The sequence below is a fragment of the Nicotiana sylvestris genome, chromosome 2 (genome assembly GCF_000393655.2).
Source record: "Nicotiana sylvestris chromosome 2, ASM39365v2, whole genome shotgun sequence".
In the NCBI taxonomy this organism is placed as follows: domain Eukaryota; kingdom Viridiplantae; phylum Streptophyta; class Magnoliopsida; order Solanales; family Solanaceae; genus Nicotiana; species Nicotiana sylvestris.
Genome location: NC_091058.1, coordinates 5181787 through 5253875, shown reverse-complemented (window position 1 = coordinate 5253875; position 72089 = coordinate 5181787). Strand labels below are relative to the sequence as shown.

Here is a 72089-nt window from a genome sequence, read left to right as displayed (position 1 = left end):
ACCCGATGAGGATCCCACAGAAGAAGAAGAAGGAGGGGTTGAGCCCCAAGTAAGAGGGGTGGCTAGAACCAGAAAATCGGAAGCTTGACAAGATAGGTTTGTTAGCGAATTGGCATACCACAAATTCAGAGAATGGTGGCCCGAGAGGAAGTTAATACTTGAACGGAGATTCATTGACAAGGATCTTCTACCTCACAATCCAAATGTGCAGAGGCAATTCAGAGAGAGGCCAGGCTGGGAATATTTTACAGGCAACGTTGAGGATGCAAATGAGTACTTGGTGAATGAGTTTTACACTAATGTTTCCCACATCAAAAAAGGACATTACAATGACTAAGGTGCGAAATTTGAAAGTAAAGTTTGATGGGAAAACAATAAATGACTACCTGGGCTTTTTGGAGGAGGATGAAACATTGTACTTAGAAAAGCTAGCATTGGGGAAGGATGCCCGTCCGTGGTTAGCAGAGTACTTGGAAATCCCAGGTACCACCCCAGCATGGTTGACAGCGGGAGTCAAAATATTGAGGAGAACCCTGAACTTCGAGGCAAAAGGGTGGGAGACATTTGTTTGTAGTAGGCTAGACCCCACCATTTATGAGAACTCTCTTCCTATCTCCTGGGCAATTTTGGTAGCTTTTATCATGGCGGGGTACCCGATTAACATCGAGAATATTATGTCCAGGTTAATCACATGGGTGGTTAATGAAGGTGATAGATCATACCCCTTCCCAAATTTCCTGACTATGTAATTTGAGGATTAGGATGTAGAAAAAAGGAGATTCGATGTGAAGGTGAAACCGAAGGCACCCTTTTTCTGGTACATCTTACAGGGTGATGGCAACCCTAAAGGAAAAGATCCTAAAGGCAAATCCACTACTACTACTGGTCACTCTAAAGAGCCAGTAGTAGTAGTAGTAGCAGTAGCTCCTACTCAGCCTCCTTCAGCTACCCTAGATATGGCCCCAGGACCCTCTACTGCCACTACCCCAAATATCCCCTAATCTTCAGCCTACCCATTGACTGCCCACTATTTAAGCTAGACCCTTGCCAGTATCAACAATTGGATGCAGGCAACCACTTCTAAGCTATCTATACGTTCTACCTCGGTGGCAGCCCAGTCTGTACCCCCTCAGCCTCAGGTCCCACAGTCAGTGGAGGACACTCTCAAGGAGCTTCTGGATAACCAGAAGAAGCTCCTCGAGAACCAACAGTTGATATTGGAGGCTGTCGGTACACAAGGGAAAGCATTGAAAGAGTTCACAAAGGAAGCAAAGAAGTTGAGAAAGACTCGAGCATCAAAGGAGTCAGTGAAAAAGTTTAGGGTGGAGGTAGAGAAATTGAAGGCTGATCACTTGCCCTTGGAGCTATTATTGCATGACCCAACTCCAGTAGCCCAGCCTGAGCCGGAGTAGGAGGTGGAGAGGCCAGCAAAGAGAAAGAGGGTGATTCCCCGTGCTGATGATGTTGTGATAGAGTTGAAGGACCCGCAGAGAGGTTCCTCTAGCCAGCCCCAGGACCCAGTGCAGGCCTAGGACTCATTACATGCCCAAGACCCAGTGCAGACATAGGTTACAAGGATCCAATCACAGGTTCCCGAGTAGTCCGAGGACCTAGGGACATAGACTCATGATCTTATGCATACGAAAGACCAATAAAGAGTTTCTCTTTACTCTCTATCTTTTATTGATCTTATTTTAGTTAGTTAGCATTGAGGACAATTCTAGCTTTCATTTGAGGGGGTAACCCTATTTTGATGACATTGGGTTGTATATATGACACTACCTTCTTTTATTATGCTTTCTTTTTACTTTTGGTATATATATAATTTTACCAGTTTATTGCACTTTTCGTACTTTGCAACTTTGGTTTGTATATAAAGTTACCTTTTAATATATATATTCATCCCCTCTTATGTATATTCATTAAATCCCCATATTGTACATATTCATTTTACTTTCTGCATTTTTCTTTCATAGCTTCTTGCTTCACTTTCGTAGCTTCTTGTTTTGAGTTTTGCATGTAATAAACCTTTGGTTTTCTTAATGCTGTATTTCTTTCCAAAGGTGAAAATTGTGTGAACCGGGTGGCTCTTCCCGATGATGGATGGCATAACAATCTTCTTAAGGGTTTGAGTCTGTTTTCTTTTTGCTTTTTGTGTAGATAGTAGCTAGTGAGTAATGGTGCCTCAAGCAAAACTTCACTTGGGCCTAACACATTTGCCTTTGATCCTATGGTCAAAGACAAATTATTGTGTATAGCATGGTGAAAGTTGTGACCTTGAGAATTTTGTGTTGGCTGATAATCATCAAGTGTTTTTTCAGGACCATTGTGTTGCTCAAATCTTAGCTAAGGTTGTTGTGGGCTCCCGACTCTGTCTCTTTAGCAATCCTATAGCTTGTGTGGTGATAATTTGAATTGCAAGTCCAAGTCCCGAGCCATTAGTCTTGAACTTACCCTGAATGTTTGTCTAGGCGAAATTCTAAGTTTAGTTTGACTTAAGATGTGATTATAGGCTCTCCTTGATCTGAATGAAATCTTGAAAACTTAACCTATCAATGATAATATCCCTAGTCAACCCTTTTGAGCCATTGACTTTTTTTTTCAAAAACCACGATACATGCCTTTACCCGTTCTAAAAATGCCCTCTCTTGGAACCCGATATTTCCTTAGCACAAGGCAAAAACATAAGTTTGGGGGGAGAGACGAGGAATGCAACAAAGTTGTAAAAGGTACAAAATAAAAAAAAAGAAAAGGCAATGAAAAAGAAATAAAATTAAAAATTCAAAAAGAATGATCAATGTAGAAAAAAATGAAGGGATTCAATAAAAGTAAAGAGATGAAAGGTGTGAAAAGTTGAGAAAGGAGAAAAAGGTTTGAAATGAACAAGAAAGAGTGACAGTGTATCTCTCTAACCTCTAAGAAAGAAGTTAATGACTCAAAAAGTCAAGAGAATGTGTGCCAAAATGAAGCAAATGAAGTGTTTAAGGGAAGATGGAACCTACTTGTCACGGCCCTAAACCTAGACCCGGTCGTGATGGCGCCTCTCGTGAAGACAAGGACAACCAACACAAACCCCCAATTAAATTAATAGATAATAATTCATAATTAAGTCATCAATAATGATAAATCCCATAATAGAGTGAAAATACGTCAACTGTGGAAAACCAAACACAGCCCAACATCGGGGTGTCACCAGTCATGAGAATCTAACATAAGTCTAGGAATATGGAAAAGGGACTACCACAGTCTATTACAAAATCCAGTACAAGGGAAGAAATAATGATAAGAGGGAGAAACACTGGGCTGCGAATGCCGAGCAGCTACCTAGTGGACTCCGAAAATCTGCTGGAAGCTATCAACCCTCGCTAGCAGGACCTGAAGCTCTTGAATCTACACACAGGGTACAGGGAGTACAGTGAGTACTCCAACTCAGTGAGTAATAATAATAAATGAAGATTGAGCGATAAGAAATCACGTAAAAATACAACAACATGCTATAAAGAAGCAGTGCAAAACAAATAAAAAGGGAATGAAATAGTGAAATCTCCTAAAACACCTTAGTTCAGAATAAGTTTCTTTAAAATACCTTTTTAACAGTTAAACAAGTAAATGAAAAGCAGTTAGAAAAGATAAACACAAAAAATCCGCCCCTCGGGCACAATGTCAACAGAATCAGTCTCTCGGGCAATAACATGGAACAACACTAGCCCCTCGGGCTATATCTCATATCACAATGGGTACTCGCGCTCACTGGGGGTGTACAGACTCTGAGAGGGGCCCCTTACGGCCCAAGCGCAATATCAAGCCATCTCGTGGCATAATCAATAGGCTCTCAGCCTCAAATCAAGCCATCTCATGGCGTACAATCTTAGACCCTCGACCTCATAATCATAAATCAGTGTATCACTACTGCGGCGTGCAGCCTAACCCAAAAGTATCCTCACAACACAGGACCTCAGCCTTACTCAGTCAGAATCTCATAAGCCACTCAGGCAACAGTAAAACATGATGCTCAGCCAAAATATCATTTAAAATATCATTTAATGTGTTAAAACAGAGTAAACACGACTGAGTTATGAAAACAATAGAATATAGCATGACTTAGTACAAATATAAAATCAAAATAGTGAGGAAATAACAGTAAAAATCTCCTAAGGGTCCAAATAGTTTGCACGAGGCCCAAATATGGCATTCATCCCAAAACATGATGATAGTAAACAATTTTCAATCAAGTATGCGGTAAAACAATCATTCGGGATAGACTAAGTCACAGTCCCCAATGGTGCACCACCCCACGCTCGTCATCTAGCATGTACGTCACCTCAATATAGCACAACGATGTGAAATCCGGGGTTTCATACCCTCAGGACAACATTTAAAATCATTACTCACCTTAATCCGATCCAAACTCTAGCCCGCGACGCCTTTGACCCTCGAATCGGCATCAACTTGCGTCGAATCTATCCAAAATCAGAATCACTACATCAAAATATGCTAAGGGAACGAAGCGCATGCAAAAATAATCGATTTACAACATAAATCCCGAAATTAACCAAAACCCGACCCCCAAGCCCACGTCTCAGAATTTGATAAAATTTACATCAATGGATTCCTTATCTCCCCACGAGTTCATACATATCAAAAGTCCCAAAATTCGACCACAAATGGCCCCTCAAATCCTCAAGTTAAGGTCTCCAATGCCAAGCCCTAATCCCCAATTTTTAACCCTTAATTTCCATTAATCTTAGGCCAAATCAGTGAAATAATGCCATAGAATCGATTATTAGGCTCAAAAATCTTACCTCCCGATGTTATCCCTTGAATCCCTCTTCAAAATCTCCCCAAAAGCTCCAAAACCGACTTGACATGGTGAAGAACAACTCAAAAATCGCGAAGGAATTCTTTTATACCTTCTGTCCCAGGGATTCCGCACCTGCGGTCCAGCTACCGCTTCTGCGGTCCAAAACGCCGCATTTGCGGTCCTCACTTAAGCCTTCAACTTTCGCATCTGCAATGCACAACCCGCACCTGCGCCATCACAGGTGCAGTTCCTTAACCGCTTCTGTGGTTCCTGCCTTCCTTGGCTCCTTCTGCTTCTACGACTGATCTTCCGCATCTGCGGGGGTCGCACCTGCGGCCTCTCAACCGCATATGCGATTATGACAGCAGACTTAGCTTCAGCTGCTACATCCAACTTCCAAACTTTTCGCCAAACATCCGAAATCACCCCGAGGCCCCCGGAACCTCAACCAAAAGCATAACCAAGTCCTATACTACTATACAAACTTATACCAATCTTCAAAACACCTCAAACAACATCGAATCAACCAAAACACATCGGATCCAAGCCTAAGGTTCTCAAAATCTTCCGAATTATGCTTTTGATCAAAAAGTCTACCAACCACGTCCGAACGACCTGAAATTTTTGCAAACACATCCCAAATGACACAACGAACCTACTGCAACTCCCGGAATTCCATTCCTACCCCTATATCAAAATCTCACCTATCAACCGAAAACGCCAAAATTTTATTTTCTCCAATTCAAGCCTAAATCTACTACGAACCTCCAAAACACATTCTGCTCACACTCCTAAGTCCCAAATCACCTCCTAAAGCTACCATCAGAACTCACATTCGAGCCCTCTAACACATAAGTTAACATCCGGTTGACTTTTCCAACTTAAGCTTCCTCAAAAGAGACTAAGTGTCTCAAACCTTGCCAAAACCTTTTCGAACCCGAGCCAACTAACCCGGTAACACAAAAATATAGCTGAACAAGGCAATAAGAAGCAGAAATAGGGGAAACGCAGCGGTAACTCATTAAATGACAAGCCGGGTCGTTACACTACTTAGACCAAATATTTCCTACCCTGAACCAAAAGCCTTTACTATATCTCCACAAAGCCCTATATGATCTTGAGTTGAATGAATCTTACATTAGTGGTGACTCACATAAGGGGCAAGCTTATGGTACTTAGAGTCGGACTTGTGACCTTTCTTTGAGAGAGATGAGTGTGTTTCCACTATCCTCATTCTGAGTGTTACAATCTAAAAGTGAGGTTTGCTTAGGAAAAGTTGAGGATGTATGAATTTGGGTTCCACAATGGCCAAAGTATTAGAAAGAGTTTCTTTGATGGGTTGAGTCAATTCTTGATGCTCTTGTGTCGCACTAAAACCATGGTGCTTAAAAGAGTGAATGTTGCTAATGGTTCATTTGAAGTTGAGGGCAATTGTTAGTCCCAATTGATGCTAGATGAGGTCACTTTAGGTTAGCTGAATTTTCTTGGTTTTACTCTTAAGGAGGTGGGACTTATTTTGTTTGCTTGAGGACAAGCAAAAGCTTAAGCTTGGGGAAGTTGATAACTAGGGATTCTAGTTCATTTTACATTTCTTTTTACTTGAGTTTTAATTAAAAATGTATACAAAATAGTCCCAAAGGCTTACATGTTGTACTTGTTTGTAAGGTTTGGTCAAAAAGGTGACAATTAGTCAAAATCAGCTCAAAAAGGAGTGAAACATGCACAAGTACCATAAACAAGTCAAAGCACAGCTGCAACAGACCCACTGCGGCCGCAATCCATTTAGTACGGTCCTCAGTGAGGAGATTCAGAGAGGTGCACTTTTGGAGCCTAAGGCAATGCGGTCCACGAAAGATTTCTTGCGTCCCCAATAGAATCTCCGCGGCCACAATACATTTTGTACGGTCCGCGAAGAGGGGGGTTCAGAGAGTTGGGAGTTTGAAGATAGAAGCCAATGCGGTCCGTAGTCCTTTTGTGCAAACCGTAGTTGAAGCCACCGCGGCCGTGGTGGCCAGATTCAGAGAATGTATAATCAAGCCAAGAAGCCTCATCGCGGTTCGCGATGCATTTTATGCAGACAACAGTACCTCGTCAAGGGTATTTTTGTCCAGAAAATTCGGCCCAGTATAAATACTTTCTTTTTACATTTTAGGGTATCTTTTGTAATATGTTAGACTCCAGAGCACGTGAACGGCTGTTTTGTTCTATTTTGAGTAATTTTAGCTACTTTAACACCGAATCTTCATTATCTTAGTTTATAATTAAATCTTATGGGTTATTCTATATCTATTTCTCTGTTTTCTTCCATTATTATGAGTAGCTAGACCCATTAGCTAAGGTTGTGGCTCAACCCTAGTGTGGGTATTTGATGGATCTTTTGATTTAAGGCTTAGATATTTATGAGTAGTTGATATTTGGACTAATTTGGGTTTTCCATGTTAAATTAATGGTTGCAAATACTAATTTGTGCCTATTTGACTTGGGCTCTTCTTGAGAAAGAGAGCTTGAGTCTAGGAAAATCAGTTCAACAAGGAATTGGGGTGTAATCAAGAGATTGATAGCCCCAATTAAAGGGTTAAACCTAGAGATAGTAATACCCGACTTGAGCCTATATTGCTTGCACAATCTTGACACCCAATTGGTCTTGAGAAAGTCAATTAGGGCAAAGTCACTCAAGCTACTGAGAGGTATAGAGTGAGTAATTCTGTGCATTGGCTATATCGCAATCCCCAACATAACTTCTTTGTCTTAGGCTTTAGATCCCGTCCAGTATTCACATAGGAGAAAGTCACTTCCCTAGTGCCTCTTTAACTATTTAGAAAACCTTACAAGCAATCACTCTTAGTTTAATTTAGCATACTATTAGCATAAAAATTAGAAGTATCAAATAACCAAAGATGATTGGAAGTGTAATTAAGAGCACTACGCACTACTAGTTTAGATAGGAATCCAATTCCCACTTCTAGCTCCCTGTGGATTCGATCTCGACCATTTCGGGTAAAAGTTGTTTCGATTGCTCTTGCCACTTTGTAGTGGTGTAGGGTTTGCACCAATCATCCTCCTCCTCTATGTGGATTTGGTTGTAGTCTGAGTAAGCGTCTAAGAAGCTTAATAACTCATGGCCCGTTGTTGTGTCGATGAGCTGATCGATGTGAGGCAACGAGAAGGAGTCTTTCGGGCAGGCTTTGTTTAGGTCCGTGTAGTCTACTCACATGCGCCATTTCCCATTTTTATTTTTCATCATGACCACGTTGGTGACCTATTGGAGGTACTTTGACTCTCGAATGGAACCGTTGGCAAGCAATTTTCTACATCTTCGCGCACGGCCTCATTGATTGCAGCACTGAACTATCTTCTGATTTGCCGTACCGGTAGGTAGAGTGGATCGACATTCAACGTTATGCAGTGTGGTTCGTTCATGACATGGAATGTTGTTTCCAGGGTGACGCCCCTGGCCAGAACGGGCAATGTTATCTCTCCGTAGGTTCGTTCAACTGCATTATTAAAACCTGTTAGTTTTATGTAGCGTGGTACTATTTTATCCTCGAGTCTCATTTGTGTGAGAACTCTGGGTGGATAATACATGCGCCGCTCCCATCTTCTATCATGATTCTTTTTACATCGGTATCTGAAATTCGTAAAATAATGACAAGAGCATCGAAATGAGGAAAGGTCAAACCATGGGTATCTGACTTATCGAAGATGATACTGTCTTTGAGGTCATCATATCGTTCATAGGTGATCGACCGATTCAATTTGTGTGTGGTGGTGAACTTCACATGATTGATTGTTGCTTTATCGCCTCCGCCGATGATCATTTGGATGGTGCGGGTGATGGTGGGTGGCTTTAGGGGGCCTTGATGTTGTTCTCGTCCACGGGCAAAATTGGCTTTCCCTCGGTCGCACATCATCTCCCTTAAATGTCCTTGGTGGAGCATGTTCTCTACTTCTTTTTAAGGCTATCCAATCCTCGGTCTTGTAGTCCCGTTCCCGATGGAACTCGCAGAGGGCATTCGACTTTCTGGAATTTAGGTCTGACTTCATCTTTTGTGGCCATTTCACCTTGGGACCGAGCTTCTCTAGGGCGTAAACTATTTATGAAGGAGAAACATAAAAATTGTGAGCAGATAAAAGTGGAGGCATACCTCTTTCTTTTCGGTGAGTCCCTGTCTATGGCCTGGACGCCCCTTCGGCTTGGCGGGGAGGTAGTGGGATGGTCGCTCTGATGTACGGTTGGTGCCTTTCCCGATTGAGGTGTGGTCCTGCGTGATCTCTTCGGCTGTTATTCCGATGATCTTTCCTTGATTCCATTTGGACTGACGTTAACCGTTGAGTTGGACCATTGAGGTCGTCCTCATATGCTCTTACCTCGGCACATTAAGCCTTGTGAATTTCTTCCCAGGTGGTGGGAGGGTATTTCATGAGTCTGCATAATAATTTTCTGGTCACCCTCGATACATTCCTGTTTAACCCATTTTGGAAGGCCGCTAGTGCCATCCCCTCTGACACGTTGGCAGGCCCATTTTTACTCCGTTGAACCGGGCAAGGAAGTCCCCGAGTCCTTCGCCAAGTGATTGTTTGATGGAGAATATGTCATTCACTCTCGCCTCTACTTTCTTGGACCCAACATGGCAGTGACGAACTTGTCGGCCATTTCCTCGAATACCATTATCGAACGTGCTGATAATTGTGAGTACCATGTTAAGGCTCCCCCTGTTAGGGTTTCGCCGAACTTCTTCAGCAACAGTGATGGTACCTGCTCTTTCGAAAGGTCATTGTCTTTTACCATTGTGACGTAATGAATGATATGGTCTTCATGGTCTGTTGTGCTGTCGTATATTTTCAAATATGGTGGCATTTTGAAGGTTTTGGGTATGGCATGTGGGGCTGCCTCCTCGTTGTATGGCTGTTCCACGAATAGACCGACGTCCCATTTTGGCAGAAACTTTGGGGCGCCTGGTATCTTATCAAGCCTTTCTTGGTGCTCCCTCATTTGGTCGCGGAGTGCTTTATTCTCATTCTCCATTTCTTCCATTTTTGTCATAATAGTTGCGAGGGCGTCATTATCTGTATCAACAACGGTGTGAGTGTTACCTGTTGGGGGAGGAGCGTGTTGCTCGTTGAGGTGTCAACTCGTGCGGTGTTCCTACTTGCCACTTGAGCGGGTTTGTCGAGTATACTGTTTAGGGTACTTATCAGCCACGCTTCTAATAACTTTTTCACTATGGGCGGCGCTTCCTCCGTCATAGACGTGGAGGCTCCCTTCTCAAGTGAAACGGTTACAATCCCATGAAGAGGAGGTGAGTCACTTTGTCTGGGTAAGGCGCTCGGCGTCACATTCTCCTCGTCTTCCCTGTCCTCCTCGTTGATGGTGCCTAGGAGGTTAGTAGTGACACCCATCACTGTTTGCAGTCTTTCCTCTCCTTTTCCTGCAATTGTTAACTTGTGTAAACAAGAAAAAGAAAGCTTTTTTTTTAGATCTAGAAGAAACTAAACTTTTTAACTAGGAACTCCCTACAGACGGCGCCAAATTGTTTGACCAAAAAGTTTTAGGCCCTTTTTGTTAAACTAATTTAATAAGTAGATAAAGAGTGAATCCTAGTTAAATATAACAAATCCTAGATCTAAAGTTCGATAATTTTGATAGTACGGGAAAATGTTCAAGTCAACGAATGCCAAGTTAATGCTCAATGATTATCAGTAAATATGAGAATGAAAACATGCAATAAATGTGACAAATGACATTAAATGTAATAAGAAGGAATTTGTCACCCAAATGTTGAATGAGTTGGATGATTCCCTCTTCTGACAATAGCGTGTGACAACAGACTATGAAGATGAACAAAATGTTCTTGGATCTTGTGAATAAAAGAGGAATGTTTAACAATAGAATCAAACAGAGGAGACAAGACAAGCTTTTTGTATATTCTTGATAGTCAATCCTTTACAAGATGTTCTTCTCAAAAGAGTCCCAAAGCCCCTTTTTTGTTCCCTACCTCTCCTTATTTATAAGGGATATTCTTAGAAAACCGTAAAAAGGTACAATTGGGGGAATATTCAATGAAATATTCCTATTCATAATCCTAAGAATATTAAATTGTTGCCGTTGTTTGTTCTCTACTCGACCTTGGCACTAACCTCTCTCTGGCGACTCCTTGCCACTGAGTCATGCTTGGCTTCGACCTCGGCTCGTCCATTTACATTCACTAAACTCTCCCTAATTTTGACCCATACAAAAACATCGTTGTGATAAGAGCATATGAAACGGTTGTCGGTATTACATTTACTCATAACAGTGTTCATGCTCTAATTGTTAAACAGATAGATTTACTATGCTAATATGAATTAAATTTTACAATATTTGTTATAGTTTGTCGACAAACGGCCGAATTTATGAGCGATCAATTTTAAGAAACCACCGAGATCCAGTAAAATTGCTTCAATTCTGACCTGTAAAACATAAGTTATTTCACTTGTTAGCCTCAACAAAGCTCCGTAATTTTCAACCCCATGTTTTTTTAAATAAAAACCAGAGATTTAAGAAATGTGTGCGCATTGAGATTCATCGAATTGGTAATCAAAATCAGACACAATAAAAGGAAGAAATAACGAACATCTCAAAACTAGGATACCATAAAATTCACGTTAAAAAGTAAAATTTCTTTTTTGCATTGCTTTATTGTTTTTCCTTTATTCCTTAATACTACCGTTAAAACTTCAACAAAAGTTAGATGATCACGCCAAATGATATAGTGCAGTGGATGTAGTAGTTTCTTCCTTAACCAGAGGTCTCAAGTTCGAGCCCAAGATATGAAAAACATTCTTGATAGGGAACGCTACCTCCTGAATTAGGCCCTATTCAGTGTGAATCCGAATATAATCGAATTCTAATGCGGGTACCGAACACCGAATGAGAAACCAAAAAATAAAATTTAGATAGTGGAAAATATATAAAGGGAATATGCTTTTTGAAACCCAAACTAAATAAAGGAACAACACACTTATGTCAAGCCCGAAACTTAAATAGTGCCAAAATTGGCACAAAATATGTTTCTACTGTTAAAAAAAAGTGTACTGCGTTTTAGTGTAAAACGCAGTATTATACTGCGTTTTACACTGAAACGTATTATTATACTGTGTTTTACTCTGATTTTTGGGCCCACCAATAAGTGTTCTGTGGATAACTGACATAACAATAATTCAAATATATAAAACGTGGTATTGTACTACATTTTACATAAAAAAATTCTGCACCCCAGGCTCAGACTTGCCTTATTTAAAGGCGTTTCAATTTTATGAAAATCCATTCAATACTTTCTTCAAACTTCCGTTCATACTTCTCTCTTCTTCTTATCAATCATTTTTTTATAATGTCTAAAGAGCCAAAAATAAGGGTTTCATTATATTGGGAGGGGGGGTGAGGTTGTGCTGAAGAATAACTCTGTGAGGTATAGCTCACCTCTACAGTGTCATGTTAAATTGTCGCTTACAATGGAGTACGATAAATTTGTATCATTGTTACGTAAAAAGATGAGTGAGAGGAAGCGTTCGGTTAACCTTAAAGTAACCGGTAGATTTACGTATTCAGTGACTCCGTAGGAGTTTGCTTATTATTCTGAGTTTAACATCGAAGATGATGAAACTCTTAGAGATTTTTTGCGGATTCCGGAAGAATACAGGGAATTTATTGTAATAAAATTGTTGGAAATATACGTCAAGATTGAAGACGTTCCCAATAATGAGGGCGTGCATAGTAGGGATAACCACCAGTCATTGGGTGGTTATTCTGAAGCAGTTTTTGCCGGACAGATTGCTGATGAAGGAGCTTGCCTTGATTTAAACTTGTTACCACCGGCGAATGAGCAGCCACAAAATAATTTTTCGACTTTCTATAATCCACAAGACGACTGGTAAACTTCAATTTTGCTACGCTTCAGCATTGTTTATTTTATGTTTTAATTGGATTTGTATTAACACTCATATTTTTCATAGGGGGTACCGTCCGGATATGAATTTTACAAGTTATGACCCCGCCCCTAGTTGGAATATGCATAGTTCTGGCGTATTGGACCGCGGTGGTCCATCCGCGAGTCGTCACCTACAAGAAAATATCCATCATGAAACGTCAAGACAGTACGACTTGTAAGTAAATTGATATATCTATATGTAAAATATTTATCTAGTTGGGTAACTTATCATTTTGTTCTTTTTGTGCAGTGAAAACGGGCTTCTTGATGTTCCTGACCTCACACAGTTGCCCATAGACGACGTATTGACTCGTGATTTGGCAGATGTGCAGAGTCAGGAAGATGATAGTGATTATGATAACAATGCGGATGAGTCTAGAGATGACACACCCTTCCCTAATGAGGGTGATGAGGAGGAGGAAGTGAATGTTTAAACTGAGCTGACGAAGGAGCATGTTCCTCCACCTCCCGCTAGTCAAAGAGTGTACGAGTCCCACGTTCCATTTCATGAGCGGAATATTCCCTACCTTGATAATTTTCCAAGTATGCCGAACGTGGATGCCCTCACAAGGGATGATGATGAAATTCGGTCAGCGATGTGGGATGAGTCTAGACCAGCGGTTTTGACAAAGGGCATGTATTTCCCCGATAAAGCTCACCTAATCAGGGTTGTAAAAATTTACAGTGTAAGAGAGTGTCGTGAGATGATGGTAAGAGAGTCAACTACGGAGGTATACAAGGCTGTATGCCGTAGAGACTTTATGGGTTGTCACTGGATGTTGCGTGGCAGCAAGAAGAAATCAGGTTTGTGGAAAGTGGGTAAATTTATTAGCACCCACAGATGTGAAATGGACACATTCAATGAGAATCATTTCAACCTGGATGTAGAATTGATTTCTCTTGTCTTGATTCCATATTTGGAAGTGTCCATTAGGTTCAAGATTAAAGAGTGTATTACAACCATCCACCAGGAGTATGGTTGTACTATAACCAAAAGAAAGGCATATCTCGGTCGCAAACGTACCTTTGAACTTATTTATGGCGACTGGGATAAGTCTTTTTCATCGCTGCCTAGGTACATGGCCGCACTGCAACACTTTAACCCCGAGACTATTGTTGAATGGAGGCTTGAGCGGAGTCCGGATAGACCGAAATATATTTTCAACTATGTGATCTGGTCATTTAAACCAACAATTGATGGTTTTGTGCATTGTCGTCCTTTAATTTCCATAGACGGTACTCATGTCTATAGAAAGTATGATATTAAGCTTTTGATTGCAGTTGCTGTAGATGCCAACGGACAAATATTTCCACTAGCTTTTGCCATTTGTTCCAACGAAAGTGAAGAGACGTGGACGCTTTTCTTGAACCACTTGAAGCAGCACGTTGTCAAACAATGTTCAGGTATTTGTCTAATATCTGATCGACATGGTGGTATTTTAAGTTCTGTATGGCACTTGCCTGAATGGCAGGAACCCTATGCGTACCACCGTTACTGTGAGAGGCACCTGAAGGCCAATTTCTAGAAGAAATATCCTGCCAAGGCCTTGCATGACTTAATGTAGATGGATGCAACTGAGCACCAGCAGTGCAAATTCATGAGGCGCAAGGAAGCGATCCAGCAGCTAGATCTACGAGCCTATACTTGGCTGATAGGACATGAGCTTCACATGTGGACATTGCATGCTGATGGCGGCAGAAGATGGGGAGCCATAACTACAAATGTGTCGGAGTCATTCAACGGCTTGTTGAAGTCTGCCTGTGGATTGCCTGTTACTGCCATGGTCCGCATGACATTCAAACAGAGTGCGGAGAGGTTAGTTGAAAGGCATGGAGCTGCATAGGCATTGATGGACAGGGGTGTTCAATTTATGCCAATACCCATGAGAAGATTTGAAAGGTACATAAGGCGAGCACATTGGCATTCATTTCTACAATACGATCGTGACCGGGGTATTTTTGAAGTTAAGACTGCTATCCACAGACACTGTGGGAATAATCTACAGACGGTGAATGAAGTCAGAAGGTTGTGTTCATATGGAAAATGGATCATCTATCGCATGCCGTGCGCACATGCGTTGAAGTGCTTTCAACAAGTTGGTTTTGGGGCAACCAACTATATTGACAGGCAATACAGTGTTGCTGCATACGTAGACACGTATAGTGGGCAGTTGCAGCTATTAGGTGCTGAGCATTATTGGCCGCCGGAACCTTTTAAGATGGTATGTAACAAGGACTATTTGCACAAGCTGCAAGTGCAAAAGAGAACACATACACGGAACCAAATGGATGTTGGTGACACCGTTTATGCACGTAAATGTGTCATATGCTCGCAAACAGGACACAACCATCGTAAATGTCCTTCAGGTGGTGTGCGTGGTGGTGGTAATCCAGCTCCTGGTGCAAGTTCGTCGAATGTACCCAACTATCAAGGATACCCCTAGTCTTTTGTTTTCATATTGTTTTTTGTAATACGTGTCTGTACTTGTGTATGTTGCAATATCTATCAAATAAAATTATGTTCCATAATCTTGGTACATCTTATTTTTTAACATGACCTTTTGTATTATTGAGTTGTCTTGTCGTTCTGAAAAAGCTAAAAACCATGTGAAAAAGCAGTTTCGTTTCAGAGAAATTTAATATGTAAAGCCTGGTATAATACTACATTTTATGTGAAATCTTGCCTATAAATAACGGGCACATTCTAGTTATTTTATGTGTTTAACAATAACCAATAGCAAATATTTCTATAAAACCAAAGTTTCTCTTTAAGAAATGTCTCAACAACCCCTTTATGTCCCAAGGTGCTATTGCGGAGAAAAATGCCGTTTGTACAATTGGTGGGAAGAAGGTGGATACCGCTACTGGGCGTGTATGAAAATTTTTGATAGGCAACCCGACGAGCCTACATGTGATTTTGAGGTATGGATGAACCATGTGAGCAGAAATACTACAAAGAGAGAATTTATGATTTTCATAATTTGTGTACGAGGCAATGGGAAAGAGAGTGCCGAACCAACCAAGAAATTGAGGAGTTGAAGGCGAAACTCAAGGAGGTGGAAGAAGAAAAAAAAAAGTTGGAAGACCAACTCAAGTGGTTGGAGCAGAGAGTAGTAGCCGGTCGTGACTAAACAATGGCTTGTACGTGTTGAGCGTGGTAGTGTATCTTTATGTTTCCCTTGTCAATTGTTTTCATTAGTTGTACTATTTGTTTTTTGTTATGTGTATCTTTAGGTTTGCTATGTTTGTGTTTGTGTTGTCATGTTAAAATAAAATTGTTGTTCAAATTCTGTTACAATAAAAATGTTGTTAAAATAGAATTGTTGCCATTATTTACATAATGTAGTATTTTCTTCATAGAATTGTTCAAATATTCAACTTATTGGTGTTACTAAGGAAGACCAATCTAAAAATTAAAAAAAATATATGTAAAGCACGGTATAATACTACATTTTTTGAGTTGTCTTGTCGTTCTGAAAAGCTGAAACCATGTGAAAAAACTGTTTTCTTGCAGAAAAATTTAATAGGTAAAGCGTGGTATAATACTACGTTTTATGTGTATGTAAAGCGTGGTATAATACTACGTTTTATGTGAAATCTTGCCTATAAATAACGAGCGCATTCTAGTTATTTTCTGCGCTTAACAACAACCTATAGCAAATATTTCCATAAAACCAAATTTTCTCTTTAAGAAATGTCTCAACAACCCCTTTATTGCCCAAGGTGCGACTGCGGAACCAAAAGCATGATGTATGATTGTTGGGAAGAAGCTGGACGCCGCTACTGGGCGTGTATGAACAAGTTTTATAGGCAACCCGACGTACCTACATGCAATTTTAAGGTGTAGATTGATGAATCATGTGAGCAGGAATACCACAAAGACAAGTTGTATCATCTTCATAATGTGTGTACGGGGCAGTGGGACAGAGAGCGCCAATTCAAGCAAGAAATTGCGGAGTTGAAGGCGAAACTCAAGGAGGTGGAAGAAGATAAAAAAAGCTGGAAGACAACCTCAAGTGGTTGGAGCAGAGAATACTAGGCGGTAGTGAATAAACAATGACATGTACGTGTTGAGCGGTGTAGTGTATCTTTATGTTTCCTTTGTCAAGTGTTTTCATTAGTTCTACTGTTTGTTTTTGTGTTAGGTTTGCAAGGTTTGTGTTTGTGTTTGTGTTGTACTGTTAAAGTAAAATTATTGTTCAAACGCAATTAAAATAAAATTGTTTCTAAAACATAATTGTTACCATTATTTACATAATGTACTATTTACACAAAGTAAAAACATAAGTAAATCAATGTGTCCCGCAGCCTGTGTGCTTCAGTGCTACTGCTGGCCTGAGTCGCATCCCTTGTCGCCCGGGTACACTCTCTGGATCATCATCATCAAGCCACCTCTTTATGTTAGGATGTGCAGTAGCATCGACACCACAACTGACAGGATCGGTAGAAGAGGCCTTCGGGACGTCAATAACCTACAAAACAAGTACTAATCTTAGCATGTGAAAAAGTATATTAGTATTGTACGTGTTAAGTCAAAAAATATTTTCTCATCATGTTCTCGTCGGCCTCCTGAGTATATGCATCCGTGGTGTCCTCATCAAAACATGTAGTGGCCTCAAAGATGGGCTGGGACGAAGCCTTCATAAGAATGTTAAAAATTAATTAATGGCAGCTCATTAAGGAAAAGAAAACAAATTGAAATTTTACAGTAATACAAACATATCTGCGCCTATGGTAGATCCGCATCAACCGCCGGGGTTGGGGCATAACTCAACCTGCGCCTGCCATCCACGTCCCGGGTCGGCCGATCCTCAGCTGCGGTAGATGGGACTGCAAAGTACTGGTCTACATCTCCGTCGAATGTACCCGTGATCAACAATGCTCCTGACGAGGTGACCTGCGATGCTGGCAGAGATAGCTGAAGGTTGTACGACGACATGCTGCTGGAAGGCTCATCTAGCTGAGGTATATAACCCGACTGATCATCTCCAAGATCCTCATCTCCAAAATCCTCATCATGTCCCTCAATAGGTGGGTCGACAGGTGCCTCAACGCCCCCTTGCTGGGGACCACCTCCTCGCCGTTCCCCGCGACCCCGTGGGGCACCCTTGCCTCGTGGGGAACCCCTCCCTCGTGCCTTACCCATGCCTCGTGGGACATCCCAACCCCGATGGTAGTCCTCTGGCGCCGCATACTGAGCATCGTGATCCAACCTCGCACCATCTCTCGCTTGAAACAGGGTCCGACGAGCCAGATTTGCCACCCGCCGGCCATACTCAACGAAGGCAGCACTGTCGGCATGCTGCTGCATCTCCTGTCCCAACTGGTAGACTAGGTGATGCCCAATAACCTGTGAAACACTTAATATTAATTAAATAACGCTATATCACAAATATAAGATATTAATAATCCACAAAAACATACCAGTGCCTCGTGCCTCCCGGCGTATGGTCTGTAGCACTCGCCAAGTACATGAATGGGGTTCCCGATCATCAGTCGGGTGTGACGGCGGTACCATGACGTATACAGCTGAATAGTGGCCTCCTGGATAAATGAAGGTGGTGGCGGAATACGGTCACCTCGCTGCTCCCAAATATGGACCTACTGCTCTAGCCATCCCATAAATCCATCGTCCACCCTGGTACGGTCATACCACTAATAGTGTGTAGGCACCCATGCAGGCTCCCCCGGTATAGGTTGGGGAAGGTGAAACTGGCGAAGCATACGCTCTATGGCATGATACTCAAACATATCGAAGAAGATCATTGGGATGGAGGTGCTCCAAAGCAGTCGGTCGACTGAGCAATAATCGGGCAGTTGAGCTAGCAACTCGTCACTGTATGGCGTCCAGATGAACTACCAAATAATAAAATAAAAGTGAGTATGCGCAACACAACTCAATTTATAACAAGTAAGTGTAGGTACATATTTACCTGTCTGGCCACTAGCATATCTAACACATCCCTAACAAGGGGGAGATTATGATGAGCATCGATCCCTCGGTAGTTCCCACACTGGAGAACCCACCTAGAAGCTAGAGGGAGAAATGGATGAGCCTCACCGGGCTCTAGTGGTGGTAGAGGTGGCTGCAACGGAATGATCCGCTGCCAGGCCCAAACCTAAGATAAAAGGTTGACGTAAAATTTAAGAGTCATTTTGACCATATAGAATTCGGAGTAATGAATAGAGTATTCGAAAATGTTGTCATCTGTAGAAGGGGCAGAAAACCACATATGTCCACCTGGCAAAGCATGCTCGCCCAGCACATGCTCCTATACAGGTATACGAGAACAGTAGCACCCCAGTTGTACAGGGGTAAATCATCTAGATGTTGCAGATGATGGAGAAAGCGCATACTCACTAGACTTCTCGAAGTGTTCGGGAACAAGACACCCCCGAAAATCAGGAGCAATGCCAACCTCGTGTACCGCTCAATATGGAGATCCTTTATCTCGCCGGTAATGTCTGGGTGCAAAAACGCCATACGATCTCTGATGGCTGACAAAGCAACGCGACTGCCCCCTCTCTGTACAACGTCACCCTAAGGTCTGTAACCAGTATACTGCCCCATCATATCCAAATACTGTCCACGCGTCATGGATCTAATGTACTGGGGCAGTGCAACGGCCTGTCCATCTATGCGCAACCCGTACAAAACCTGAACATCCTCCAGCGTGATGGTGGCCTCTCCAGTGGGCAAGTGAAAAGTGTGTGTCTCTGGTTGCCACCGCTCTACCAAGGCCGTGATGAGAGACCAATCAAGCTGCATCCGCCCAATCCGAAAAATCGTATAGAAGCCCGTAGCCTGTAGGCGCTCGACTACGCGAGCATGGAAATGATGCTGCGCCATGAAGTCCCACAAATCGTTAGGTTTCCTGGCGCGGAGAGGCTGATCCGATAGATGTCCTTCCCATACAAAGCAGGACCTATGGTCGCCCTACAATACTAATAGCTGATCCTCGGCTGGTCCAGGATGCGCAGGCGGAAAGTCCATGCCGTCTACTATAATTTAAAGAAAATTAATTGTGTGTGTTAGTTTAATAAATTAAATAATTATTTCTAAAATTGGACTGAGTAATTATCTATGGGTTCCAGGCTCGATATTTGAGGCCCGGTAGCACCAAGTTATCCTTAATTATTATGTGTGTCAATTTCAACATTTTTAGAATTTTGTTAGTTTAAGGAATTAAATAATTATTTTAAAAATTGGATTGAGTGATTATCTATGGGTTTCGGACTCGATATTTGAGGCCTAGTAGCACCACGTTATCTTTAATTATTATGTATGTCAATTTCAACATTTTTAGAATTTTGTTAGTTTAAGGAATTAAATAATTATTTTTAAAATTGGATTGAGTAATTATCTATAAGTTCCAGGCTCGATATTTGAGGCCCGATAGCACCAAGTTATCCTTAATTATTATGTGTGTCAATTTCAACATTTTTAGAATTTTGTTAGTTTAAGGAATTAAATAAGTATTTTTAAAATTGGACTGAGTAATTATCTATGGGTTCCAGGCTCGATATTTGAGGCCTGGTAGCACCAAGTTATCCTTAATTATTATGCGTGTCAATTTCAACATTTTTAGAATTTTGTTAGTTTAAGGAATTAAATAATTATTTTTAAAATTGGACTGAGTAATTATGTATGGGTTCCAGGCTCGATATTTGAGACCCGGTAGCACCAAGTTATCCTTAATTATTATGCGTGTCAATTTCAACATTTTTAGAATTTTGTTAGTTTAAGGAATTAAATAATTAATTGTTGATTTGGACTGAGTAATTATGTATGAGTTCCACTTACTACATACTTAAACTACAGAGACTCTACGCTAAAAGACTCTACATTTTACTACGCTAAAAGGCTATATATTTTACTACGCTAAAAGGCTCTATATTTTACTACGCTAAAAGGCTCTATATTTTACTACGCTAAAAGGCCACTATTACATATAAAAACAACAAACATAACATATATATGAACAACAAACTAAATAAATAATATTTATTTATTATTTAAGCAAATAAAAACATAACATTATCAATAAAAATTATTTATCAAGTTTTAACTATTTTTTGTCCCAAAGATAATAAATCAATCCGGGTATAAATAAGATACAAATTTAAACAAAAACATAACACAAATTAACATGGAAAAACATTCAACAATACAAATATGCATGTACTATACGAGTTTCGACATAAACAAAATCGAAATACCTCGATTTAAGTTTTTTGAAATAGATTCAAATCGAATTTTTGAACCCGAAAGAAGGAATCCAAAGCTTGTGTTGTGTGGGGGACCTACACTCTTTGCTTTTTGGGTGACGGGTGGGGCCCAATTTTTTTTTAAATTTGACCGAGGGGGGGGGGGGGCAACAGTGAGGAGGGGGAGTTTTTTAATGGAGTCATTGTCTTGGGGAAGAAGAAGGGCCCTATATTTTATTAAAGGAAAACGCAAACGCAGTACAATGCTGTATTTTCCTTAAATGCAGTATTGTACTGCGTTTCCCCTTAATAATATAGGCATTTATGGCAGAGTTATAAGGTGGGCCCAATTTTAATAGGGAAACGCAGTACAATACTGCGTTTAAAGGAAACACAGTATTATACTGCATTTTCTTTAAAAAAAGTTATTTTTTTTAATAAATTGCAGTATAATACTGTGTTTAACTTTAAGGCTAACCTTCTATTAAAGTAAAACGCAGTATACTTATGTAACTTTTTTTTTTTAATAGTAGAAAGGTATTTTTTTTGCCCAAAAGAGCACTATTTAAGTTTCGGACTCCACTTATGTCCGCAATGGTCCCACCAAACAGCCTCCTCATCACCTCAATCACCGTACATCTTCATTGAAGCACGCGCCTCCTGTCCGAACGGTTAGAATATACGGCGTCGTCCACGAAAAGTACTTAGGTACATTACGGTCGTGAACCACGGTCGTTGTTACTTTCGAGTCTTTAAATTGTTAAGATTTACATCATTAGCCACGTGGACGGTAGGATGAGTCCACGTAGTCAAAGTTCCGATAAAGCCAAAAGTGTACTTGCCATATTTAGCTGCCAGTTCACTGTTCATTCTATTTTTACTTGTGAAAACAGCAAAAAACATAAAATTGACACATTTCGTTTGCCAACTACTTACTTGTACTAGAAACTCCTCATTTTTTTTCTCCTTAACTTCAACCAAACCACTATCTGGAAATTTATGAAAACAAGAATTATCCTTTTGAGTGAATATTTTTTTATTGGTCCACGTAAAATTTACAGGTTGGTGTTTAGACTTTTGAGCACATTTGTAACTACACCGACAGTGGAAGTAAAGGATCTTTAGTACTTGAGACCAAAGTTAAGAATTTTGAGGAAAACTAATTACTAGGGTTTACTTTTCTTAACACTCAATCGTCAATTTTGGTATTTCGGTTGATTTTTATGGCAATTTGAAGCTAAGTATATGAGAAAAGATGAAGCTTCACGTTAAGAACTCTTCCATTTTTGTTATTTCAGTGTTTTAACTCAGTGCCAAGCTGTAAGCATTACTACTGTGTCAAGTTCTTGTTCACACTTGGAGTTAATTTGTTTCTTATTTTGTAACGTGTTATTTTGTTAGCAAGTTTCTGGAATTTAATGCGAGGATTAAATTAGTATAATCAATGTTTTAATAACTGGTGGTAATAGTAGTTTGAGGAACTTCAGGGATTTTTTTTCTAGTGTATTTTTCGGAAACAGCGTCTCTACCTTCATTAGGTAGCGCGAAGGTCTAGGTACACTTCACCCTCCCAGACCTCACTTGTGGGATTTTACTGGGCTTGTTGTTGTCGTCGTTGTAGTTGTTGTTGTTGTTGTATTTTTTAATTTATTTTTGCTTAGAGTGGGACTTCACTGGGCTTGTTTTTGTTGTTATTTTAATTGGGGAATAGAGTTGGAGAAAATGGCAGGTGGAAGGAGGAAAATACGGTTCAGTAAGTTATATAGTTTTTCATGTATGAAGTGTTCGTTAAAGGAGGAACATAGTCAAATTGGGAAGAGGGGATTTTCGAGGACCGTGTATTGTAATGATCCTGATAATCAAGAACAGGTGCAGCTCAAGTACAGAGGGAATTATGTTTCTACTACAAAGTACACAGCGATTAATTTTATACCAAAGTCATTGTTTGAGCAATTTAGGAGGGTTGCAAATATATATTTTCTTGTTGTTGCTTGTGTTTCATTTAGTCCTCTGGCTCCATATACTGCCAGTAGCATTCTAGCACCTTTGCTGGTTGTGATCGGGGCAACGATGGCGAAAGAAGGGATCGAAGATTGGAGGCGTAAAAGGCAGGTAAATTCTTGTTGTATTCTGATGCTCTGAGCATTTTATACTCTGTTTTCCTTGGTTGGATCAAATAGTTGTCTTTGATGTTTCAGTCCTCGTTCGCCAATCACTGATTACATTCTATCTTTGATGACAGTTAATCACTAAAATTAACTTTTTTCTGCTTGGTTAAATAAGCTAGGATTTAACTAGTACAATGTGGATGAGCAACTAATGACAATGACTTTAGGGAAGTGTTAATTTTCACAACGAGACTACGTATAGAAATGTTTTAATGTTAAGTAGATTCTCATTATCTATTTATTAGTAGCTGGGAATATTACTCATAAAAAGCTGGAACAGATATGTAGCGAAACACTTTTCAACACCAAAAAGTAGTGAAGCAATATTTATTGGGCTATTGGCATGTGAAGATAATAAGAGATAGCTGCAACGCCAACCCCCAGTACACTCGGTTTTTGAACGATCTCCCACACGCATTTAAACAGTGACTTGAAGGTTATAATGTGTCCTATTCAGTTGTCCCCAATTGAGAGTTACTATCAAACTTCAAAAAGAAACCCTGTATGGAAAAGAAGAAAAAATAAATGCAGTGCCTTTCTTGACTCGCTGGTTCACTGCCTAGCTAGTAAATGAACATGTTCTGCGGTTGAGCTGCCCATAATAATTGGGAAATAGAAAGATATTTTCTCAATCGGAAACATTGACTACTGGATACAGATCAATCATCTGTCATTTTGTTTTCCTATTGGGTGAACACACATTTTTCGACCTTTATATTCTCTGTTGAAGAAGTCTGGAGGTCATGTCGAAAAACTTCACTAGGACTTTCTGATGTCTTTAGTTGTGTAAATTGCAATGTTGTATGTACTCTTTCTTTTTGATAATTAGTTTGCTCTTAGTCTATGTTGGCATGCCTTTGGTTTTGGCAGTTTGACAAAAATATGTTGGCATGCATTTTGATTGTTGTGAGCAAGTTCAGGTATATATTCAATGGTCTTTCTTGTAATATTTTAATTTTTGATGCAATCTTTTTCAGGATATTGAAGCCAATAACCGGAAGGTAAGCGTATACACTGAAAATCATACTTTCCAAGAGACTAGATGGAGAAGTTTACGAGTTGGGGATCTTATTAAGGTGCACAAGGATGAATATTTCCCTGCTGATCTGCTTTTGCTTTCATCAAGCTATGAGGACGGGATATGTTACGTTGAAACCTCCAATCTTGATGGAGAGACTAACCTTAAGGTAAAGCATGCATTGGATATCACATCCTCCCTGCACGATGACTCTTCTTTCCGAAATTTTAAGGGTGTCGTCAAGTGTGAAGATCCAAATGAAGATCTTTATACATTCATTGGAACTCTGAATTATGATAATCAGCAGCACCCTCTTTCAGTGCAGCAGATACTTCTGCGAGATTCCAAGCTACGGAACACTGATTATGTTTATGGTGTGGTCATTTTTACTGGTCATGACACGAAAGTCATGCAGAATTCTACAGATCCTCCTTCTAAGAGGAGTGCAATTGAGAAAAGGATGGATAAAATAATATATGTCCTTTTTGGTACCTTGATTACAATAGCTTTTATTGGATCTATCTTTTTCGGGATTGAAACTAAGAATGATCTTCGTGGTGGGAAACTAAGGAGGTGGTATCTTCGACCAGACAGGACAAGTGTCTTTTATGATCCCAAAAGAGCTTCACTCGCTGCATTTTTCCATTTCCTGACAGCACTGATGTTGTACGGGTACTTGATTCCTATTTCGTTATATGTGTCTATTGAGATTGTGAAGGTTTTACAGAGCATCTTCATAAATCAAGATAGGGAGATGTACTACGAAGAAACAGATAAGCCAGCTCATGCAAGAACATCTAATCTGAATGAGGAACTTGGGCAGGTTGACATTATACTCTCTGACAAAACAGGCACCTTAACATGCAACTCCATGGAGTTTGTTAAATGTTCAATAGCAGGTGTTGCGTATGGCCGTGTTGTGACAGAGGTAGAGAGGGCCCTGGCAAAGCGGAAAAGAGATGGAGCGGTGAAGGAAGTAGGTGATACTTCTAATGACGTGGAGGAATCAAATGACACTGCCGTTAACTTGGAGATATCTATTAAAGGATTCAACTTCAAAGATGAGCGTATAATGAATGGTCAATGGGTCCATGAGCCTCATCGAGACATGATACAAAAGTTTTTCAGAGTGCTGGCGATTTGTCATACGGTTATTCCTGATGTGAACAAAAAAACAGGTGAGATCTCCTATGAAGCAGAGTCACCAGATGAAGCTGCCTTTGTCATTGCAGCAAGGGAACTTGGGTTTCAGTTCTTTGAAAGAACACAAAGCAGAATCACACTGCATGAGCTGGATCATCGCAGTGGCAAGGTGGTTGACAGGTAAACCTTTCATTTGTTTTTTTTCTCTTCTATTGGAATCTTAAATAATTTTATTGCTTTTTGCATGACTTAAGTCTTCATTTCAGATCATATCAGCTCCTTCATGTCTTAGAGTTCAGTAGCTCACGGAAGAGAATGTCTGTAATTGTAAAAAATGCCGAGAACCAGTTGTTGCTCCTATGCAAGGGTGCAGACAGGTCTGTATCTCTTTGCAATGCTCTTGCATATGTCATTATCTAGTGATCAAATATGTGATTCAATCCTCCAATTCTGTTTAATTTAGACTGATTTCTTCTTGCTCATAATATTTCCTTTCAATTAGTGTGATGTTCGAACGGCTCTCGAAAGATGGGCGGGCCTATGAGGGTATAACAAGGGAACATCTTAGACAATATGCTGAAGCAGGATTGCGAACTCTAATAGTAGCTTACCGTGAGCTTGAGGAGGAAGAGTTCCAATCATGGGAACAAGAGTTTTTGAACGCCCAAGCCTCTGTAACAGCAGACAGAGATGCTTTGGTGGATGCTGCGGCTGACAAGATTGAAAAGGACTTAATTCTCCTTGGTGTTACTGCTGTTGAGGACAAACTTCAAAAAGGGGTGAGCTTTAATCTTGTGTTATACATTAGTTAAAATTGAACGGAGCTTGCAATTTCCTTTTTTTACTTTTGCCTTATACATGACTTGTTGTGAATCATTTTCCAGTCCTAAGCTGACTACTCTGCAGGTCCCGGAATGCATTGATAAACTTGCAAAAGCTGGGATTAAGATTTGGGTCTTAACTGGTGATAAGATGGAGACGGCTATCAATATTGGGTAGGTCTTATTAGTAAAATGATGCAACTTCTCTGTTTAAACTATGAATTCCATTCTCATTATCTTTCTGAATGTCATGTAGGTACGCTTGTAGTTTATTAAGACCAGATATGAGGCAAATTATAGTTACTTTAGATTCTCAAGACATACTGGACTTAGAAAACCAAGGAAACAAGGAGACTATTGCAAAGGTACATGATTGTGGATTTGCTTTGCCTACAATAAAACAAAAGTTACGTTTTTCACCAAGTTCAACTGTCTTAGGTTTCACATGATAGCATCACAAAGCAAATAAGAGAGGGAATATCACAAATAAGCTCAAGCAAAGAAATTACTGCATCATTTGGTTTGATCATTGATGGCAAATCATTGTCATTTGCTCTTGACAAAAAACTGGAAAAATCATTCTTGGAGCTTGCAATAAGTTGTGCATCTGTTATTTGCTGCCGCTCCACTCCTAAACAAAAAGCTCTTGTAAGTGCCATCCTATACAGTTTCGTATTTGGAGAATTTTGTTCATTAACCGTATACAAAGTTTGTTGCATATCAGGTTTGTGGGCCATTTGAATAATCTGACAAAAATCTTTAAAGGTATGCAGGTTACTAGATTGGTGAAAGTTGGAGCACACCAAAATACATTAGCGATTGGTGATGGGGCAAATGATGTAAGCATGCTCCAAGAGGCTGATGTTGGGGTTGGCATCAGTGGCGTTGAAGGAATGCAGGTAACTTTTCGCGTAGTTCTTCCTGTTGTCCTTTTTCCTTCCTTCCATTTCTTAGTGTTCGGACCCTTGCTTTTCCTTTTCGTCATTTTTCCATTTCGCTTTGCCTTTTCCTTGTCAGGGCGGATACTGTTCCTCTAGTGGGGGTTGGGGTAGGGGGTTAGTTAGTGTAACTTATGCCATCCTGGTTTTCGGTACATATTGCTGCATCTGTTCTCCATCTTGAAAGCTCTGCTTTGGTATGTTTTATTCATAACTAGTCGTAGCTGTGGATAATTAGGAGTTGATGTGAATAATCAAGTGGTCGAGACTTAATGAAGTTCAGTGAGCTAATTTTTGGAAAATGGAGAGCAGAAGAAGCAATGGAAGAAAGGTAGTTTAGTATTTAGTTGGAGCTCTTTTTGTGTGAGTCAGTTTTCCTTTTGCTGAGAAATATTCCTATTTGAAGCGCCTCATATCTGTTTCATGATCCTGAATAACTGACTAATTCAGATCAGTGAAGCAATTTATCAGAAGGGGGTCTTGTTTTTCTATTCTGGATTAGTTTAATCAGGATTCAAGTAACTGCTGAGGTTTTGTCGTTACTAGGCTTATGAGGGGAGATTCAATGTTCTAGTACTGAATATAATTTCTAGCATTAGTAAGATTCTCGCGTTGTGCCACAGATTCCATTGCAAGTCCACATTAAGTGATTGTTGACTTTAGCTGAAGATGTAACACTGTCTCTCCTCTCATCACTTGGTGCTGTTTCTTTTTTGCATTAATATTACTTATGAAGACGTTGTCTTTTCTTGTCTCTCTTGATGGACTGTGATTTCTAATTAAGTTGTATAGTTGGCAATATGAGCGCAGATTCTTTCTGCCAAACAATTTCCATGTTCGTAAAGGAGTTAAACTGATGCTGCTGCACTTCTTACTAGGCTGTCATGTCAAGTGATTATGCAATAGCTCAATTCCGTTTTCTTGAGCGCTTGTTGTTGGTCCATGGCCACTGGTGCTACAGGAGAATATCAATGATGGTAAGTGTTCCCCATCAGTCCTAGGAAATTTTAAAAAGAAATCGGATATGACCATAAATCACATCTGACATTTTGCTCATCTTGGAGCCAATATGCACCAAACAAAAAATTGATACCGAGTCTTTTTTTTTTTTTTTTTGGTTTAAAACTTTCTTTGTAAAAATGGAACTGATGTAACATTTGCGTGATTGAGGTGACTATTTTTGGTTTAGCAGGCATGCGTCATAATAAAAAAGTGACACGTTTCTTTAAGAAGCATGACACATGTCACATATAAAAAAGTGAATAGCCGTTTACTTACCGCTGTACCAGGGGCATGGGTTGCAGTTACGGATATTTTGTATTTTGCTAGCTGATTGAAAGCAAAGTTTCATGATGGTTTTGAATTAGACATTTATGACCTCCTGATATCACTTTTTGGGATGGTTGCAGTTGTGCTACTTCTTTTACAAGAACCTCGCCTTTGGGTTGACCCTTTTCTGGTTTGAGGGCTTTGCTTCTTTCTCTGGCCGACCTGCTTATAATGACTGGTATATGTCATTATATAATGTGTTTTTCACATCGCTTCCTGTGATTGCTCTCGGTGTCTTTGATCAGGATGTTTCTGCACGGCTGTGTCTCGAGGTCGGTCTCCTATTTTGTACTTCCTTTTAAGCACCAACAAAATTATGTTTATTAAAAAAAGCTACTTCATATTCACCACTTTAACGTGTTCTTTGATCTCTGCTGCAAGTGGTTGTAACTTGAAAACTGAGCAAGAGGGCCACAACCTTATCTCTCATAGTATTTCTTTTGCAGTTTCCTAAGCTCTATGAAGAGGGAACAAAGAACATCCTCTTCAGTTGGCCTCGCATTTTAGGCTGGATGTTGAACGGTGTTATCTGTTCTATGATCATCTTCTTTGGCACCAACAATTCGATCATGCATCACATATTCCGGAAAGATGGTCAACCGGTTGACTATGGAGTATTTGGAGTGATAATGTACACTTGTGTGGTGTGGACAGTCAATTGTCAAATGGCACTGTCTATCAACTACTTCACTTGGATTCAGCACTTTTTCATCTGGGGCAGCATCGCGATTTGGTATGTGTTTTTAGCTGTTTATGGCGCTCTTTCGCCCATAATATCTACTACAGCATACCAGATTCTCGTGGAAGCTTGCGCTCCAAGTCCGTTCTATTGGCTGGTCACGCTTCTAGTCGTCGTTTCCTCTTTGTTACCATATGTTACATACAGGGCATTTCAGACTGAGTTCCGACCTATGTACCATGATCAGATTCAAAGGATACGATTCGAAGGATTAAACAGTGACTTTGCTGAGGAGTTTAATGGTAGAGGCAAAGAAAAGATATAGCTTTTGGAATAGATCTACTTTGTCACAGGTTGCTCCTTAATATGTGAATTTATTTAGTGTAAAGTAGATAAATAGTGTTGTGTGTAAGTGAGCTAGGAACTAACATTTTTACTGTCATTTTTTGGGGTAAAGTATACTATAATCGTTGTAACATTCTGAAGCATTCTCAAATGTATAGTCTGTTGGATTGGCTGGCTAGAATGCTACTTGCACGTAGGGATGGCAAGCGGTGCGGTTGGGGTCAAACCCGCATAAACCCACGATGATCTCAATACGCCCCGCCCCGTGCCCCGCATAGTATTTTCACCCGCGTCCACCCCACACAGATCCGCGTCCACCCGCCCCGCTTTATCACTAGGAATCGATAAGAAATAAGAAACATTTCAAGGCGATTTAATTTCGTACAAATGGAGTACTATTAGGAACTATTCCTATTTCGATGAAGTTACAAACTAGATGAACTAGTTTTGTTAGGGGACCTATCACAAGACAAAAGATCTTCTTTATTACAAGAAATAAGATTTTTTTTCTAAAGAGATTCGAATAGAAACTCTATTCATGGAACATGAGAAGTAAATGATCATTAATCATTTATTTTTATAATAAACCTGAATATTTTCTTGTTAGATTTCTCATTGATTCCTCCCAAATTGTATAAATTTATCCTAAAAATTTCATCTCAATTTGCATATGGTTGTTCACCATGTAGAGGAGTATGAGTTTCATATTTCCAACATATGAAAAGAAGTATAAATATCGTTACATATAAAATGCTCGCTAATAATTAGTGCTGCGTCTTTAAAATTGCTACCCTCCAATTACACTAATTAATTCACTCAGCACTTTCGTTCAATGAGTAAGACCAAAAAGACTTGCAACCAAAACCTTATACCAAATATATGGAGCCTTTTTTACTTTTAGCCTGCACCACAAACTATTTATATTTGGTAGCCAAAAAAATATATAAAATTTATATAATTTTTATATATAATATATATATATATATATATTTCGATTATTATTTTGAGAGCGCTATATAATATCATTTTTCCATATATATCATATATTTATTTGAGTAATTTGAACCACTACTTAAGAATTAGAATCACGCCAACTGAGTAGTGTTTGTAGAATGAATTAAATTATGAACCCCAATGAACCGACAAGGTTAGCCATTTGGGGTCCTTTATTACATGTTGATACTATACATGCATAGCATGATAATTGATGTTTTAGGTGCCCTAATTAATTGATATTGATTTAAACCGGTAACAACAACAATAGAAAGACTGCACTAAATGCACAAAATGCTTGAAAGGCACTTCAACCATGAATATCACCGGGGTTGTGGTGGAATAAATAAGGTTCCTTTACCTTTAGCCAGAAGTTTCGAGTTCGAGTTCGAATTCGAGATATGGAAAATTTCTAATAGAGGGCACTTCTCCCTTCAATGAGCCTTAAAACGACGTGAATTCAAATACCAATTAGTGAATACCCCAAAATTAATACCAAATACCATATAGGAAACAAAATATTTAGCCAAGAATCATTAAATCTCCATATCCTCTTTCAGTCTTCACCGATACGTTTGCCACATTTCTTTTTCATCGTTTGCTGTTTTATTAGTTTGGTACTTTTTTCTTTTCTCCGAATAAATTGTGTGTTTATACATTTTAAGTATTAATTTTATATTTTGTTTGTGACCTTAAACTACATTGTTTGCTTAAATTCGAAAATATCCAAAAGCTTTCTTCTACATTTATTTTATTTCAATATCAATATTGACATATTGTCTTAGTGCCATGCCGGCCTATTTGTGAAAGAATTGAGAGAGAGAGAAAAAAAAAAAGACAAGCCTCTAAGTCTCTAACCATTGTTTGATGTGATTCGTCTAAATCTATCTTTGAATATTTACAAGATGAATAGTTGAATACCTCAGGAATAATTCAACTGATTTAGTCATTGATGCATTAGCCGCACATCAAATTAGGCTTTCTTGTATATTATCGAATATAATGCCGAAAACAATGAAGAAAACAAAAAGGAAACCAGGTCAAGATGACGTTTAAGGTAAAAATAGCACGGTATAGTCAGTTTTCGGACTGGTCATTCAAAAATAGTCAGCGTTTACGAAGTTAATGAAAAATAGCCACTATTTTGCGGCAACAGAGACCGGTCCAGCATAATATACTGGAGTTCGGTGCACCTGTGTATGAACTCCAGCATATTATGCTGGACCGGTATACTTTGCTGACTCCAGTATAATATACTGGAGACTGGAGCACCAGTGCTCCAAACTCCAGTATATTATACTGGACAATTATATTTGTTGGAACTCCAGTATATTATGCTCATATGCTGGAGTTCCAGCATACTTATCCTGGAACTCCAGTATAATATGCTGGGGTTCAAGCATACTTATGCTGGAACTCCAGTATAATATAGTGGCGTATTTTCTGGGTTTTGAACAGTGTTTTCGCTAAGATTTATCTTTACATAAAAAGTGACTAAATTTCGATTACTTTTGAAACTGGACTATTTTTGAACGACCAGTTGTAAATGTGGCTATTTTTGAATTTCTCCCACGTTTAAGCGGTCGAAGAACGTGTACATTGGCACACTTGGATATAATGTGTATAATATAAGGTAAATACTTATTCGATTTCAGTGTTTATGTCAAATGGAGTAATTTAATTTTAGTAATTGAAAATATAAATAAAATAAAAATAGAATTAATTATGATTATCTATATCTATACTATATTAAAAACACAAAGGCTCTTAGCGAAATATCGTTCGCCTTTTCTGTCCATAAAAAATTATTTTACATTGGACAAAATTGTAATTTTAATTATTTTCTTAATATTTAAGACTTCTAAATCAAATAAAATTTTAGTTATTAAAATTTTCCTTATTTGAACTATGTAAGAAGTCCTAATATCTAGACTTTATTTTTTCACATCTAGAAGATGTATGACAATAAATATAGTACCAAAGTAAACTTTTATCATTAAAATATCAACAATTTTCTTTAATATTCCCAAAACAATCCTCAAAATCTAAGGCATTTGTGAAATTTTGTGGGATATGATTACTTCTTTTACTGAGCTAGCTAAATGGGGACAATATTCATAATTTTTTGTGATTATATATATAAACTTATGTACTTATTAATATGGGTGCACGTGCAAAATGTATACCCTAAGAGTCTAAGACTAGTAATATATAAATATATATACGGGAAAAAATTATTTTACCTTTTATGAATGGCATAAACACCAAAACAATCTTGATGCCCACGTAATGGTGCACTGTGGGCCGGGCCTGAACCGGACAGGGCCCGCGGTCCTAACGGCCCTGGTGGGCCGGTCTTAATGGTTCTTTAAAGCCCGTGGCGGGCCGGTTCTTCCTAGAAAGCACACGAGCCCGGGACCGGCTGGCGGGCCTGGGCCGGGCCTAGCGGGCCTAACGGCTAGTTTTTATTTAAAAAAAAAATTTTAAAAAAATTCCAACGGTCAAAATTTAAAAAGTAGTCGTTTGGGCTGCAATTTTGACCGTTTGGATGTTTAGAAAATAGCCATTTGGCCCCCAAACTTTATATAATTACACTTTTTTCCAATTCTCAACTATAAATACCCCCTCATTCTTTCATTTTTACTCACCAATTCATCAATCTCTCTCAATCTCTCTACTATAATTGCTTATTTTATTGTTGAAATTTCATGAAAAATTGTGAAGTTGGTGAATTGAAGTATTCAAGTCTTCAACGATTTTCAATTTTCAAGAAGTTTGTTCGGCAATTCGGTAAACGCGTTCCAACTCTTAAGTTTTAATATTATAGTTTTGTTAGTTTTATTTAGTATAATTATAATTAATATGGCATTTTCTTTGAAAAATATTTTTGGTGGTAAGGGTAAAGCTAAAATTGGTGAAAGTAGTGGCCAACCTACTACCCTTCCCCCGGCTCCCCGACCCAGACCTGGTAGATGTTCTGTTGCTCCTATTATTCTTGATAGTGATAACCCCTGTTTTCAATTTTCCGATAGTCAATTTTGCCATAATATTGCACCAGGTCAAAATTTAGATGATGAAACTATGAATGCTCTTTATCCTAATGAAACTATCTTTGAAAATGATGAGGAAAATGAGGATGAAGATGAAACCCAACCGGATTTAGATGATATACCTACTAGTCCTGTTAATAACCCAACTGATGTACCGTCCGACCCACCTGTAGAAACCCCTAGTTTTAATAGACAATCTTCTAAACGCCTAGAAACATTTATAGTGTTGCTGCAATGTTAAATCCTACAATGAAATTAGGAGGTCCTCATTTTTGGTACTCAAATATTTATAAGGCTTTAGATCTTTCAAATGAGGAATTTGCTACACTTGCAGATGCAAAAGCCTCAATTAAAATTAATGCTCAAACAATTTATAATGATTATCAACTTGCCTGCTAGGCCAAATGTTCCAACCCCTACTTCGTCTAGTTCACAATCGTCTAAAAGAGCTGCGGGCTTAAAAGCACTTAAATCTTGGACGGAGTTCAGGGATTCTCAAGGTGATAATTATGATGAAACTTCGCATCTAAATGAGCTTCAAGTTTATTTGTTGCAGGGACTTGAAAAGGAAAATCCAGACGACACTTTTGATCTTTTGGAATGGTGGAAGGCAAGGGAAAAACATTTTTCGGTTCTTGCAAGGATGACTCGGGATATTTTATCTATTCAAGCTTTAACTGTTGCATCAGAGAGCGCTTTCAGTCAAGCAAGACTTCAAATAGGTGATCATAGAGCGTCAATGAGGGAGAGCTTGGAAAAATCTGTACTGTTTAGAGATTGGATCCGCTTGGAAAGAAGAAACTTTGGAATTGCGGAATCACAACCGGTGATATATGAAGCTTATGAAGAAATGATGGCGGAACTTGCGAAGGATGCTGCTTCGCCCGGAAGTGGTGATGAACAAGCTTCTTTTCCACCACCACCAACGCAACCGCCTCCGAACCTTGAAGGATTTATAAAATTTGTTAGAGATACAATGTAGATTATGGTGTAACTTGTACTTTGACATATCTTCTTTTAGTTTTTATGCCATTTTTGGTAATAAAAATTATAATACATGCCCTTGAATATCTTTTTGCAATATTTTTTTGTCTTTAACTTGCAATTATTTATAAGCTATAATATATATACATAACATACAATATATACTACAAGAAAATATATAAGGTAATACATATACATAACATACAATATATACTACAAGAAAATCTATATATATATATATATACATAACATACAATATATACTACAAGAAAATATATAAGGTAATATATATACATAACATACAATATATACTACAAGAAAATCTATATATATATATTACAAAACATTATAAGAAATTATATTTGGAAATATATATACATAACATACTATATATAGTATACTATACTAGTATACTATATATATATATATATATATATAGTATACTAGTATACTATATATACTACAAAACAAAATTTTTCGAAATTCAAAATGAGGGCCCCACCCCCAATGACCACCAACGGCCATATTGCACAAATAGCCGTTTTTATTAGACGTATTTATGCTTCATGTTGTACTTTCTTATTAATTTATTATGCATGACAATTTAGTTTTAATATTGTTTTGTTATTTTACTTTTTCGTCAAGCACTTTAATAATTAGATTTCTACATATATATTACATACATATTTTTTATATAGCCATGATATGGTTTACAAGAAATTGCCTTAAACAAAAAAAATAAAAAATAAAAAGCCCGAAAATAAAAAAGTCCGTTAGGCCCGCTAAGCCCACGGGCCCGACCCGTTTAGCCCAGGACCATATGGGCTTAGGCCCGTCATGAGCTGGTTCCACCCGTTGATCCCACGAAGCCCGGGACCGTGAGGCCCGAGACCGCCAGAGCCCAGGCCCGCCAAGCCCAAGCCCGTTAAGCCCGGCTCGTTTGGCCCATTTAGGCCCGGGCCCGACCCAGAATACAACACTATGCCCACGTGTGAAGTTGTTCTAACTAGGAAAACCACTTTCTTTTACTTGTCATTCAATAAAGGAAAACTAGTTCCACGCTTCTCAATTAGTATTTAGTATAAGTACGTGCCAAAAAAACGTCAACTGACAGCTAACTTGAGAAAGAAGAATGGATCTTACGTTTATTACAATGTGAAAATTTTCCGCTGTCAAGTTACTTTTGAGTTACAAAATAAAAATTGTAAAAATAGCACAGGGCGCCTTATTTGGTCATCCCCATTTAATCTATACCTATTTTTTATTTTTTTTTAATTTGTACTCACTTTTTAAATAACTCCAGTCCCCTTTCTCCTCCTCCTTCTCCTCCTTCATTTTCTTCTTCTCCTCCTCCTTCTCCTCCTTTTTCTTCTCCTCCTCCTTCTCTTCCTTCATTTTCTTCTCCTCCTCCTTCTCCTTCTCCTCCTCCTTCTTCTCCTGCTTCTTCTCCTTCTTCTTCTTCTTCTTCTTCTTCTTCTTCTTCTTCTCCTTCTCCTTCTTCTTATGCTTCTTCTCCTTCTCCTTCTCCTTCTGCTTCTTCTTCTTCTTCTTCTTCTTCTTCTTCTTCTTCTTCTTCTTCTTCTTCTGCTTCTTCTTCTTCTTCTGCTTCTTCTTCTTCTGCTATTTTTTATATAGTCTACTAGTCTAATATCCTAGAGAAAAGATGATCTGCTGGTGCAATATGTTTTTTTTTGCTAAAAGGTGCAATAGGTTGACTTTGCTTACAAAATCTCATGCTTAAATGATTTTCATGTGACATTGTGTGACTGCTACCATTTGTGAAGGCGAGATATTGCACCAGAAGCTTGTTTTCTATCTAGCTTTTACTCCTGGATGATAAACTTCAGGTTTGTATATTATGTCATCGTTCCATTGAAAAGAAAAGGAACTGAGAACTGGGCCATAACAATTGCAGTAAAAGAATCCAGGTAAAAATTATGTGAAAAGAGTGTCATTTGGGGTAGTAAACATACAATGAACTAAATAACTTCAGCTCTATATCTGAAGTTTCCCAGTTACAAAGACAAAAATTTCAGCTCTAGAACTGAAGTTTCCCGGTTACAAAAGAAAAACTTCAGCTCTAGAGCTGAAGTTCGCCAGTTATAAAATAAAAACTTCAGCTGTGGAGCTGAAGTTCACCAGTTACAAAACAAAAACTTCAGCTCTAGAGCTGAACTTCAGGCCCGGCTACTAAAATGCTAAAGTTTTGCGTGATTGTCTTTGCTACTTCAGCCCCGTATACTGAAGTTATGCGAAAAATTGGGTACGCTTGTAATTGTTTTTGCAAAGCGGGCACAAGTTAAAATGTGACACAAAAAGCGGCAATAGATGCAAATCCCCCACAAAATTACTACTTAGAGGTCGGTAAAAATCTATTTTTTGAAAAACTTAGTGGTTGAAAATTTATATCACAACTATTCTTTACTATACTATGTATCGAAATTTATTTATTTGACTAATTTAGGTTTACAACAAGATGATGAAAGTTGTTCATGCCTAAAACTAAAACGCGAAACCACTTGGAGATCTATAACACTTAGGGCTGTTTGAGGGGGAGGGTATCCAAACCGATCCAGTCCATAACGGTATCAGTACCTTCTGTTCCGGCCTGATTGGGGTAGGGATCGATGATTTAGGCAAAGAAAACATGTACTACGAGGGTACCGAAAAAGTATCGGTAAAACCGGTCTGGTTGGTACCCTTATGGTACCGAAACGGTAGCCTTAATATTTTTTTATATTTAAATATAGCCATTTTTTATCGTTAGTTGACAACAGCTAAGACGACTATGTTTACCTTACTAGTCTCATAACATATCGTACATCTTAATTTATGTTTTTAACCCCTATATTTATGTTTATTTAAATATAATAATTTTTAAAATTTTAATTTAAAAATACCCTTAAGTATCCTTATAGCCCCCTTAAGACCAGTAGTGTTACTGGTATTGGTACGATAACCCTAAAAATTCCCTTACCACGTACCCTTAAATTCTCTTAACCACAATCCCCTTAAGGTTAAGTACCCAAAAGCCTTAGACAGCCCAAATAGCCCATAGATATAAGAATCTAATTTAAATTAAAGACGTTTTTCTTTTTTTCAACATTTTCTTCCTTCTCTATTCATAAGTTGTAACGATTCACACGTTGGAATCGTCATGGAAATAAAAAACAAGAACTAAAAAGAAAGAAATGAAATGCAGACAAAACAAAGACTCAATTTTCATTCAACATGACCGATAAATTGCTACAGTACTAAATATATAGACCTAAAATAATCTACTATCCCTTAGCTGGTAGACCTAACTAACCACAGGAGCTCAACTGCAAATAATATTAAAAGATAGGCTACATTGTAACATCATATATTTTGGCATTCACTAGGTGGGCATAAAATTCGAAAAACCGAATTCCGAACCGAACCAAATTAATTTGGTATTTTTGTTTCGGTTTTTTTCGGTATTTCGGTCTAATTCGGTACTGGATTTTCGGTATTTCGGTATTTTGATTCGATTCTCGGTATTATAATTTTACAATTTCGGTAAACCGAAATACCAAAAATTTGGTGAACCTATATAATATATATGACTATATCTAAGCCCAATTACCTATATAATATATATTACTATATCTAAGCCCATACGGGCTACGACCATACCGTCCCGGCGTCCCACCCAGCTCCCCCAACTCCCAAGCCCAATTACCCAAGTCAGTTAATACCCAAGCCCATTACTCTTCCTCTCTAAATCTAATAGTCTAATCTTTTCTCTTCTCTTCTCTTAGACCATCTGAATCAAATTAGGGCATTAGGGCTTAGGATATCATCGAGAATCGACTGCGAGTCTACGAGTTACGACTTACGAGTTACGACTTACGAGTTACGACCAGTCGATAGTCGAGCTCGAGTCTCATCTCATCTTCACCGGTTAACTGACTACTTTTGTAAGTTTTGTAAGTCTCATCTCATCTCATTCTCATCCCAGTACTCTCTGAGGTTTCTTCTGAGTTTTTATATTTTTAAGTTTTGAACTTTTTAAGCTCAGAGTTCAGACGCATAAATTTTTTAATTTCTGATTTTCTGCATCAAACTAATTTAGGGTTATAGGCGGTGATTTCCAGCTCGATTCGATTCCTCACTCCTTACAAATTCCGGGCAAACGAAGTGTCGAAGACGCTGCTGTCCTGTTCCAGTGTTCCGAGCTCGATTCAATTTCAATTTCAAATGTATGCTTCATTTTCTTTTGGTTGTACTGCTGATTGAATGAACTGCTGTTCTGAGCTTTTCCCTTTAGTAGGAAAATATCATCTGTATCACGTTCATGCTGTTTAATTCATTTGCTTGTATAATAACAGTTGTGAGTACACGACTATGTGTTAGGCTTACCATATGATTACTTTGTTTAGGTCTGATTTTTAGAACTTTCCTTGCATTTTTCTTGTGATAGACACTTTAGGATGATGACAGTTGAGTGAATTCACTGTTAGTCTTCTTTGTTGTGACATTCTTATGGTTGCCGGTTTGGAAAGATTTAAATAATTGTGGACTTGTCACTTGAGTAGTAATGGCCATGATTTTTTATTTATTTATAGATGGCTAGAAAAAGATATTGTTAATGGCTTCTTTAGCCTTTTTAGCTTTTGCTTAGCTGCAGTTACATTAGACTGCTGCTGCATCTGTTGGAAAGATATTGTTAATTTGTTATAGCAGAAACATGGTAGTTGAAGCTACTTATAGCTAGTTTAAAATAACTAAAATCTAAAAGTGCACTCTCATATTTACATTCTCTCAGCATTACTGATAGCAAGGTAGTTAATTTGTTGATTGTTAATTTATGTTTATATTTGTTTAATTTTGTATAGATGGAAGATACAAGTAAAGTAAGTGATGTTGGTTCTAGTGAAAGTTTACCTATTACGGTAGATAGTAACACCAACACCATTGAACTCAAGATTCCAAGAAAAGGAAAGCAATGCAACCTAGGTCTGACGTTTGGAACCATTTTGATAAATTTGAGGTTAATGGGGTTGGGAAAGCACGGTGTCGATATTGTAAACAAGCTTATGCTGCTAATTCATCTAAGAATGGAACAACAGGATTGAAGAATCATTTGCTTAGATGCAAAGAATACCCACTTAAAATTGCAGAAGATAATAGTCAAACAAAGATAAATTTTCAATCTTGCCAAAATGATGAAGGATCAATTTGGAAATTTGATCAAAAAGTGGTTAGGAGGGCCTTAATTGAGATGATAGTTACTGATGAACTACCATTTAGCTTTGTAGAAAATGAAGGCTTTATGAAGTTTATGAGAAAAACTCAACCACTATTTCGTCTTCCTTCTCGTAGAACATAACAAGGAATTGTTATGAAGTTTAAGGTGAATTGAGGCAAAATCTAAGAAGTTCTTTTAGAGAAGCACAACCAAAAATTTGCCTAACAACAGACACTTGGACTTCATTACAAAGAATAAATTATATGTGTTTGACAACCCACTTCATTGATAGGGATTGGAAGTTGCATAAAAGGATACTTAATTTTTGCCCTATCACTAGTCATAAGGGTGAAGAGATGGCTAAAGCTATTAGGGATTGTTTGCTTGAATGGAAATTAGACAAGGTTTTCACTATTACTGTGGACAATGCTTCTTCAAATGATGTCACTGTCAAAGAATTGTCTAAACAGTTAGATATGTGGAAAACTAATATGATGAGTGGTAAACATCTTCATGTGAGACGCATGGCTCATATACTAAATCTAATTGTTCAAGATGGTTTGAAAGAACTTGATGCTTCTGTGACACGTGTTAGAAATATTGTGAGGTATGTGAGATCTTCGCCTGCAAGGACCTTAAAGTTTAAACAGTGTTGTGCACATGTAAAGGTAGAATGTACCAAAACGTTGTGTTTGGATGTTCCTACCAGGTGGAATTCCACCTATTTGATGTTGGATACAGCTCAACACTTTGAAAAAGCCTTTGACAAGTTGCATCTTTTTATGATGGATTTTCTGCTTATCAATGTTCTCATCTTTGTGAAGATGGTGGTAATGCAGGTCCTCTTGAATCTGATGATTGGGTGAATGTGAGGAATGTGATAGAGTTTCTTGCAAGATTTCACGAGCTAACTAAAAAAGTTTCAGGTTCACGTTATGTCACTTGTAATTCTCATTTTGAGGATGTATCTGAACTTTATTGTCATTTGAAAATGTGTTTAGCTAGTGAGGATGAGCATTTGAGAAAAATGGCTCAGCAAATGCAAGAAAAGTTCAAGAAGTATTGGGGTGAGCCTGAAAAGATGAATAAAATGATTTTTATTTCTTCCGTCTTGGATCCACGTAACAAATTTGAATATGTTGAGGGAGCACTTGAAGAACTTTTTGGGGAGGAAAAAGGGAAGAAAATAAATGCTTAGGTGTATGCTTATATGAATTCTTTGTTTGGAGAGTATCTAAAAAAGTATTCAACCGAATCTTGTCCTCAATCTCCATCTAGTTCTACTTCATCTAACAACACATCTAATACACTTAGTGGGAGTGTTATAAGTGCATCAAAAATAAGGACTAAGCTTCGCTTGAAAAAACAAAAGGAAGACAATGGAAGTAGGGGTACTAAATCGGAGTTGGATAAATACATTAGTGAAGAACAAGAGCCTTTTAGTGAAGAATTTGATATCTTGAGTTGGTGGAAAACACATGCTCCTAGATTTCCTATTCTTTCGGAGTTGGCTCGTGATGTGTTGGCAATTCCAATTTCTAGTGTGGCGTCGGAATGCGCGTTTAGCACTGGTGGCCGTATTCTTGATTCATTTAGGAGTTCATTGACTCCTAAATGTGTGCAAGCTCTTATTTGTGTTCAAGATTGGCTTAGAGAAGAGAAGAATGCTATTAGTGTTGAAGAAGACTTGAAGTATCTTGAGGAACTCGAGCTTGGTAAGCTTTAATATTTTGTGTGTATTTTAATTCAAAATAATATATCATGCTTTTTCATTTGTATGACATATTTGGTCGTATTATCTTTAGATATGGAAAATAATGGAAGCACTACTAGCATTGTTTGATGTATAGTTGCAACTTGCATCTTGAGTGGTAAGTTTAATACTCTATTTGTTTGGTGATAATGATATACTTAATATTTTGTAGTTTTGTTTTATTATCATCAAACTATAATATTCTAACTTATGATTTATATTTTTTTAGGTTCAAGTGCAATCATGCCCCGTGCTACTGCTCAACGCTCCGATATTTGGGAATACTTTGTGGTGAAAGAAGATAACGGAGAAGTTCGCAAAGTAGAGTGCAAACATTGTGGTCAAGTATATAATGTTAATCCAAAGAGGAATGGAAAAATTGGTTTAAGGAAGCATATTAAGCGTTGTCTTGCACGTCTTCCTGGAATTCATGTTTAAGAATTAAGACTGTTTGTTGAGGGATGCCCTCTCTGTTTTTGTTGCACTATGTTTAACTGTTTAAGTGTTAAGACTGTTAAGACTGTTGCAGTTGGCCAGTTGCACTGTGTTTAAGTATTAAGACTGTTTTTGTTGCACTGTGTTTAAGTGTTAAGTGTTAAGTTGTGTAATGTGTAGTTGTGTACAGATTCAATTAAGACTAGCCACAGATGATCACCAACTAGTGGTCATCGTATGTACCCTTAAATTCTCTTAACCACAATCCCCTTAAGGTTAAGTACCCAAAAGCCTTAGACAGCCCAAATAGCCCATAGATATAAGAATCTAATTTAAATTAAAGATGTTTTTCTTTTTTTCAACATTTTCTTCCTTCTCTATTCATAAGCTGTAACGATTCACACGTTGGAATCGTCATGGAAATAAAAAACAAGAACTAAAAAGAAAGAAATGAAATGCAGACAAAACAAAGACTCAATTTTCATTCAACATGACCGATAAATTGCTACAGTACTAAATATATAGACCTAAAATAATCTACTATCCCTTAGCTGGCAGACCTAACTAACCACAGGAGCTCAACTGCAAATAATATTAAAAGATAGGCTACATTGTAACATCATATATTTTGGCATTCACTAGGTGGGCATAAAATTCGAAAAACCGAATTCCGAACCAAACCAAATTAATTTGGTATTTTTGTTTCGGTTTTTTTCGGTATTTCGGTCTAATTCGGTACTGGATTTTCGGTATTTCGGTATTTTGATTCGATTCTCGGTATTATAATTTTACAATTTCGGTAAACCGAAATACCAAAAATTTGGTGAACCTATATAATATATATGACTATATCTAAGCCCAATTACCTATATAATATATATTACTATATCTAAGCCCATACGGGCTACGACCATACCGTCCCGGCGTCCCACCCAGCTCCCCCAACTCCCAAGCCCAATTACCCAAGTCAGTTAATACCCAAGCCCATTACTCTTCCTCTCTAAATCTAATAGTCTAATCTTTTCTCTTCTCTTCTCTTAGACCATCTGAATCAAATTAGGGCATTAGGGCTTAGGATATCATCGAGAATCGACTGCGAGTCTACGAGTTACGACTTACGAGTTACGACTTACGAGTTACGACCAGTCGATAGTCGAGCTCGAGTCTCATCTCATCTTCACCGGTTAACTGACTACTTTTGTAAGTTTTGTAAGTCTCATCTCATCTCATTCTCATCCCAGTACTCTCTGAGGTTTCTTCTGAGTTTTTATATTTTTAAGTTTTGAACTTTTTGAGTTCAGAGTTCAGACGCATAAATTTTTTAATTTCTGATTTTCTGCATCAAACTAATTTAGGGTTATAGGCGGTGATTTCCAGCTCGATTCGATTCCTCACTCCTTACAAATTCCGGGCAAACGAAGTGTCGAAGACGCTGCTGTCCTGTTCCAGTGTTCCGAGCTCGATTCAATTTCAATTTCAAAGGTATGCTTCATTTTCTTTTGGTTGTACTGCTGATTGAATGACCTGCTATTCTGAGCTTTTCCCTTTAGTAGGAAAATATCATCTGTATCACGTTCATGCTGTTTAATTCATTTGCTTGTATAATAACAGTTGTGAGTACACGACTATGTGTTAGGCTTACCATATGATTACTTTGTTTAGGTCTGATTTTTAGAACTTTCCTTGCATTTTTCTTGTGATAGACACTTTAGGATGATGACAGTTGAGTGAATTCACTGTTAGTCTTCTTTGTTGTGACATTCTTATGGTTGCCGGTTTGGAAAGATTTAAATAATTGTGGACTTGTCACTTGAGTAGTAATGGCCATGATTTTTTATTTATTTATAGATGGCTAGAAAAGGATATTGTTAATGGCTTCTTTAGCCTTTTTAGCTTTTGCTTAGCTGCAGTTACATTAGACTGCTGCTGCATCTGTTGGAAAGATATTGTTAATTTGTTATAGCAGAAACATGGTAGTTGAAGCTACTTATAGCTAGTTTAAAATAACTAAAATCTAAAAGTGCACTCTCATATTTACATTCTCTCAGCATTACTGATAGCAAGGTAGTTAATTTGTTAATTGTTAATTTATGTTTATATTTGTTTAATTTTGTATAGATAGAAGATACAAGTAAAGTAAGTGATGTTGGTTCTAGTGAAAGTTTACCTATTACGGTAGATAGTAACACCAACACCATTGATACTCAAGATTCCAAGAAAAGGAAAGCCATGCAATCTAGGTCAGACGTTTGGAACCATTTTAATAAATTTGAGGTTAATGGGGTTGGGAAAGCACGGTGTCGATATTGTAAACAAGCTTATGCTGCTAATTCATCTAAGAATGGAACAACAGGATTGAAGAATCATTTGCTTAGATGCAAAGAATACCCACTTAAAATTGCAGAAGATAATAGTCAAACAAAGATAAATTTTCAATCTTGCCAAAATGATGAAGGATCAATTTGGAAATTTGATCAAAAAGTGGTTAGGAGGGCCTTAATTGAGATGATAGTTACTGATGAACTACCATTTAGCTTTGTAGAAAATGAAGGCTTTATGAAGTTTATGAGAAAAACTCAACCACTATTTCGTCTTCCTTCTCGTAGAACATAACAAGGAATTGTTATGAAGTTTAAGGTGAATTGAGGCAAAATCTAAGAAGTTCTTTTAGAGAAGCACAACCAAAAATTTGCCTAACAACAGACACTTGGACTTCATTACAAAGAATAAATTATATGTGTTTGACAACCCACTTCATTGATAGGGATTGGAAGTTGCATAAAAGGATACTTAATTTTTGCCCTATCACTAGTCATAAGGGTGAAGAGATGGCTAAAGCTATTAGGGATTGTTTGCTTGAATGGAAATTAGACAAGGTTTTCACTATTACTGTGGACAATGCTTCTTCAAATGATGTCACTGTCAAAGAATTGTCTAAACAGTTAGATATGTGGAAAACTAATATGATGAGTGGTAAACATCTTCATGTGAGATGCATGGCTCATATACTAAATCTAATTGTTCAAGATGGTTTGAAAGAACTTGATGCTTCTGTGACACGTGTTAGAAATATTGTGAGGTATGTGAGATCTTCGCCTGCAAGGACCTTAAAGTTTAAACAGTGTTGTGCACATGTAAAGGTAGAATATACCAAAACGTTGTGTTTAGATGTTCCTACCAGGTGGAATTTCACCTATTTAATGTTGGATACAACACAACAATTTGAAAAGGCCTTTGACAAGTTGCATCTTTTTATGATGGATTTTCTACTTATCAATGTTCTCATCTTTGTGAAGATGGTGGTAATGCAGGTCCTCTTGAATCTGATGATTGGGTGAATGTGAGGAATGTGATAGAGTTTCTTGCAAGATTTCACGAGCTAACTAAAAAAGTTTCAGGTTCACGTTATGTCACTTGTAATTCTCATTTTGAGGATGTATCTGAACTTTATTGTCATTTGAAAATGTGTTTAGCTAGTGAGGATGAGCATTTGAGAAAAATGGCTCAGCAAATGCAAGAAAAGTTCAAGAAGTATTGGGGTGAGCCTGAAAAGATGAATAAAATGATTTTTATTTCTTCCGTCTTGGATCCACGTAACAAATTTGAATATGTTGAGGGAGCACTTGAAGAACTTTTTGGGGAGGAAAAAGGGAAGAAAATAAATGCTTAGGTGTATGCTTATATGAATTCTTTGTTTGGAGAGTATCTAAAAAAGTATTCAACCGAATCTTGTCCTCAATCTCCATCTAGTTCTACTTCATCTAACAACACATCTAATACACCTAGTGGGAGTGTTATAAGTGCATCAAAAATAAGGACTAAGCTTCGCTTGAAGAAACAAAAGGAAGACAATGGAAGTAGGGATACCAAATCGGAGTTGGATAAATACATTAGTGAAGAACAAGAGCCTTTTAGTGAAGAATTTGATATCTTGAGTTGGTGGAAAACACATGCTCCTAGATTTCCTATTCTTTCGGAGTTGGCTCGTGATGTGTTGGCAATTCCAATTTCTAGTGTGGCGTCGGAATGCGCGTTTAGCACTGGTGGCCGTATTCTTGATTCATTTAGGAGTTCATTGACTCCTAAATGTGTGCAAACTCTTATTTGTGTTCAAGATTGGCTTAGAGAAGAGAAGAATGCTATTAGTGTTGAAGAAGACTTGAAGTATCTTGAGGAACTCGAGCTTGGTAAGCTTTAATATTTTGTGTGTATTTTAATTCAAAATAATATATCATGCTTTTTCATTTGTATGACATATTTGGTCGTATTATCTTTAGATATGGAAAATAATGGAAGCACTACTAGCATTGTTTGATGTATAGTTGCAACTTGCATCTTGAGTGGTAAGTTTAATACTCTATTTGTTTGGTGATAATGATATACTTAATATTTTGTAGTTTTGTTTTATTATCATCAAAATATAATATTCTAACTTATGATTTATATTTTTTTTAGGTTCAAGTGCAATCATGCCCCGTGCTACTGCTCAACGCTCCGATATTTGGGAATACTTTGTGGTGAAAGAAGATAACGGAGAAGTTCGCAAAGTAGAGTGCAAACATTGTGGTCAAGTATATAATGTTAATCCAAAGAGGAATGGAAAAATTGGTTTAAGGAAGCATATTAAGCGTTGTCTTGCACGTCTTCCTGGAATTCATGTTTAAGAATTAAGACTGTTTGTTGAGGGATGCCCTCTCTGTTTTTGTTGCACTATGTTTAACTGTTTAAGTGTTAAGACTGTTAAGACTGTTACAGTTGGCCAGTTGCACTGTGTTTAAGTATTAAGACTGTTTTTGTTGCACTGTGTTTTTATTGCACTGTGTTTAAGTGTTAAGTGTTAAGTTGTGTAATGTGTAGTTGTGTACAGATTCAATTGTGCACTGTGTTAAGTGTTAAGTTGTGTAATGTGTTGTGTAGTTGTGTACAAATTCAATTGTGTACTATGTTAAGTGTTAAGTTGTGTAATGTGCAGTTGGCCAGTTGATTGCAGTATTGCACTGTGTTTAAGTTGTTTAATATAGTTGTGTAATGTGCATTGTGCAGTTGGCCAACTTTTGATTTTCACTTATTCAATTGTGCATGTGCCATCAGATCAGCCATGTGCACTGTTATATATCGAAAAACAGATTCTTTTAGAGTGAAAATTTCAATTGTGCATGTGCACTGTTAACATTGATTATTCATTGATTGTTAAATCGAAACCGTACCGAACCAAAATAAGAAATACCGAACCGTACCGAAATATTTTGGTATGGTATTTGGTATACACAATTGATAAACCGAATACCGAACCGAAATTCTTAAATACCGAACTGAAATACCGAACGCCCACCCCTATTCACTACAATCCACCTCCCCTCCGCCTTAAAAACAACCTTGTCCTAAAGGTTGGAATTCAAACTATCACACGAAATTAAATATCAATAACGATAAAAATCATACAATTCGGACATAAAATGCAAAAGATGTGAAGTACATATTTTTTGTGATTTTCCCATTTTGTAAAACAAACTTGTTAATTCCTAAATTGTAAAATTAAATCCTAAATGCACATGCAACATACATTTTTTTGTATTTTTCATTAATCTAATAAATAAACATGCACAGACAAAATACAAATAATTATCCAAAAATGCCACGAAAATTCTCAAAATTGCGCACAAAGAAAAAATTATTTTATTTTGAATTTTTGGGAGTAATTCTCACATAGGGCAAAAATCACGTGCTCACAGCTGCCCCTCTTTGTCCGAAAACACGAAGAGTTTTCGTGCAAAGATAAAGTGAGCATATACGAGCAATTTTTGCCCATCCGAGTACTCCGTGCGAAGCAATTTTTAAAATATTTAACCGAACCTTTGCTTCAAAGGTTTCCTACATATCCCTGGCTAGAAGGGAATCAGGTTAATGTAGTTCGGGAAGTTTTGGTAGCTGGGCCTACCATGGGACTGCAATGTTACTGTTGTTGCATGCTGTTATTACTGCCTGCCGACCTCCTTATTACACCATGCTGAAAGAAAACAAGAAGCTAGACTAAACTATAGTCTATGAATTACAAAATCTTATCTAGATCTTCAGTCGTGCTCTTGTATCTCTTGTTGCTTTGATGTCTCGGTGACTCCTCTGGTATTTATTTACTTCTGATTTGTCTTTTATTCTCCCTTGACTGCCGATCTCGAACTGCTTATTTCCTTCTCGTGAGCTTCACATTATTTTTCCATCGAATCTTGAACTTCCTTCCTCTGTTGGGGATTTTTGTTGTTTCCCGCTGAGGATTTCGGTTGTATTCCTCTCTGCTGTTTCTTTACTTCTGGCTCGACCTGTGGTCTTCCTTCTGATTTCTGTTGGGTTTTTTTGTTGTAACCCTTCGCTTTACTGACTTCAAACTTCCATGTATTCCTCTGTTATATGGGCGGGATCCCAACTTTCGGACTTGAAATTTAAAGACTGAAATGTATTCCTTTGTTATATGGGCGGGCTCCCAACTTCAAAACTGGAAATGTAAAGACTGAAATGTATTTCTCTATTATATGGGTGGGCTGCCAACTTCGGACTTGAAATTTAAAGACTGAAATGTATTCCTCTGTTATATGGGCGGGCTCCCAACCTCAACCAACAACTTCAAAAAAATAAATCGTCATTCCGTTCTTCAGGGGGGGCTCCTGACCTCAACAACAACTTCGAAAAATAAATTGCCATTCCGTTCTTTAGGGGGGCTCCTGACCTCAACAACAACTTCGAAAAATAAATCGTCATTCCGTTCTTCAGGGGGGGCTCCTGACCTCAACAACAACTTCGAAAATAAATCGCCATTCCTTTCTTCAGGCGGGCGAGACTTCAACAACAACTTCGAAAAATAAATCGCCATTCCGTTCTTTAGGGGGGGCTCCTGACCTCAACAACAACTTTGAAAAATAAATCGTCATTCCGTTCTTCAGGGGGCTCCTGACCTCAACAACAACTTCGAAAAATAAATCACCATTCCGTTCTTCAGGGGGGGCTCCTGACCTCAACAACAACTTTGAAAAATAAATCGCCATTCCGTTCTTTTGGGGGGGCTCCTGACCTCAACAACAACTTCGAAAAATAAATCGCCATTTCTTTCTTCAGGCGGGCGAGACTTCAACAACAACTTCGAAAAATAAAGCGTCATTCCGTTCTTCAGGGGGGGCTCCTGACCTCAACAACAACTTCAAAAAATAAATCTCCATTCCGTTCTTCAGGGGGGGGCGAGACTTCAACAACAACTTCGAAAAATAAATCGCCATTCCGTTCTCCAGGCGGGGCTCCTGACCTCAACAACAACTTTGAAAAATAAATCGTCATTCCGTTCTTCAGGCGGGGCTCCTGACCTCAACAACAACTTTGAAAAATAAATCGTCATTCCGTTCTTCAGGCGGGGCTCCTGACCTCAACAACAACTTCGAAAAATAAATCGCCATTCCGTTCTTCAGGGGGGCTCATGACCTCAACAACAACTTCGAAAATAAAGCGCAATTCCGTTCTTCAGGCGGGGCTCCTGACCTCAACAATAACTTCGAAAAATAAATTGTCATTCCGTTCTTCAGGGGGGGCTCCTGACCTCAACAACAACTTCGAAAATAAAGCGCTATTCCGTTCTTCAGGCGGGGCTCCTGACCTCAACAACCATTTTCCTTCTAACTTGAATTATCTTTCTTCAAAACTACTTTCCTCAAAACTTGTACTGTCTTCTATGCGAACTGCTGGGGATAACATTTTTCAAAAATATGTTATCTTACTCCTTCAAAGACTACTTCCCTTAAAACTCATGTTATCTTCCTCCTGACATTGCTTTCTTTAAAACTTGTTTTGCTTTCTCCCGAAAAACTGCTGGGGATACCGCTTTTCACCAACTTGTGTTAGACTGTTTGACAATCTTTCTTGTGGCGCGTCTTTCCGTCGTCAGTAACATTCCCTGTCCCTGCTTCAAATCAAAGAAAATTTGGTCAGTTTAAAACGTGATGGTTGGTTGCGATACTGCTGCCGGGGATGCTATCAACCATTTTCCCATCTATACGTTGTTTGACCATCTTGAACCGGGCTGATACCTTCCGACCTTTTTGATGATTCCTTATTCACAAACCTCTTTAACCATTTTCCAGTCTCCTTATCTGACCTCACGTATTTTCATGACGACCGATTTCACTTGAAGATCTTGCATGTTCTTTGATTAACCACTCCCTCCATCGTCTGTGTTACTGAAATACCTTTTCCCGGTGCAGACCCAATATCTTCTTTTGCGGTACTGTCCGTGAATTGGCATTGCCCCAACCTTTCAGTCCCATCTCCTACAAATTTCCCGATTATGTCCATTGCTTTCCGCGTTGTTCTTTCTTGATTTTCCGCTAGCCTTGGCCTTATAACCCTCGATTTCTGCTGGGAATATCCTTCTTGACACTGGTCCATCCTTTTGTCAATCTCATCATCGAATATACCCTTGGTTCAATCCCCCTGGCCCTATTTTTGTTGCACTGTCCCTGAATTGATATGGACCAATCTTGGGTATTTTGTGCGAACCTCAAAGCACGTTGACTATTACCAGCTCATTGCGCTTGTTCTTTCCTGACTTATACCACTTTGATGTACTAGTCAGATCTCGTCTTGCATAATTGAAAAGCTGATGGCAAATTTTGAAATCATTTCTTGCTTGTTCTGACCAAAGAGACTCAAGAAGAGGAAATGACAAAGGTAAAAGGAACAGAGTAAAAGGCAAAAAGAAAGAGATGACTCTTAACAAGAAAACTACGAGGTAAAACCTATCAGATGTGGATACCAACTCTACTGGCCATGACATGCACACGTGACCTATCCGCTATCGTTAATCGCCTTTCACAATCTTCGTCTGGTGCTTCCTGTATGATTCTCAATCTTTATTTGACTTGTAGTGCCCGAAGGGTTTTCACTGTCAAGCCTCTCTCATTTTGATTTTTCTCTCAACTTATAGCCGCCTCAAGGTGCCCGTGAAGGTTTTCATCGATAAGACTCTCATTTTATTACTTTTCTGCCGGGAATCAGAGTGTTATTCTCGACTTCCATTTGCATGACTTGGCATCTTTCGAAGACTGGTCAAAAGGTCTTTCTTTGGACCGTAACGTGAGGTTTTGGATAGGGCTAGAAAGAAAGGGTATTAGCAGCTCAAAACGAATCAATTTGGGTTCAAAATTTACAACCTTCGGAACCAAATTTCTTTACATCGAACACAAGTTCTGCCTCGGTTTCTCGCTTGGGGATTTTTGATTTTTTGTTACACTATGTTACATTATGCACACTATGTTACACTATGACCGAGCCGTGAAGCGCCTACGTATCCTCTTTGAGGAATCAGGTCAAACGTAGTTCCCAATTCCCTTTTTTGTTTTTCTTTCCACTTATTTATTATTTTCTTTTCTTTTTCTTTTTCTTTTGCTCATTTCTCCTTTCTCCTTTCTCTTTTGTTGTTTTGTTGTTTCTGTTGTTTTCTTTTCCTTTTCTTTTTCTTTATCTTCCATGCTTGTGTTTTCTAATCTTTGCTACTGATTCCGAACGAGGGGTATGAAATAAAACCAATAAGGCTCAAAGGGTTAACGAATGATAAAGTGTTTAGATAGAAGAATAAAATGCCTTCGTCATTCTAATCTTCAAAACATGCCAAACACAAACAACACAATTAAGCATTCGCCACATCTTCTGATTGTGCCGGACTTGATAACCATATCCACACATTCGCCTTTTCATTTATCATTTTTAAAGCACCGTTGGGGAAATACTCTTACTTTCATTACCAGGAACGACCCCCTTGTCAATATGGCTAACTTGCTTTTATGGTTTTTCTTTATGTTTTACTTGCCCCAGTTTCACGTGGCTCAAGCTTCAAATGATCTCAAGTTGTTCTTATTTCCCTTAAGTGTCCCGATCATCTCCCAATGGCTTTATAATTAACTTTTAAGATTAGGCCCAAACTGTGCGCGCATGTCATGTCACTAGAATCGGCGTTGACCAAAGGAAAAACAAAAGGATAAAAAGTGTTAAACAAAGAAGATGACTGGAGGTAACAAACGACCGGAATTTGCATTAGACAAGCGGTGAACGGTTCGTATAACGAAACAAGCAAAACAATTGGGGTACAACCTTGGCACAAACATAACACAATCCTAGACAACACTAAACAAACCACTAGGACAAAATGGAAGGATAAGAGGGTTTGACACAAGACAATGTCTGGATTGCAACCCTACAAATAACCCGGACAACAGAAATGATAACAAAATGAACCACCAAAACTCCTCCCTGACCAACCAAGAAAGGAGCGTCTTTCCAATTGCCAAGCTCGACATCTTAGCCACTGAATTCGGAATCAACATTACTAGGACCTCCACCAACTTCCAGCTCATTGTTCTTAACAAATTGCTCTTGGGTTCCCTTTGCGGGTGTCACGATCCGGATTTCTCACCATCGGGTGTCGTGATGGCGCCTACTATCGGAGCTAGGCAAGCCCAATATTTAAAACACCTTTCCTGTATTCTTTCAAATAATATAATAAACGAGACAAAATCTAAGCGGAAGACTTTAAATCTAAAGCAACTGGAAACCAAAAGTGCGAAAATTTAATACACATCACTACCCAAGGTCTGGTTTCACTAGCTCACGGACTACTACAGTATACAACAATCAATGTCTAAAGGGAAAATACATCATGTTTGTCTGATACAAGATAAACAAACAAAGAAAAACATGGAAAGGGACTTCGGCCTGCGAACGCCAGCTAGGCTACCTCGATAGTCCCTGGACTAAAGATAGCTCCTAGAAGTCCTACTGTTGCGGTCCGTAAGCTGCTCCCTGATCTGTGCACCAAAAATGCACAAAGTGTAGCATCAGCACAACCGACCCCATGTGCTGGTAAGTGCCTAGCCTAACCCCGACGAAGTAGTGACGAGGCTAGACAATACCTACCACAATTAACCTGTACAGATATATATATATATATATATATATACAACACGTGCAAGAAAACAATAACAAGATAATACAAAGTAAAACTGGGAGGGGACATGCTATCGGGGAGTAACAGATAAAAATAAAATATCGGAAATAAGCAGAAGAGACTCCGGTTCCCATGATGTATATATACATATAAGTGGACGGCGTGCCACACGATCCCATAATATCATATATAAGTGGACGGCGTGCCACACGATCCCATAATATCATATATATAAGTGGACGGCGTGCCACACGATCCCATAATATCATATATAAGTGGACGGCGTGCCACACGGTCCCATAATATCATATATATATATAAGTGGACGGCGTGCCACACGATCCCATAATATCATATATAAGTGGACGGCGTGCCACACGATCCCAATTCATCTTTATCACAGTGCACAATATGTCACCGGCAACAGAGGCCAATAACCAAGTGGACGGCGTGCCACACGATCCCATAATATCATATATATAAGTGGACGGCGTGCCACACGATCCCATAATATCATATATAAGTGGACGGCGTGCCACACGATCCCATAATATAGTTCATAATATTTGACTTCATATAGTAGACCCCTTCGGGGAGAATAACAACTCAATACCTTTAACCCGGCAAGGGTTCAACTAACAGCCCAAAATATCCCGGCAAGGGGGAATATATATATTAGTCTACACATCCCGGCAAGGGAGTATTCACAATACATTCTCCTTTTTAAATCCATTCTTCCTCAAATAACACATTCATGTTCGAGCTAACACTCCAAAAGTACACCAATCACAATTTTACCTCAACCGTTCACATTATATGAAACTCATCAAATAAACAAGGAGCTTGTGTCACATTATTCGAATTTAAAGAAATCAAGACTCATGGTCATGCTAGACTCCGGTGCATAGATAACCGTCACCATGCCTATACACCGTACTCCACATTAGCAAGTAGCAAATATCATCCTAATCCTATTCCTTCAAGCCAAAGTTAGAACAAACACTTACCTCGAATGCTCCAAACTCAACTCACGCTTCTAGTATAGCTTTACCTCTTGATTCCACCACCAATCCGCTCGAATCTAGTCATAAGTTACTCAATCACATTAATAATTACTAAATGGATCAATCCCAATGCATGAAAATAATTTTTACAAGGTTTTTCCCAAAAAGGTCAAAAACACCCCCGGACCCACGTGGTCGAAACTCGAGGTTCGGACCAAAACCCGGTTACCCATTCTCCCACGAATCCAAGTATATGCTTTGTTTTGAAATCGGACCCCAAATTGAGGTCCAACTCCTCAATTTGTAGAAAACCTAGGTTCTACCCAAAACACCCAATTTTCCCCATGAAAATCTTTGATTTGAAGTTGAAATTATGTTAAAAGATGTTAAGGAATAAAGAAATTAAGTTAAAAATCACTTACCAATCGTTTTGAAGAAGAAAAGTTGTTTGAAAAATTGCCTCTTAGGTTTTGGGTTTTTGAAAAGTGAAAAATGACTAAGATTTCCTAACTTGTATACCTTTCTGAGGACCTGGCGTGGACCGCACAAAAATGTGTTGCGGCCGCGTCGAGTGGGAGAAAAGTGGGGCTTCTCTGAACCCTTCCAACGCGGACCGCACTGTTTTGGTGCGCAGCCGCGCTGGTTAACCTGAAACCCTAGCCCTCAGACTCAGCCACGCGGACCGCACAAAAATGCATCACGGCCGCGCAGCTCCAGCGCGTACCGCGCGAAAATGACCGCGACTGCGCTGGTGTCTGCAACACCTGAACCTGCATTTTTTTAAGTCCAAGACCTCCCGGGCCCCATTAAAAACTCACCCGAGCCCTCGGGGCTCCAAACCAAACATGCACACAACCTTAAAAATATCTTACGGACTTACTCGTGCGATCAAATCGCCAAAATAACATCATATACATAGGATCAAGCCTCAAACACATGATTTTCTTTCTTCAACTTTCATAACTCAAATTCTCCATTTTTAGTCCGAAACACGTCATATGACGTCCGTTTTTAGCCAAACTTTACAGATAGTGCTTAACACATATTTAAGACTTGTACCGGGCGTCGGAACCAAAATACGAGCCCGATACCTATATTTTCTAACTCCTTTTCATTTCAAATTTTCATATCAAATTTCAGAAAAACAATTTCTTTCAAAAATTCATTTCTCGGGCTTGGGACCTCAGAATTTGATTCCGGGCACACGCCCAAGTCCCATATTTTTCTACGGACCCTCCGGGACCGTCGAATCACAGGTCCGGGTCCGTTTACCCAAAATGTTGACCGAAGTCAACATTATGCATATTAATACCAAAATTCATCAAATGTTTCACATAATTCACATATTCTAACATAAAAACTTTCCGGCTACGCGCCCGAACTGCGCACACCAATCGAGGCAACTAAAAGCGAGATTTTCAAGGCCTCGAAAGCGCGGAACAAGGAAGAACTATGGTGATGACCCTTCGGGTCGTCACAGCGGGCTCATTTTTAAGAGCAACCTCTGATAGCACTGAAAACTCTGCAACGCGCGGACCTCCGAGGATCTCAGAAGACTTCTCATATTCCTTTTCAAAACTAGTCATATTCAACATATGCATCTCATTACGATTAGGCGTCGGACTTTGGCGAGTGTCTGTCATCTGGATTTTGCATGACAATGTCACCTGCATCGATAAGCTTCTGAATTGCTTTCTTCAGCTTCCAACACTTCTCTGTGTCATGCCCCGGGGCATCTGAGCAATAGGCGCACCTTCGAGAAAAATCAAACTTCTTTGACAGAGGGTTTGACATTTTTATATGAATCGGCTTTAGCATGTCCAATTTCTTCAACTTTTGGACAAAACTGGCATATGATCCTCTAATAGGGGTAAAAGCCTTTTCTTTTTTCAGCAACCTCTCATTCTTAAATGCTTGATTGGGCCGGAAACCTGATCCAGAGGGCTTTAGGTTGGCTTGTGAGGGTGGATAGGCATTTTGTGGAGCTGGGTACTGGGAAAGTGAAGCATGTCTTTGGGAGTCCCGTGAAGAGAAGTAGCATTGGGGAGGGGAGTAGTGTTGGGAGAATATAGTTGGACGACGAGTGATGGAGCTACTCGGGTGGCTGGAAAAGATGTTATAAGTGGGTAGATATGGAGAGTGTGGGGGATCATCCGTTATTGTGTTAGGTGCCTGGGTAAGGACAGAGTTCAAGAAGCTAGGCGGTGGCAGAGGTGGTTCTTTCCCAGTCATCCATGCCTGATATATGTCTGCCACATTCTGTCTCAACATTTTTACCTCTTCTACCAACCCGTAGTCCTATTCAACCAACCGCTTTCGAGCATCGATACCAACCCACTCAGTTCTATTCCTCTCTGCCATTGTCTTTTGCCTTTGTGTTGCAGGGAAGCGTTACTTTAGTACCACAACCAACCACCTTTCTGATTATTGAAAGAGGACAAAATGGAAGCAACTTGTTAGCATTAGGGGTTTCAACAGATAAGAAAACACACATTGAGGATGCAATGCAACTAGACAATTAATCCTTTGCATTTGCTTCAGTTACGTGCGTCATTCCGGCTTCTTGTAATTGTGCGCTCCCTTTTTCTTTTCTTTTTTTTTCTGTTCTTTTTCTTTTTCTTTTTTTTTCTTTTCTCTTTTTTTTCTATTTTTATTTTTAATGGTGGTCGAATCTTATGTGGATTGCCTACGTATTATGTCCCCGCATGAATCAGACCGAGCGTAGTTCTGCCACATAAATGCGAAAGCGGATTTTGGGAATTTTCCATTTTCTTTATTGAAACATTATAATACAAACTAGACACATTTTTTTTTGGAAAGGAGAACAAACCCGAAGTAAAACCAATTATGGACTAAAAAAAAACTACTGACACATTTTGATGCAAAAGAGAATATACAGACAGACAACAGACTCTAAAAACAAAACACTGACTCGAACTATGAATACATTAAAGATCCAAAAGTTGGTGCCCGTGAGGCATCGTTCGACCTTGCCGCGGGCTTAGGTGCGAGATCCCTTTGCAGATCTTTTAAATCTTCCATAGCCTAGTGGACATGAATCATTTATGAAGCAAAGAAGGTGGTACGGGACTTATCCTCACAAGTTAGGCACTTTATGGTGATGTAGTGCCTGATATCATCGATTCTTCCCTTGATTCTGTCCCTTTCCATAAGCAATCACTCTATTTGTTGACTCTGTATCCCCAGCACTTTGAGCGTTGTAAAAGAGTTGATCCTGAAACCCATTCATCTGTTTCTCCATCCGGGCCATCGGATCATAGCAGCGCTTCCTATCTGTTCTGGCCTCTTGGGCTTGTCTAAAGATCCGCTCTTTGAGAGTGGATATTGTTTTGCTCAATATAGTGATGCTCCCTTCGTAGTCCCTCTTTATTCGCCGCGTATGCCTTGCTCGCGCTTAATGTACCCCTCGAAGAAATCGGTCTCGGCTTTACAAGTTGTGAGAGCTCGGTACATCTCGGATGTCATCATAGGGGCAAGCGTGCTTTTGTTGCCGGTAATCGGGGTTTTGACGACTCCTACCCCCTTTAAATCAATATTTCTATCTTTTCGGGGAAACACCACAATGCCTAAGGATGCTACCATGAAGGCGAACCGCCTATGTTCATCCCATTTTGTCTGATTTCCTTTGCTGCAAACCCCGCTTTTTGGATCGTTGATTCCCCCTATATGCCCATGAACTGCAGAGTAGAAAAACTTTATCCGACTCAGCGTACGGGACTCCCTTGCTTATCTTTAGTAGATCCATGAACTGGCGCATATTGACGGCTCTTGAGGCAATCAGATATTTGTGCCTTAGCCCCTCAGTAATGTCCCTATAACCTGCTACCTCTTTTGGGGTGAGTTCAAAATCTGAGAAATGGACTACATTGTGGGCTGTGTCCCAAAATATAACAACAACTTTTATGATATTCCCCTAGGATTAATCTTCAGCAACCCAGTGAGGTCTCCCAGGTATAGCTTGACCGTGTCGCGCCCTGATTCGCCTAAGTCATCCCACCATATGTGCAACTCCGAAGGGATCTTGTTCACTATTGTTATGTGTAAATTTTGATCTATGCTCATTCTGCACATTTATTAGGGTGTTTAAAATTTAAGACTTATTTAACTCAAAATAAAACTAACACACATTTTTCAAAAATAAAAATAAAAACCCGATTTCGCAAATACGGCCTTTCAGCACTTCGAGAACGAAGATTTTAAGGCTGTGTCGGCTCACTGATGAAAGCCTTGCGAAAAATGACCACATGTGGCCGTTCTTGTAAAAACGGCCTTTCGGCGCCTTTTTTAAGGACATTCGGCTATTTCTGACAAGAATGACATTACTATAACTATTTTCCAAATAACAGTAAATTCTGTTCTTTTGAATGTTTTTGCAAAAGGGGAGGTTGGACCCAATGAGGGTTGCCTACGTATCTCACATCCGGTGAGAATCAAACCGGCGTAGTTCGGGCCGATAAAACAAACTTCTTTTAAAAACAATACTCTTTTTCCATTGGCAAATAAAACTATTTTTCATAAACAAAAACCCTTTTTTTTTCCTTTTCTCTTTTTTTTTCATTTCTTTTCTTTTTTTCATTTTCTTAAAAATTCGGCAGAGTTTCGCCACTATTTGGACACTAGTTTTCAAAACATGCGATTTAACTCTTTTTAACCCTCACACTGCTATTTCTCTTTCCTCAAAAGCCGGTCAGCATGCAAATCCGAAGCAAATAAATTCACAAGTAGAAGCAAGTAAGATGTATCAGGATGGTCATTTTCATTTTTTGGTACACTTGTCCTAGACAGACCCAACCCCCGTGTTGAGCCTCCAAAGTCAAATGCACGTGATGCAAACAAACGTTCCTATTAGGGATCCGGCATGAAGCTGAGTTATTCTAGATTCATAACCTGGGTATTTGTTCTAGACTGTGTACCCGAGCGGACAACTCGAGTCGAGGAGGGGGCTACGTACCGGGAACCAAAAGGCCATCCGGCTTAGTAACTTGTCCGGCCTCTTTCTTATTTCAGGTATTGACACTAACAGAACAGGGAGTCTCGACCAACAAACACATCTCCAGAGGTAAGAAGAGAAGGGTTTCGGCACAGTTTATATACAGTTCAGATAATATCAAAGCGGTAAAAGCAGCATTTAACACCTTAGGCCCAAACATGTAAAAATCAGATAAAGCCAAATATAACAATTTATCTAAGCTCGAATTCTGAACCCTGAACCAGAGATTCTGGGTCGTCCCCAGCAGAGTCGCCAGAGCTGTCGCACGAAATTAAATATCAATAACGATAAAAATCACACAATTCGGACATAAAATGCAAAAGATGCGAAGTACATATTTTTTGTGATTTTCCCATTTTGTAAAACAAACTTGTTAATTCCTAAATTGTAAAATTAAATCCTAAATGCACATGGAACACACATTTTTTTGTATTTTTCATTAATCTAATAAATAAACATGCACAGACAAAATACAAATAATTATCCAAAAATACCACGAAAATTCTCAAAATTGCGCACAAAGAAAAAATTATTTTATTTTGAATTTTTGGGAGTAATTCTCACATAGGGAAAAATCACGTGCTCACACAAACAATTGAGAATGTAGTGCTCCAGCCAGTTGTCTTCTTTGCATTGCAGAAACTTGCTGCTATGAATAGTGGTCATCGTATGTTTCCAAACATTGGGAAGACATGATTCAATGAAGAGCAATGAATTTCCAACAACAATATTGGATACTATGCCAACAACTAGCCACAGATGATCACCAACTGGAGCACAAAGGGAAATGGTCTCTACGAAAGCAACATTATAAGTTCCTTCAAACATCCTAATCAGCTTGTTACTCCCAGGTACTTTATTAGCAGAGGATACATAAAAAAGTTCTATAGTTTGTGCCAAGTTGTTCGTGATTACTAGGCAAAGTAGTGCACTGATTGAAAATGTTCCAAAAAGATAAGAAAATCCAACTGTTGTAGCCAAGGCTTCATTCGTAGAATTTCCCAGCTTAAAACTACTAGCCTTTGTTTGATTAGCCATAGATCTAAGAGAGCCACTAACACAACAAAGTAAGCGATAACCAAAGGTTAAAACAAATGATACAGCAACCAACAACGGGCCAACTTGGAGCAAAATCATTGTTGTTATCACTGCAAATGTACCAGTTCTGCTTGGTACAATATACTTCAATGGTGAACCCCAGTGACTCTTTATCCACCATTTCTTCGCATCATTTCCCAAAAGGACAACTTCAGTTAGTGTCATATAGTGTACTACCATGAGCATCAAGTATTGCTGGAATAATTTTCATCATTCTGATCAAACTCCACGGTGTAGTATACTGACTGTAATAACTTTGCTACTAGTAGCATCAGACTCTCTTGATTCCATAACACAGTACATTGCACCAAGAGCTTCACATCAAACAAATCATAATAATCAAACTCCATCCGTCCTAGATCAAAGAAATCTTTGTTGAAGCTCTTCAAACTGAAGCATAGTATACCACACGCGTCAAACTCTTCACTTATTGCACATCTCAAGCGACCCTTATTATGATTATCCAACCTATAGGCGATAGATGTAGCTACTACCACTCTGTGATACTCTACTCCAACAGCAAATAAGATCTCACAAATAGTCAAGGACACTGACATAGCTTTAGGAATACCAGTAAATGTAATCTCATTAACTTTCACCGGTATTTCCACCTTTTCTTCAGGAAAAATTAGCAAATCATTTGTACAATTTTGACTTATAAAACCAATCATATTAAGTAGGAAACAAAATAATAGAAGTAGTAACATGGCCACAAGGCAATTGTACCAAAAGTACTCAAAATAAATGATTCATTCAAGCAGCTCATTAGTAAAATAGAGGACCCCAAACATCATAGCTGAAGAAGATATCCAGCCACTATTAATCCAACCACATATCTTCCCAACAACTTCAGACCAGAATGAGGGACTGACACTAAGCGAAATAAGCACCGCATTACTGGAAACACTATGCAATAGTAATCTTTCATTTTGTTGCGCACATACAATCAACATATCATTCCACATACCTAAATTTATAGAAGCACTATAAGCTCCTTCAATTTTACCCCGCTTGGGATACAAAGTTATCAATGAACTTCTCATGAATCTAGATGAATCATGACTCCTATTAATACCAAACAACTTAACAATTTGCAGTAATGGACCACGAAAGCCACTGCAGGTATTGAAAGTCTCAATCCCTTCTCGCTTTTACGATTCAAATTAGAACAATACAACATCACAATTTTTGAGATCATATTTCGATTCAGTCTTTCTTTGAATAGTTTGACAATAACCCAATTCTTCCCACATTCTAAGTACCTACTCATTATAGAATTCATTGCTAACACCTCACATCTAAATCCCATTTTCAAGGTTCCTAAACAAACTAATTGTCCAAAATGATAATCGAAAAGCAACACACACATTTCCGGCATGCCAAAGGAAACATGAGCAGTTAAAATTGACATTTTAGCTCTAGCAGTAACACTCTTACCAGCATCCGCAACTTCAATCTCTATTTGTGTAACAATTGAAGAAATTTTACTATTTTGTGCTGGTTCCTCATATTCAACAATAAAATTTAATTGTCACTTGGCAATAAGTAGCCTTGGTCTCCTAAAGAAACACGAAATGATTCTTTATCTGCTATTTGGCTCGTAATCTCAGCTGTACCTCTTTGGCGACTTTCATCAAACACCTGATCTTCCTTTGTTTTGCCCTCCTTATCCTCTTCATCCTACACCTTTCGTCCATCCCCAATGCCGTTATTTTCAAATTTCGATTGTCCTAGTGTTTCTTCTTCGTCCTCATGTACTACTTGCTTTATGACGCCTTCCTGGTGAGATGATGTTACTACCACTAACTGCTTGTTGTTCAACACTTCAATTTCGTTCTTTTGAGGATTTTTATTAAACACATGCTCCTCATTTATTTCAGACTTCTTCTCAAGTCTACTTTCAACTTTTAGGACCTCTTGTTGCGAATCCTCACCCACATCAATTAGTTTCTTAACATCAAGATCAATTTCATTCCTCTTAGGAATTTCATCGAACACATCTTCCACCAATTTAGACAGAGGAACCTCTAATGGATTTTCTTCATCATCATGTACTGCTTGCTCAGCCATGTCGTTCTGGGCAGATGATGTTACTATCCTTTCTTAAGCAATAAGTTCATGCTTCTGTGAAAATACCTCATACTCACTTTTCCGAAATAAGCAGGATGGTTTTGCCAAAGGGGATTCTGTGATGGTGCATCTTGCTGGCGTTTCCTTTACCTCCTGCATGTTTCCCGAGTTTTTCGATATGGCCATGGCAGGCACTGAAGTACCCTCTCTTCTTCATGTTCCTCCGAAATCTTGCCACCATCGTTAGAGGATCTTCGTGTGTAGGCGCAGTAGCTGTTACCAACACTACAGTACCACCCCCCATCTGAACGATATATAAACCCGCATAGTTACTGTCAAATTGGTAAGCACATGGAACCTTGTAAGAGTAAGCACTTATGGGTGAATTGAGATAATTCCATCCTTCAACCGTTGGGTTAGCAAATCTACCGGTGAAATCCCTACCAGAATCACGATAAACACTTGGATTTGCGCAAGGATATTGAGGATATGCATACGAGTCACTGGAAACCTGCTGCTCCCTCACCGACCTTCGGAAGTCATATTGATTTTGTGAACTATGGAAGGTCCGAAAACGATTTTGATACCATTCTTTCATATGTTGTAGTCGTCTGTTCGATCTATCCATAAAAGCTTGAATTTGTTGCTCCAATTGATTCAAACTTCTGTCGGACTCCGCCATTAACATCGATAAACAACCGAGAATCATCGGCTTTGATACCAAATGTAACGACTCCCACATTGGAATCGTCATGGAAATGAAAAACAAGAACTAAAAAGAAATAAATGAAATGCAGACAAAAGAAAGACTCAATTTTCATTCAACATGACCGATACATTGCTACAGTACTAAATATATAGACCTAAAATAATCCACTATCCCTTAGCTGGCAGCCCTAACTAACCACAGGGGCTCAATTGCAAATAATTGTCACACCTCCTTTTTGCGCACCTACCCCGAAGGATAATGCGCAAGGGAGTTTTTTCAATTTAAGTGACATTATTCAAAATGGGATTATTTATTTATTTTAGAGTCGCCACTTGGGATAGGTTTGACTTTTGGTGTCCCAAGTCACCGGTTTATCTTGAATCCTAATTCGAGGAAAATATTCGACTTTCCAAATGAAGTCTGCGAACCAGAAATTCTAAGTAAGGAATTCTGTTGACCCGAGGGAAGGTGTTAGGCAGTCCCGGATCCCGTGGTTCTAGCACGGTCGCTTAAATTGTTGTAATGGCTAAATATCTGATTTTTATACATGTTATAACTTATGTGCTTTTATTAACTTTAATCTGCTTTTATTATTATTTTTAATAGAATTGCAACGTCGCGAAAATGCGTCTCGAACTACGTCGCAATCAATGCACCCGTGGTTGTTGACATATTTCGACTCCGTTGAGATTTGAATTTGGGTCACATAAATGTGCACCCGAGTTTAGGGAGGTAATATTATTAAGAACGCGCCTAAAGAGGCTAGCGTATTATTATTTTTGGGAAGGCCGTGAAATTCGCTAGACGGACATTCCGAATTCTAAGTATTTTATTATGACCAATTATTGAGGGCCCCGCAATTTGCATTTTTATTTGGCGAGGCTCGTCTCATCATTTTTATTTAAAAACCAATCCTGAAGTGACTATGATTTTTTTTCTAATTATTTGTCTTTAATAATAACGAACAAGTTCTAATTAATTAATGTATTTGAAAAGACCCAATTTTCATGATTCAATTTCAGTTCAGTTAATTCTAACAACATAATAAGTAACAAATAAAATATTTTTAGCAATTGGTTCTAACCAGCCCAAATTTATATTTCATGAAAGTGACTGGGCAGTTATAGGATCAGGCCCAGGCCCAAATGGATGTTGAAATCAAATTAGAGCCTGGGCCACTCATTATGTTACTAAAGCCCAAAACCAACAAAGACAAGGTTGTATAGCTGAAAATTTCGGCAGGCTTGCACCAAATAGAATTTAAAGTTAACTAATGCCCAAACTTGTTCCAAAGCATTCAATTATATCTACTAGTTTTTGAAATAGAGTAAACAATGTTCAACTCATTCCAATTAATAAAATACTAATCATTTGAATTCCAATTCCCTACTTACGTGGTGGTTTCTGATAGTTATTTGGACGTCACTAAAAAATGAAAAATAAACAAACAAACTGGACTGTGAACTTAACAACATCGATCATAAAATGCAGGCTTCATGTTTTAGGAAAGTTTGAAGTAGTGTTACTGAATTGGTGCTCAAGTGGTTCATGACTTCAAAATTGGATTACTGAAAACGGTCTATTAAAACACCAAACTGTTTAACCTATTTTTTTTGGTAATTATTGAGAAGCAAATTCATTTATCCTATATTGCACTATACTACACCAGTGATACAGCTCAATCAAATCAATGTTACCAACTCACAAAAGAGAATTCAACAGTTCACGAATTTAGACAATCCAGTCGATATACACATTTTAAAATTTCACATGAACATAAATAAAAACTGTATGCAAGCTAAAGCGGGCAAACAACTGGCACTTCAATTTCTTTTTCAATTGGCTATATCAAGCTTGATATCACAAACATCAGTCACAGTTGAGCAAAGTACCTGGAATTGAAACAAAGGGAAGGAGAAGAGGTTAGCAGATGCAGTAAGATGAGCAGCTAACAGCAACCAAAATCCAGCAGTACAAAATCAAAGAGCAATCCAGGAAGTGATTTTTAAAAACCAGAAATGTTCACTAATCAAGCAGATTCCCACAGATCAATCCAACACACATTCAAAATGCACTCAAAGCCCTCGAAATTGAACTTAGATGCCTCAGGACTTCACTGGATCAGAACTCAACCAAATCCAAGCTAAGTAGACTCAAATTCACTCTAACAAACCATTAAACACCTCTAAATATCTTTAGAATTAGAGCTTAGAATAGGGATGAAGCAATCCAATAAAAAGGAATTTGAAAGAATGATTAGAATGAGCAATGAAGCAGTGAAAAAATGTTTTGGTTTTCTGTTTTCTAGTGTGTTTTTTTATTTTTTGTATATTTGAATGTCAAATGCAAATTTCAAATTTTTGAGAAAAGTCAGTGAGACTTTTCAATGGGAATCTTTTTATGGCTGAAGTTCTTCCATGCCAGGGGTCTCCTCTCATTTGATTTTATAGGCCTTTTGAAAAGAGGAGCCCTTCCCCTTCAAAATAAACAGGCCGCCCAGACTTAAAGTATAGTTCCTAATCTGTCCTTTCCATCTTTTGTTGTCTAGGCATGGGTTTTCTTATTTAACATCTACTGAAGTTCAAAAATTAATGCATATCCTACTGTACAACAAGATTCACTACCTATTCCATGTGCATTCTCAGCTTTTATTATTAAAACTCATCCTACATCTGACTTCCCACCTTTAAATATGTCAGCCAGGATGTATTTGCACTATAGATTCCCTCTTTTGATTAAATTATTCATTAATTTAATGGTTCACTACATACTCAACTGACAGTCCACTTAATCTAAACCCTTTTTAGGTTTTCAAATCCCAAACTAAACTCTGAAATCTACATTAAAACTGCAGCTATAACCAATTCAACTTCCTAAATTCTGGACTGAACTTCAACCACAATGTGATCAAAAGTTTTAACTCAGCCACTGCTTCCTAATTCAAAACTATCCAATTATCCATTAAAACTCAGCAGTAAGCATATTAGGATTAAACAAGCCCAAACAAAATCAATTAACAGTGAGCTTAACTAATGAGTCGAGCATCAGCAAAGCGAATCGAATTCTTAAACAAAAAAAATGCAAACAGAAATTCCAACACAACCTAAAAATCAGAATCAGTAAAGTTTTAACTATCAATTAACATTCGTATCTAATTCATAACGGATTAACTAACATACGATTGATTCATAGTCGATAACCGTATACGAACAACCAAACAATCGACCTAATTATACAGGTTGAACCGACGAAACTGTGAAGAAAAAGAAATCAAAAGAAAGGGTAGTAGGAGAACAAGACGACATCAAACGACTAAAAATAAACAAGAAAAATGGAAACAGAAGTACCTGAAATCGATCTAAGCAAGAACAAACTTGAATTTTCCACATCTCTCCAATTTTGGTCCACTCGGACTTTATTCGTGTGTTTTGTTTTAGCAAAACACCAGAATAAAGTCCAAACGGACCTAATCCGTTAACAATAACCCCCACTCGCCCATTTTTGGGATTTTAGGGTTCATCTTCGATCCAATATTCGAAGGGTTCTACGAGGATTCGAAGAATAAGGTTCAGGGTTTTGGAAAGAGGGTGCTTTGGCGGTTCAGGTGTGTTATTTTGGTCGGATTCGGAGTAGTTGCCGCCGGGTTTACGGTGAGGGGATGGATGGGCGACGCTTAGGGTTCAGAGGTCGTTTGGTTAATCTCTGAAAGAGACGAAGGGGTGTTGGTGTTTGGAAATGAGACGGGTAAAGGGGTTTGGGGGGTCTTGGACATATTAAAAATTGATCTCTTAATCTGGGCCGTTGGGTGATGGGATTCAACGGCTCTGATTTAAAAGAAATGATAGGGCGGTCCGGTTTAGTAACGGGTCAGGGTCGGATAACGGATGTGGGTGAGGGTTGGACGATCTGGACCGTTGATCAAGTGAGATCAACGGTCAGGATGGGGCATGACGGAACGACGTCGTTTGGGACGTCTGTGAGGCTTGGGCCAATTGGACCGGGTAAAGTGATGTTTGAATTGGGCTGATGATTATTGGGCCTGGTCCGATTTCCTTCTCTTCTTTTAATTTGTTTCTTTTTTTTCTTTTTCAAACTAATTTTCGAAATTTAAAAACCTAAAATCCTATTCTAACTTATAAAAAGCCAAATTAACTTAAATAATATTAGGTTAAGTACAAAAATCACAGTTAAACACAAAAAATACAAAATGCCTATTTTTTATGATTTTCCGATTATTGCCAAATAAATTATGATTTAAGTTTTAACCCACAAATTATAAAATTAAATCCTAAGGGTATTGTTTTTGTATTTTCCTTTTATATGACTAATTAATTCTAAAAATGCAAAATTAATTACTAAATGCACATGCACATATATTTTTTTTTTGTATTTTTCATTAATTAAGAAAAAATAAACATGCACGCACAAAAATGCAAATAATTAATAAAATACCACAAAAAATTCTCAAAAATTGCATGTAAAGGAAAATTATTTTACTTTTTTTTCTCTTTTGGAGTAATTGTTATAAAGTAAAAATCACGTGCTCACAGCTGCCCCTCTTTGTTCGAAAACACGAAGAGTTTTCGTACAAAGATAAAGTGAGCGGATACGAGCGATTTTTGTCCGTTTGACTACTCCGTGTGAAGCATTTTTTGAAAGATTTGACCGAACCTCTGCTTCGATGGTTTCCTACATATCCTTGGCTAAAAAGGAATCAGGTCAATGTAGTTCGGGAAGTTTTGGTAGCTGAGACTACCAGGAGCTGTGATTTTACTGTTACCGCTGTTGTTGTTGCTGCTACTGCTTGCTGGCCTCCTTATTACACCAAAAGGGAAAATCGAAGCTAAGCTAGCTATGCCTATCAACTATGAGTTACAAGATTCCTATCTACAATTCTCTTGAAACTTGATCTTGAGTCTTAGCTGATTTTGCTGTAGACTTCGATCTGAATCTTGATGCTCGCAAGTTGTAGGTGCTTGTTTATTTCTGCAGCATTGAGTAAGACAGGATTGGCGGAGCTTGTGACTTCAATCAGATTTCGAGCAATCCGCACCTTTGTTTGCTCCAATATTTGAGCCCATTTCTTTTTTGTTCTTTTCTTTTCTTTATTCTGGATTGAGACTGCAGGTCATCTCGATCCCTGTGCCTCGAGGTCAAACCTGCTCAAGCATCAAAACAAACAACCGAACGAAATTTTTCTGCCCCAGCTTTACTAGGAAAATTCTGTGAGTTATTTGCAATAAAAATTCACGGAATCGATGAGGGGATTGGAACCCCAAGTCTAAAAGGCGCAACTCAGGGATTGGAGCCCTAATGTTCGCAAAATGAAAACGCTCAACTCAGGGATTGGAGCCCTAATGTAAACTGCTCAACTCAGGGATTGGAGCCCTAATGTTGGCTAAGGAAAACTGCTCAACTCAGGGATTGGAGCCCTAATGTTGGCTAAGGAATGTCGCTCAACTCAGGGATTGGAGCCCTAATGTTGGCTAAAGGAAAATCGCTCAACTCAGGGATTGAAGCCCTAATATTGGCTAAGCAAAGTTGCTCAACTCAGGGATTGGAGCCCTAATGTTGGCTAAGGAAAGTCGCTAAACTCAGGGATTGGAGCCTTAATATTGTCTAAGGAAAGTCGCTCAACTCAGGGATTGGAGCCTTAATGTTGTCTAAGGAAAGTCGCTCAACTCAGGGATTGGAGCCCTAATGTTGGCTAAAGGAAAATTGCTCGACTCAGGGATTGGAGCCCTAATATCGGCCAAGATAAATCACTCAACTCAGGGATTGGAGCCCTAACGTTGACTAGGAAAACTGCTCAACTCAGGGATTGGAGCCCTAATGTTGGCTAAGGAAAAACTGCTCAACTCAGGGATTGGAGCCCTAATGTTGGTAAAGGAGACTAGGGGATGGAGGCCCTATGTCTAAAATCTCAACTTAGGGATTGGAGCCCTAATATTGGTAAAGGAGACTAGGGAATGGAGGCCCTATGTCTAAAATCTCAACTTAGGGATTGGAGCCCTAATATTGGTCAAGGCGGCTAGGGACTGGAGGCCTTATGTCTAAAATCTCAACTTAGGGATTGGAGCCCTAATATTGGATTTCTTTTTATTTTCAATAACTCTGATTTCAGAGCATCGGCTATCATGGCCAGTTGGGATCGACTTGATGCACCCACTGAGGCTGGGTACTTTTCTTTGGACTTGGATTTTATTAAACAAAACCTTGTAAAACTAATCTTGCCACCTTTTCTTTGTATTAGTTTCGGAACAGAGTTAGATCGAAAGGGATTCAAGGAAAAGTAAAGAAAGGACAAGAAAAAATGAATTCAAGGAGAAGCATCCCTTTTGGGGGAAAGAAGGACTTATCTGGGGTGCATGCAGACTTCAATAGACATGACATGCTTCTTGGACTGGATACCCGATATGCACAACTATCCAACTCATTGTGAACCACATCTCCAAATTGAGAAACCTGGTCAGGACTCTTTCAGTGGTGGGGGTGTCTTCTTTTCGATCGACGGCGCCCTTTGCGGGTTTTCGCCAATCGACCTCTCTCATTTCTCTTCTCACCGTCGCCTGATAGTACTCTTTACGAGTTTTCACTAACCTGGCTCTCGCATTTTCAATTTTTCTGCTCACCATCGCCTTATGGTGCTCGTGTGGGTTTTCACCAATAAGGCTCTCTCATTTTATTTCTCTCATTTTTATTGCATCGGATCCAAGTAGCTGTATTCTCTGATCCTTGAACATTCTCACCGATTGATCGGAAGGACTTGAAAGGATTTGGGTAAAAATGATTTGGATCGAATTACAACTTTAGAACCATTCAAGCGGGATTATCGCAGGACCATTACAACATCTGCCCCAGTTTCACTTTTGAGGGAATTTGAATTTTTATTTTGGTGTGACTGAACCCCATAGGGAGGCTGCCTACGTATCCTTTCGGAATCAAGTCGAACGTAGTTCAGGAAAACATCTTCTTCTTTTTTTTCATTTTTTTTAAAGTTCCAAAGAGGGCAATCAAAGAAGAGTAACCAGCACAAATGGGTTTGCAAAGGGTAGATAGTGTTTGGGTAGCGAGAATAAAAGCCTTCGTCCTCCCAATCGGACAATGTTGTTGTTACAGAAAGACTAAACATAGTACCTTTTGACTGCATCCGCATTTACAGCTGCTTCAGGATCATTTCCTTCGATATCGCCTAGATACAATGCTCCTCTCGGCAATATCTTTCTGATGACGTATGGGCCCTTCCAATTAGGAGCGAATTTTCCTTTTGCTTCCTGGTGATGGGGAAGAATACGCCTTAAAACGAGTTGCCCCACTTCAAAACTTCTAGGCCGCACTTTCTTGTTATAGGCACGAGCCATTCTTTGTTGGTACAACTGCCCGTGGCAGACCGCAGTCATTCGCTTTTCATCGATCAAGGTTAATTGTTCCAGACGGGTTTTAACCCACTCACTGTCTTCAATTTCGGCTTCAACAATGATCCGGAGAGAGGGGATTTCAACCTCGGCGGGTATTACGGCTTTCGTGCCATAAACCAAAAGATACGGGGTGGCTCCAATTGATGTGCGCACAGTAGTGCGATATCCCAACAATGCAAACGACAACTTTTCATGCCACTGCCTGGAGCTTTGAATCATCTTTCTCAAAATCTTTTTGATATTTTTGTTTGCTGCTTCAACGGCACCATTGCCTTTAGGCCGATAAGGACTAGAGTTCCGGTGCATTATCTTGAATTGCTCACATATCTCCCCCATCAAATGACTATTCAAGTTTGCAGCATTGTCTATGATAATAGTTGCAGGAATGCCAAAACAGCAGATAAGATTGGAGTGCACGAAATCTACCACAGCTTTCTTGGTGACAGACTTGAGAGTGATTGCTTCGACCCATTTTGTAAAGTAGTCAATGGCAACTAGTATGAATCTGTGTCCATTTGAGGCTTTTGGCTCGATTGGCCCAATGACGTCCATGCCCCAAGCAACAAATGGCCAAGGTGCAGACATGGGATGCAATTCTGTGGGAGGTGCATGAATCAAATCACCGTGCACCTGACACTGATGACACTTCCGAATGAAACTAAAACAGTCCTTTTCCATGGTCATCCAGTAATAACTCACTCGAAGGATTTTCTTTGCTAAAACATACCCATTCATGTGGGGGCCGCATACTCCCACCACGTGTACCTCATGCATGATTCTTCCAGCCTCTTCTGCGTCAACACATCTTAACAAATTGAGGTCCGGAGTTCTCTTGTACAAGACATCCCCGCTCAAAAAGAAATCACTCGCATGCCATCTAATGGTTCTCTTTTTGTCTCCACTGGCTTTCTCGGGGTATTCTTGAGTTTTCAGAAACTTTTTGATGTCATGGTACCATGGTTGGGTATTTGGTGCTGCTTCAATTGTACTACAATAACATGCCTTTCCCAGATTTGAATTTCCAAGGGATCTATGTGAGCATTGCCTGGATACGGCAGCATTGAGGCCAAAGTAGCAAGTGCGTCGGCTAATTCGTTGTGACAACGAGGAATGTACCTGAACTCTATTGACTTGAATCGCTTGCTGAGGTTTTCCACATGCTTCTTGTAAGGGATAAGCTTAACATTTCGGGTTTCCCATTCTCCTTGGGCTTGCCGGATAATCAGAACTGAGTCTCCCATGATCAACAACTCTTCGACATTTTGGTCGATTGCCATGTTTATACCCATAATGCAAGCTTCATACTCGGCGGTGTTGTTTGTACAGAAGAACCGAAGCCGAGCTGTGGATGGATAGTGCTGACTAGTGGGTGAGATCAAAATTGCCCCAATTCCAACACTTTTTGCGTTTACCGCCCCATCAAAGAACATTTTCCAAGCATGAGTGTCTTCAGATATTGCCTCAACTGAATTTACTTCTTCATCTAGGAAGTAAGTTCTCAAAGGTTGGTACTCATCATCAATCGGGTTCTCAGCCAAATGATCCGCTAATGCCTGGGATTTCATTGTCGTGCGAGTGACATAGACTATGTCAAACTCCGTGAGCAAGATCTGCCACTTTGCTAATCTCCTAGTGGGCATTGGTTTCTGAAATATGTACTTTAAAGGATCCAACCTGGTTATGAGGTAGGTGGTGTAAGCTTGCAAATAATGCCTCAGCTTTTGAGCGACCCATGTCAAAGCACAACAAGTTCTTTCCAATAAGGTGTACTTGGCTTCATAACTAGTAAACTTCTTGCTCAGATAGTAAATGGCATGTCCTTCTTTCCGGTCACGTCATGTTGCCCGAGGACATAGGCAAAAGAATTTTCCAAGACGGTCAGGTACAAGAACAGAGGCCTCCCTGGTTCAGGTGGGACCAAGACTGGCGGATTTGACAGATATTCCTTGATTTTATC

General features: G+C 38.9%; 3 protein-coding genes and 2 long non-coding RNA genes across 5 annotated transcripts; 4 read left to right on the top strand and 1 right to left on the bottom strand.

Moving 5' to 3' along the window:
- The first annotated feature begins 21918 nt into the window (after positions 1–21918).
- Positions 21919–29550, top strand: LOC104234793 (probable phospholipid-transporting ATPase 8). Its single transcript, XM_009788424.2, has 11 exons — positions 21919–23088; positions 24122–25485; positions 25572–25682; positions 25808–26084; positions 26212–26300; positions 26383–26491; positions 26565–26774; positions 26900–27025; positions 27943–28041; positions 28474–28665; positions 28840–29550. Exons 1-11 carry the CDS (start codon positions 22699–22701, stop codon positions 29395–29397), a joined length of 3525 nt encoding a protein of 1174 aa, XP_009786726.1. The 5' UTR covers positions 21919–22698; the 3' UTR covers positions 29398–29550.
- Positions 29551–40012: 10462 nt separating this feature from the next.
- Positions 40013–40854, top strand: LOC138882238 (zinc finger BED domain-containing protein RICESLEEPER 2-like). Its single transcript, XM_070162758.1, has 2 exons — positions 40013–40331; positions 40481–40854. Exons 1-2 carry the CDS (start codon positions 40013–40015, stop codon positions 40852–40854), a joined length of 693 nt encoding a protein of 230 aa, XP_070018859.1.
- A 202-nt stretch (positions 40855–41056) lies between these two features.
- On the top strand, positions 41057–41774 carry LOC138886293 (uncharacterized). The gene is made up of 3 exons (XR_011404944.1): positions 41057–41371; positions 41462–41527; positions 41639–41774. It is a non-coding gene; the product is annotated as an uncharacterized lncRNA (long non-coding RNA).
- A 3944-nt stretch (positions 41775–45718) lies between these two features.
- On the top strand, positions 45719–46435 carry LOC138886292 (uncharacterized). Its single transcript, XR_011404943.1, has 3 exons — positions 45719–46031; positions 46122–46187; positions 46300–46435. It is a non-coding gene; the product is annotated as an uncharacterized lncRNA (long non-coding RNA).
- Positions 46436–71061: 24626 nt separating this feature from the next.
- On the bottom strand, positions 71062–71697 carry LOC138882237 (uncharacterized). Its single transcript, XM_070162755.1, has one exon. It carries the CDS (start codon positions 71695–71697, stop codon positions 71062–71064), a length of 636 nt encoding a protein of 211 aa, XP_070018856.1.
- Positions 71698–72089: the final 392 nt, after the last annotated feature.

Excerpts from the sequence above, each read along its gene's own strand:
- LOC104234793 (XM_009788424.2), top strand. The coding sequence starts at position 22,699 with ATGGCAGGTGGAAGGAGGAAAATACGGTTCAGTAAGTTATATAGTTTT. Across the intron at positions 26,775-26,899 it reads CTCCTAAACAAAAAGCTCTT|GTTACTAGATTGGTGAAAGT; the intron begins GTAAGTGCCATC and ends AAAGGTATGCAG. Across the intron at positions 28,042-28,473 it reads ACAGGAGAATATCAATGATG|TTGTGCTACTTCTTTTACAA; the intron begins GTAAGTGTTCCC and ends GGATGGTTGCAG.
- LOC138882238 (XM_070162758.1), top strand. The coding sequence starts at position 40,013 with ATGGCTAAAGCTATTAGGGATTGTTTGCTTGAATGGAAATTAGACAAG. Across the intron at positions 40,332-40,480 it reads TGCACATGTAAAGGTAGAAT|ATGGTGGTAATGCAGGTCCT; the intron begins GTACCAAAACGT and ends ATCTTTGTGAAG.
- LOC138882237 (XM_070162755.1), bottom strand. The coding sequence starts at position 71,697 with ATGAAATCCCAGGCATTAGCGGATCATTTGGCTGAGAACCCGATTGAT.